Source organism: Taudactylus pleione, unplaced genomic scaffold (genome assembly GCF_031769625.1).
Source record: "Taudactylus pleione unplaced genomic scaffold, aTauple2 ptg000086l, whole genome shotgun sequence".
Taxonomy (NCBI): Eukaryota; Metazoa; Chordata; class Amphibia; order Anura; family Myobatrachidae; genus Taudactylus; species Taudactylus pleione.
The window spans coordinates 418,331-490,419 of record NW_028284488.1 but is presented as its reverse complement, the minus strand read 5'-3'; the positions used below and the strand labels follow the sequence as shown (position 1 = coordinate 490,419).

Below are 72,089 nucleotides of genomic sequence, written 5' to 3'. Positions count from 1 at the left end.
GACGCCTCTATGTCTGAGAGAGCGAACTAAATATGTGCTCGCTATTTTGTAAAGACGCCCCTTTGGCCGTTCGCATCATACATCATCTCCGATATTTATTAGATTAATCGAATACATCAAAAGGCGTCTGAACTGCTCGCAGTGCTTGTGGTTGGATTTTCCTACCGCAATCATGCGAACAGTTCAGGCTAAGAGACAGCCAAGTGACGTGGCCGATGATGCTGCTTTGTTAATTATGCACACCCTTAAAACGCCCGTTTTGACCGTTTGGCACGCCTGCGTTCGGATCTCCACTCCCCGTTTTCAAGCACCTTCCCCTGTTACCACCCACAAACGCCTCATCCTGTCACTCAAATTAGCAGGCACTCGCTAATCTGCGAACACACGATTTCCGACCGCACTGACTGGATGGCGCATGCGCATTACGACCCATACGCATGCGCAGATGTGCGAACATCGTTTGGAGCGAACGAGCGGCTCTGAATCAGGCCCTGAGTTCCGATCTCTAAACACTGCAGTGCACTCTCTGGTCACATGACACATTCAAAGTGTCCATCAATGCTCAAGGCATGACCCCATACTCAGAGGCACACCTCAATTAGCTCTTTCTGTGCAGCTTGCTGCCCGTGGTGTGGCGCCTACCCCCAGCTCTGCAAGCAGTGTCTGACTATACAGAAGTGAGGCTGAGCTGTTGCTGCCTCATCTCTCATCTTCCTGCAGTCCCAGAGAGCTCCACAAAGCTGGCGAGTGTTAACTATAAAAATGATTACAATAAACAAAAAAGATGTTTATAAGTTATAAATATCTTCTTTGTATTATTCGAATCATTTTATATCAAATCTCAGGAGCATGACAGGGGAGGCCTTGCATTCTTAACCTGTCTCCCCTACCTACCCTGACTGCACCATGCCCCTGCTATTTACAGATGTGATACTAAACGAAAAATTGCACTGGTATTTGCTAGAGATGTGCGGTTCGGTTCTCCAGAAATCCGAATCCACACGAATTTTGAAAATATGGGTAAGTCAGAGTTGAGGTTCTAATCTCCTGGGGAGATCCGGGTAAATCCGGGTCGCGGTTCTGATCTTTTTGCGGTTCAGAATTCAGATTTTAAATCTGAATTTCGGGTTTTGGATTGCATAAATTACATGATTTTAGCTGTTTTTAAAACTTTTTATCTATTTTTTATTTAAAAAATCCAGATCCAAAAGCAAAACCAAAACACTTGAGGGTGGTTTGCAAAACCAAATCCAGATCCAAAACCTTGATGGAAATACAGATCCAAAACCAAAACACGGGCGCACATCCCTAGTATTTGCCTTCATTGAAAAATGGGGGCCTCTGAATCTATATATTAAGTGCTATGATGCAGCAGCTACTGCTTTTTTCCATGCCAAGTTCCATTGTGCTTTATATACAGGCTCAGTTGCACACAGATTTACCAGTGCTGCATATCAAATTAATCAGTGCAGACTCCTTGTACATACCAGTTGCATTAATGCAAAAAAGATGCCCGGCACTAGCAGAGTTGCATGGTACCTGGCGACTCACTCGCACCAGGTATCTCATTCCGCATGGCGCATTGAGGCTAACCAGATGTTCAGGTCCCCTTCTCAATGTAAAGTATCCGTTCGAAATACCTGAAAAAAAAAGTAAATACTCACCCTTTTGTCCCTCGATGTTCTCCGCACTAATCCTTTTAGGTGGCCGGACACTCTGTAACAACATGTATCAGCATGGTGTTACAGTATTGCAAATGACTTCAGTGTCCCGGCCGCCAGTCAATCAGTGGCGGCTTCCATTAGTGGCCGCTCACTGGCTGGGACCCACGTGGACTTAGCCAATGAGTGGCTCCTCCACGTGGGTCCCAGCCAATGAGCGGCCGCTAATGTTAAGCCGCCACTGATTGGCTGGCGGCCCAGACACTGAAGTCATTCCGGTGAAAGGGCACCCCTGGCTGTGGCATCAGCCCCCCCGCTAGAAAGGGTCTAGGGCTGGTTTTAAATATACGTGGAACCTCACGTCATTTTTTTTCTACGTATATTTTAAACCAGCTCTGTCCCTGCTGCCTGGTGCTGGTTCTTAATTTAACAGTGGAACCCTACACATTTTTTCCCTGTAAATTAAGAACCAGGACAGGCTGGCAAGTCCGGGGCTGGTTAGTCTTTTGGGAGGGGGGTTGGACCTCATGTCAGTTTTTTTTAATAACATTTAACCCTTTTTTACAAGTCTTAACACACAAGCAGCCAACACATATCTCACTGATATGTGCAGGCTGCTAGCTCGGGAGAGATTTGCAGAGAGAAAACACTGCAATCTCGGGTGAGTAATCTCCTGCAAAACGAGATACTCGGGAGAGATATCTCGTTCTGCTTCACCATCAGCCAACTCATTTAGCCTCAAATCGCCTGTTGGTAAATTTGGTAAAAAAAGGGATTAAATCACCCGAGTTTTGGCGAGTTACAGCGAGATTAATCTCCTTGAAAATCAGGACCACCTCGATTCTTAGTAGATTTACCCCTCAGTCTCACCCAGATATACGTGTCATATATCAAATTAATCAGCAAACACTCCTGATGCATCCTGGTCACATGACATTACGACTAAGATGCAATTATTGCCAAAAAAAAGCCTGGCACTAGCAGAGTTGCACAAGTCCTGGCGTGCCAAGGGGGCTGTTTGGCGCGATTGCAGCAATGATGTATGAGGACACATCTCTATCTATCTATCTATCTATCTATCTATCTATCTATCTATCTATCTATCTATCTATCTACCAATTAGTGCTTAATGCTAATCTCCCACTGCAGCCTATCCCTCTCATCCCCAGCCTAGCCCTAATGTTGACATTTTGACAATGTCGACTTTTCACATGTCAACAGTCAGGGTCTGGCTGGCAACTTTTAGCCTGGGGGGCTAGTCCAGAGCACTGGCCCATAAGCAACGTCTCAGCCTTAAAATAACATTGCGAGATTTCGCACGCAGACCAAGCCGGCACAGATGAACAATGAGCGTCCTATTCAATGACTCAAATAGAGATGTAAATTTCAATACATACACTTATAATAACAAAACATTATAAGAGGAAACTAAAATGTTGGATATTTCTCAGAAAAAGAGACAATTATCAACGAAATATAATCCCTTTAGCAGTTACTAATGGGGTTATGGTCTCCTTTAATTACTTAACAAACAGCGGTAAGCTTAGCGTACCGCTGTTTATCACTGTACCGATTGCGCCATCTATACATGGCAACAGTGATGCGGTCCCCATAGAAGGCATTGAGGACACAGCAACAGCTTTTCCAGCTTCAGTAAAGCATTGCAGGCTTTGCTGTGCCCCTGGCAAGTGAAAGTGTAAAGTGCATGTGCAGACTGACCGTCACACATAACACAACAGCCCGTAGATGTCAGCCCAAGTATGTGTGTGTGATGGCGCATTCAGGCAGGGCTGCACTCCAGGCGATGGCCCTGCTAGCCCGTGCATAGAACTGCCACTGTACACATCAGAGACACTCTATACACATGGGCTCTTCACAGGATATTCCTCAGTGGTCTGCTGTACCACTGCACACTCCTCACTGCAGGTATGCCACAACCAAATGGTAGAACTTATTTCCCCCTTAGTGCTAGGGACCTGGAAGTGTCGTGAGTGAGGGCAGAAGTGCAGTTCCATGCCCATTAAGGCCACCTAAAGAAGAAAGTTGTGCACTCGCCACGCTTCAGGCTCGGTAGCTCGCTACGCTCGCCACAAGTTTATATTCCTCCTCTATGCCCACATGGATATTAGGGAATGGCGATGGACAGTAGCTGATGACGTCAGGGTCCTCTCCGAGAAGGGAATTTAGACATTACCACAGCCAAATAGCACTCCACCTCTTGTCTTTTGCAGGGGACTCTCACTGCAGGCCTCTTAACTGCTGCACTGGGTACTGTATTGTGGGACTCTTCACAGGGGCCTTTAACATACAGAGCTTCCCACTTATTTTTCATTGGGGGATTTACTGCAAACGGGCTCCTTGCTTAGTGGAGCTGCCCCCCCTTTAGTATAACAGGGCAACTCCCCCTCCTGTCTGGTGCCATGTGATTTACAGCTGGTGACCTCTCTGTAATATAGGGGCTCTTCCCATTTATATATTGCCACTCATGACCATAGTACAACGGGACCTTCCTCCTCCTGTCCCATGGCCCCTGTGCAAACTACCCATCCTCCTTCAGGAGGATGCCAGGAACCTGAAACTAGGGATGGCCATCGTTCATCGATGATTCAGAATCATCGATGGTTTATGGCCGATGTCGAATGCTTTTGACATTGATGGGGGAGAACCAGATAGTTCTCCACCATCAATGTCAAAGCATAACCGAATGTTTTTTTTTTTTCAAGGTGCCGGGACTCAGAGAATAGCTACGCTCCCGGCACCCATGAAGCCCCGCCCCCATATTCTGATTGTCCCACAGGCCAGTCATTCAAATAATAGGAAAGACCATCAGTTGATGTTGCCATCGATGATCATCCATTGAATAGTTTGTAGCCATCGATGGCTACTTGCTATTTTACAATCGATGGCAATCATCAATGGTAACACCACCAATGGCCATCCCTACCTGAGTCTTTAAAGAGTCAGGCCCCGATGTCACAGGCTGCAGGCAGCCACGTGAACACATCTTCTGCGAGGCCACGCCCCCTGTGCAACCTGCTTTCTCCCTGTCCTCCCGGTGATTGATAGATGATGTCACTGGGAGGCGGGGCTTAATCGCTGCAGTGCTGGGAGGCAGGGCTTAATTGTAGGGCGGAGCTAAAGTCTGGTGCTGCTGGGTATTATATTACACTGTGACAGCACTTACTGTACCTGGCGGCCAAAGCGAGCACTGCTGAATTGTACCGGCCGGGGGGGGCAGATGGCATCCTGCTCCCCAGCCCAGCCCGCCCCAAGTGCTATCCTGCACTACCAGTTATGACTGTTCTTACATACTAGCACTGGTAGTGTCACAAGTGTGTACTACAAGTATTGTGCACCCATTTTAGTAGCAAAAGATTCATGTTTTATTGAAATAAAAAAGGTACAATCGTTCTTCTTATATGCAAATGAAAGTAACAAAAATGTCAAGCCCTAAAAATCATATAATATATGCATGAGCAATGAAGACCATACTACCCTCATCAGTTTGTAGTTTGAACTAGTCCTTAGTCAGACCCGTAATTCTTTATGACATTTAGTTGCAGTAGTGCAGATACAACCTTACTGTATTCTGACATCCATTGCTCTTCCTTCCCAGATCCCACCTCTTTCCTACCCAATCCCTCCACTCAAGTTAGAGGAAGTCGCAAATGTATAGTAGGATGCAGCCAAATCTGCATAAAGACAGAGTTGCATGTATAACTATTTATGTAGCGTAAAACAGGCAAATTGGTACAGCATGCACATCCAACTCAGTACTGGCCCCTTCATCTTCAGGAAAAAAATGTTTTTGGTTACACACAATGGCTATTTTCAAATGTTCATCTTTATTATTTCTAGTGTTGTTGGTTGTATCAGATACATGTTGAAGGAGGTATACAGTAAGTATAAATAGTATTCATGCAATCAGAAGAATCCAACATCTGTATTAAATACTTCAACTTTTTGAACAGAAAATTATTAAAAAATATTTTTAAATTTAAGCTATGAAATATTAAGTGAGATGCAACTATAGAGCTTTACCTGTGCTGAAAAGTAACTGTTGATGTCTACACTGGTACATTATACTAGAAAACATTGACAATTGTCTGACAGTGAATGATTTGTCATGAAGCTCATTTTCAAATAATACGCTGTACAATATTTACAAAAATAAAAACAAACTACTGTATTATATTATTGGAAAAATATAACCTCTTTTTATTAGTCCATTATTATCCTACAGCAAATCATTCTAGTTCTAACCTGGCACGACATCACATAAATTAAAAATTTAATTTACAGTACAGACCTAAATTGGTTACATGGCTACTCAGTGGGTGTCCAAGTATATGATGGGGTACAGACATGGCTGCTATGGTTCAATTACAGTGATTATATGGATTTTTTCCACTTGTTTTAGACACAAAAATAGCTGATTAATAGATACGAGCTTAGGAAAACTACAATAATAAATCATGTTGACAGGTAATCACCCTGTGTACTATTAGGATATAATTTCCCTTTAAAAAGCTAGGTCGTTAGTGTTGTAGTCTATCAACTGATTTCTGGCTTAACAATAGGGCAGTGGACACAATGAGACGCTATACAAGACATAACCTTGATTATTATATGTTGCCTCTTCTGTTGGGAAAACAATGGTTATTGAAAGACAATTATACAGCAGTATGGAGAGACAGCTATTATGTGAAAAATGCTGATGATATAAGAAGACAAGTTACAGTATTCTTTGAATAGAGACATGAATATAAAGCAGAGCAAAGAGGGACAGTACTGTATTGTTTGCAATATTTATGTACTTCACCAGAGCTGGATTTAGACCTCATGGGGCCCTAGTCAACATACTGGTTTGAGGCCCACTATCAAATCTTTATTTGTAAAGACATAAAGAAAACCATCAACATAAAAATGGTTTAGGGCAGTGGTTCTTACATTTTCCCATATCAGGGTGTCCTAGAGTCAACATTTTTCCATAGGAACTCCTAGGCAAAAAGTTTCCAATTAAGATACATTAACCATGTGGTGGTAGACACATTTGTCCCTCTGTTTGCCAGGTACTGTAGCTTCTGGTTGGCTGTTACCGGAACTTTCTTTGCCTATCACATAGACTAGATGAGTAGGAAATATATCTGTGAAGAGGGGACGAGGGGTAGAAAGTGTGGTACAAGTGGACATTCAGTGGAATCCAATTTGGCTCAGGTTTTACCCAGTGGCTAATTACACATGCCAGGATATTCAATCAGCGTGGTTTACCCCATGCGTTAAACTACAGAGGTGGAATTTTCTGTGAGAAAAGGCACACTCTGGGGATTAACGCATGGGGGGACCCATTGATTCCTCAGTTTGTATGGTATCAGCAGGTAAGCACATGTTACCCCCTGGCTTATCACACAGGGAAAATGCTATTACTTGAACTGTATTTTGCCATGCGGTGTAGGTAGTCAGGTAAACCCCACGGCTAATTTAATCCCCCCCATTGAGTTATAGGAGCAGATGGGAGAAAAAGGAGGGAAAACAGATGGAATGGGGGTGGGGGTGTGATGACAACTGAAGACATACACAGAAAATGGGGAACAGAGATGCTCATATAAGGAGATAGACAGACAGGTACACATACAGTGAAACAGATGCAGATATTGGCCCTCATTCAGAGCCGGACGCTATTTGCGGTCGTTCGTTTAAAAACAAGGGGTGGCTATTTAAATGATCCGTACGCACATTGCAGTGTGTTCACACCTCTAAGTCTGAACGAACGAGCAAAACATACGCTCGTTTATTTGTTAAAAACGCCCCCTGGCCGCACGCATCCTACGTCATGTCCGCTATTTATTAGATTAATCGAGTACATCGACCAGCGTATGAACTGCTCGCTATTCTTGTGGTTGGTGTTTGCTACCACAAATTTGCGTGCAGTTCTGGCTATAAAATAACCCAGTGACGTGGTCAATGACGCTGCTGTTTTAAATATACACACCCATAAAACGCCCGTTTTGACCTTTAAGCACGCCTGCGTTCGGATCTCCACTCCCCATTTTCAAGCACCTTCCCCTGTTACCACCCACATACGCCTCATTCTGTCACTCAAAATAGCAGGCACTCGCTATATAGCGTACAAAGGATTTTCGGCCGCACTGACTGGTTCGCGCATGCGTACTAAAAAGCGTACGCATGCGCAGATGTGCAAACATCGCTCGGAACGAGCGTACTGCCGCTAACGAGCGGCTCTGAATGAGGGCCATTGTTTGATGACAGAGACACTAATAGAAAGATGGTGATAGACAAACAGAGGGGGTGCAAAGACGCAGATAGAGGATGGGACAAATATGGGAGAGAGGGTTGACTAGGAACAGAGTCAGGAAGCGAAGGAGAGGGCACTCTGCTTACAATGAAGTCTGCCAGGGTTCTGTGTGTTGGAAGCTGTGTGGAGGAATAGCATGGAGGGGAAGTGCAGATGTGGGCGAAGATGTCAAGCAGACACTAAGCAGTGCAGCCTGTGTAAATGAATGTATACTGCCTCTCTAATGTAACAGACAGCATGCAGCCCAAAGATGCTAGCCCAAATAATTCAGGACTGGACCATCAATCCGTGGCTCCCCTGCAAGTGTCCTGCAGAGCCACAGGTTGCCAAGGCACCAACTTTGGGAACCACTGGCTAAGGGTAATTTGAGAACTGAGGGGTCCTCAGATGTCAATGGTCCCTTGGCTAAAGCTTTGGCTGCATAATGTATAATCTGCCTCTGTACTGTACTTCACCTTTTTATTATATTTTGTCTTGTATTGAATGCCACTACTTCTGATGGTATTTCACATCTTTGTATATTTCTGTATGTAAACTGTTTTCATTAAGCTTTGACAAAGTTAACGTTCTACCACTTTGTATATTCCGCTTACCAAATGTTACATTGCCATGTATAGCAATACTAGCACACACCATCTGGTTGTACTATGCACTAGCAGGGATTAGGAGGGATATATAGGTTTTGTTGTCTGTAATTTGGGTTACTTTTTATGTAGAAAAAGCTCATATATACTGTAGCTTCTCTGTCCTCCAGATGGCCCCATGCGCTTCACTGATTTCTTTATTTGGCAAACAGAATATAACCATAGCAGTGATACAAAATGAATCGCCTTTCAATAGAATGTGAACAGTCATTTAATAGACTGTTTGCTGTACATTTTGTAGGATATAAACAAGAGTAAGTTCTTTTGTTATGTACAACCGTCTCATTCATGAATAATTCATATTTATAATATTATCATCCGTGTATGTTACAGAATATAACAGAACACATGCAACTGCATACATTTTGAGAATATAATTTAGATCCAGAAGTACCCTGAGCCTGGCAATAGCTGTTTATGGTGGTGTCTTCTTGATAAACTAGTTTGAGACGATATATGAGACAATATTCACAACTTGAAAGTTTACAGAAATCATCAGTACATATAAGTGAATGAATACACATATTCAAAATATAGATATGTCCTGCATATATGTTTTACTAAATACAATGCATGAGTAATGTAGATCCCCTTGGCGCAGTATCTATGTGTTTTTGTCTGTTTTTATGCGTTACGGGGATTACCAAATAATACCCTATTGTGTCAAAGTGGAGCTTGCTGCTCCATTTAGTGCTTAGCAGTGTGAGACCCATAGTACACTTTAATCCAAAATATGAATATTTAAAAAAGAAAAAGAAAACCAGGAAAGAATATTCTTTCTCTGTATTATTTTACATTATACCAGCATCAGTTTTGAAACTCCTATTTCATATAAAGAAAATTTTCACTCACATTGAGCCCAATAACACATACAGATGTGTCCCTTACACATCTTTGCTGCAGTCATGCTAAATAGCTTTGTAAAACTCTTCTAGCGTTGTGAGTCATTTTTGCGTGATTTTTTAAAAAAAATGCGTCTAAGTCGAGATGCGATGTGACTGGGATGCACCAGCAGACTGCATTGCGATTTAGATGCATTTTTCGGCAAAAAAAGACGTCCAATACTAGCAGAGTACAGTAGCACGGGCATAGCGTGCTGCGTGGCATATTGAGGCTAGATGTATGAAGACACAACTGAACAGTATGGATGCCTAACATGGTTCCATTTTGTTTTTAATTAATTATTACTATTAATATTTTACTATTTGTCATATCAAGTGTTAATTAATTGTATTTTCTACCATACTTGTGTTTGAGAATTTACAAATAAAATAAAAAATTTTACACACATAGGGTATTATTTGGTGATCCGTAATACTTATAAACAGCCAAAAACACTTAAATACTGTGCCAAGGGGATGTTTTTTACATTAGATTTATATTTATTACTCAGACTTTGGAAAATTCTATTAAACCCATTAAGGGCAGCGATTATCAAAGTGATCATTAAAGAAACAGCACAACTACTTTTTCGATTTTATATATATATATATATATAATATATATATATATATATTATATATATATATATATTATATATATATTATTGTTCATGTACCGTCCAAGGTTAAGCTCTTTTTGGCTGGACATGCAAACTATTTTACTACTGGAACAGGATTTCATGTAAGATATGAAGACAGCTGGTGTCATGGTTGGGGACATGTGAGAAATCTTATATGAAGCAGCCAGATAAACAGTGTATGGCATGACAGCAGTGGGAAGGAACACTGGCAGTTTTGAGATTTGGAGATGAAGAGGATATATTTAGAGACAATGTGGAAAGAACACACTTTTACTGCATTTTGATACAGCTTCCCAGGAACTTGGGTTCATATTAGTCAGATTACATTTAATTTGAATTAACAGCGCTAAGCGGTGGATTGTTGTATTTACAAATGGGTTTCAGCAGATACTCAATTTTAGAATAATCAAACTCAATTTTAAGTATTTTATAGCATATTTAAATCTGGTGTTAAAATAGGTCTGAAAATGGAAACAATTACCCAAATTATTATTTTGTATGTGTTGAGTTTTTCAGAAAGCTGTCTGCTCCATTTACTTGAATTTATTGTATGGTTAGAAACAGGGGAAAATGTGAGATTTGCGGCCTGAGGAAAGGTGCACCTAAGGTGCCCGGGACAGAAGATTGACAAATAACCAGTGGTGGATTTTACCTATGGGCTACAGCCTCCACAGTAAAAATCCACCACCCACATGGACTGCCTATCAGTGGCAGTGACTTCCCATTGGAAGCATTTCCTGCTAATAACAACCAGACAGGCAGTCCTAGGGGACACACCCCTCTGAAGAAATCCCTGTTAGGGGAAGAAACGCATTGGATCCCTTAATATTACACTTGCTGAAGGGTCTGAACCAGTCACTTTTACTGTTGAAATACCGGCTGCCCGCTGCTACACCAGAAACTATTGGATACAAAGTAACAGTCTCCCGTATAACAGTGTTTGCCCAACACCTTATACTAACCTTTGGAAGGAAGTAAAGAAGTCAACCACCAAGGACCGCTGCCGTAGGTGCATCCCTCTTCCTAAAACCGGACATACTACAGGTCTGGGACAGCAAACCACAGCTAATCCATGAGACAGGAACACAGTGGTATGGTGAGCCAGCAGCACACATGTATCCCTTCCCCCGGAATCCGGCACATTCTAAGTCCAGGGCGGCACGCTACAGCTTGTCTCAGGCGACCGTAATACAGAGGTCTCGGGAGCTGTCACAGGTATCGTATATCACCCTAATATATTCAAAGCTGGCTTTGTGCATAAACACTTTTTTTCTTCTTTTGGCACACACCAGTAAGATGTGGGCTTAGAGGTTATTTGTATACCACATAACATTGAAGTTATTTATAAGGATTTGTGGAGTGAGCACATATTTAATTAAAGCAGCAATTGTTCATTTAAAGACTGAACATTCATTGACACAGATCACCTTCAAGCAATTCATAGCACGAATAGATTCAGTAACATACCTTCACAATAATTAATTTTTAATCTATTTTTTATTTTGGCTGGTGCACAATCTCTTTTTAGATATGTTTTATTCATTATCTGTGGCTACTATATATGAATTGTAGACATTGCATATGCTTTAGATTTACATTTCAATTTATTAAACCTTTTAAAAAAATTTATGTTGGCATATTTGTATATAAATTGACATCTGACTATTCTTATTGCGCTGTTGTTACACATATTATTGTTAGTACTAGGGGGAGGTGTTTTCTCCTGCTGGGACTGCCAGTCCTAACTGCAATAGCAGACAGAGTGCTTCCCATGGTAAGCCACTCCCATGCTATTAAGGCAGCCCTATCTGTAGTTGCTGCAGTCCCTAGAAGCCAGCTGTGTTTTCTATCACTGCCGGATTGAAGCACCCCCAAATGGTTCAGATTTAGCTCACTACCCTGGTGACATTAGCCGTCAATCACCTGGAGGGCAGGGAGCAGGGAAGATCACTATGCAGACCCCCTCCCCTGGCCAGATAGCTGAGGAGCTGCTGCTGCAAATAATCAATGAGTAACAGAGCAAGATTTTGCAATTGCGTATCCTGGCAAAGTCTGGTATTGAACACCAGAGAGGCACAAAGTCCAGATGAGAACGATCCTTTCTTATCTTGCTTTCTTTTATTTTAGATCCTACTGTAAAACCAGCATATTAACCTCTTTCTATTATGGATATTTCTTTTTTACATTTTATACAAAATACAAGACACAGTTTTGCTGTGTCCCTGTTTATTGGGCTATGCCAATATGGTGAGTTACACAACTTTACAATGAGTGATGGAGTCAAAGACAATGTTGGGTTTAGTCAAAGTCAGTAAAAATGTACTATATATGACTCCAACTTCAAAATAAAAAGTTATAATATTATATAAATATCAGTGATCACATTAACTCATGTACAGGCGTCTATGACTCATCATTTCCTATTTCCCAGATACTTCTCTCATGCATCTCTGAACACATAAGTCCATTGGCGTATCTAGAATGGGTGCAGGGTATGTGATGCAAATGGGACCCTCGGTCCAGTGGGCCCACACTGCACACCCTCCACCCTTATAATTATACTCATAACAGCTGGCGCTGCAGACAGAAATCACTGGAAAAATGACAAGGTGGCCATTTTCTTGGAGATTTGCACATGTGCAGTGGAGAAGTCTCCGGGAATATAGCACAAGTGCAATGTTCCTGGAGACCTGCGCATGCACAGTAGACTTTAGCACAAAGCAGGAGTCTACACTGCTCCCAGAGAGGAGAGGGCTCGCACCGAGGCTGCACACGGTTCCCTTCCTCTATTAAACTGCTCCTGCATAAGTTTTATCATAATCTTGCAAAAAAGAAACAAATGGCAAGAGAAAGCCAATAAGTTGTTATTAGGGATGTGCGCCGGACCATTTTTGCCGGATTTGGATTTGGATTTGGTTCTAATTCGTCGTCCGGCTTTGGATTTGGATTTGGATTTGCCAAACCGCGGTGACTGGCTTTGGATTTGGATTTGGATTTTTTTACAAAAATTGTCAAAAAAAGCTAAAATCACATAAATTGGTCTTTTTTTTCTTCCTAGAGTATTATTAACCTCAATAACATTAATTTCCAGTCAATTTAGACCATATCACAGCTTATAATATTGTTTTCAACATTATTGGCCAAAGGTTGCAGTGAGCTGACTGGTTACTAAGCGACAAAGCAGCGGCACAACGACACAGACACCACAGTATAAAGCACATCTATGACACATTGCCACACAGCAGTGGCAGAAATGAAAAGTAGTGCACCCACCCAGTGGGGTACGGACAGCAGAGTCACAGTACTTGTTTACAAAGTGGGCTACGGCCCTAGGAGTCACAGTGCACAATCTTATTAGCATTACACCGCACATAGGGCCTGATTCACATTACACCATAAAGTAGTGTCTCTTATTTATGTTACGACACACAGTAGTGCCCCTTTTACACAATGCCCACAGTAGTGACCCTTTTACACAATGCCCACAGTAGCGGTGTCCCTTACACAATGTCCCCCAGCAGTGGTGCCCCCTATGCAGTCCCCTTAGTAGTAGGGTCCACTATGCAGTGCCCCCAGTAGAATGCCCCCCAGTAGTATGCCCCCCATTAGCAGGCCCCCCCAGTAGCATGCCACCCAGTAGTATGCCCCCCATTAGCATGCCACCCAGTAGTATGCCCCCCCAGTAGTATGGCCCCCCCAGTAGTATGGCCCCCCCAGTAGTAGGCTGCCCCAGTAGCAGGCCCCCCCAGTAGTAGGCTGCCGCAGTAGTAGCCCCCCCTGTAGTATGGGACCCCCCTGTAGTATGGCCCCCCTGTAGTAGGCTGCCCCAGTAGCAGCCCCCCCCCAGTAGTAGTAAGCCCCCCCAGTAGTATGGCCCCCCCAGTAGCAGGCCCCTCAGTAGTATGGCCCCCCCAGTAGCAGACCCCCCCAGTAGTATAGCCCCCCCCAGTAGCAGGCCCCTCTGTAGTATGGCCCCCCCAGTAGTATAGCCCCCCCCAGTAGCAGACCCCCCCAGTAGTGCAGACCCCCCCAGTAGTATAGCCCCCCCCAGTAGCAGACCCCCCCAGTAGTGCAGATCCCCCCAGTAGTATGGCCCCCCCAGTAGCAGACCCCCCCAGTAGTATAGCCCCCCCAGTAGCAGACCCCTCTGTAGTATGGCCCCCCCAGTAGTATAGCCCCCCCAGTAGCAGACCCCCCCAGTAGTGCAGACCCCCCCAGTAGTATAGCCCCCCCCAGTAGCAGGCCCCTCTGTAGTATGGCCCCCCCAGTAGTATAGCCCCCCCAGTAGCAGACCCCCCCAGTAGTGCAGACCCCCCCCAGTAGTGCCCCCAGCCCTTGCACAAATAAAAAAATAAAAAATAAAAACTTACCTGTATCCCCGCTCCCGCGCCGTCCGCTCTGTCACACGCTGAGGAGGAAGCCGGAAGACGGAGCTCATGTGTGAGCTCCAGCCGGCTCCCTCCGTGCAGCAGCCAATGAGAGTCTGTGTGACTCTCATTGGCTGCTGTAACAAACACACAGCTGCCGCTGGCGGCTGTGTGTCTGTGTCTGTGTAGGGCAGAGCGCTATCACTGCGCTCTGCCCTACATGCGAGGAGACCTGATGTCGGATTCTCTAGTGAGAATCCGACATCAGGCGGCCGCCGTTCGGCCCCGAACGGGGATCCGAGTCAGGCGGTGAACACCCGAACAGGGTTCGGGTGGACTCGGATCCCCAATGTTCGGAGCGGTTCGGATTCCACAGAATCCGAACCGCTCATCTCTAGTTGTTATTGACCAAAACAAATAAACAAAAGACAAAAATAAAGACCTACACAGCAGTGTTTGTTCTATGTTCTAGATAAATAAATAGATAAATAGGAAAAAACAGCTGCATAGTGAAGTGAAGCTGAAGTGTCCCATGTCCAAACTTATCTACGTGAGTATAATTAAGCAACACATAATATAATAGTATAAATGTTGTTAGTTGTACAGTACAGACCAGGTATAGGTAATGAGTACTAAACTAATGCAGGGGCAGTAGCATATCTTAAATGGGTGCAGGATGTGCAGTGTTCAAGGGTCCTTCGGGGTTCCACACTGCACACCCTGCACCCAGAGATTCACTGATGTCCATGTGGAACCCCACTTACTGTACCTATTCACATTGGCACAGCCATTTTTCTGGCTATGTATTCGGAGAGATGGTGCCACACAGAGATTTGCTCTCTTCAGCACATGCTCCGTACTCATAGTACAAAGCTGGAAAGATGGCTGCTCTACTGTGGGTTAGAATAGGGGAGAAGAAACCACATGGACACAACCTTATCAGCACAGGTAAGGGGATGGGTCTACACTGCATGGTGAGAGGGCCTGCAGCATATGGGCCCCCTCATCTTTTAAAATGCCTTTGAGCAGGGGTAAGGATTAGCAGCATTGTGCATTAGTTACTGAAGAATCCATGACAGTGAAATCATGTATTGCATTTATTTAATTACTCTGTTTTCATACTCTACCGTAACTATTAATAAAGTAATCAAGTTGGCAGACAAGTCAAGGTGGCTTGTTGGCAGAAGTGGTCACTGCAATTTTTTGGAGGAATTAAATTATTCCACTCTTAACATTTTAAGGACTATTTCTGTCCAAAGAAAAGTGTTGCAAAATAATATGTCACCCATGACTAGACTGCAATACTTACCCGCATTTTACTGCCACTTTCTGCTTTTAAGCGTCCATTAGTTGTATATTCATCAGAGAAAGGAATGAAGTTAAATTTATAAAGAAACAAAGCTAAACATGCAGTACATTCCAAAAGTTATTCACTGTAGATTCAGTGGTCCCTTTGAAGGGAGGCAGCTATTAGACTGAATGCCGCCGGTCTAAATACTGACGTCTAAAGCCCAACACGGGACTTAAGACAGACGTCGAAATACCGACGCATATCTTAATCCCGACACTGGCAGACAGATGCCAGACCGATCGAGGTAAGTCCGGCATGTTTTGACTGTTAGGGGAAGGGGAGGTTAAGGTTGGGCATCCCCCAGGAGGGTTAGGTTTAGGGAAGCGGGAAGAGGGGATTAGGATTAGGCACCCCCAGGGGGATTTAGGGTAAGGCACCACTCCGGGAGTTTTAGGGTTAGGCACAACCAAGGGAGGGTTAGGGTTAGGGAAGGGGGGAGGGGAGGGTTAGAATACTTCCCAGCCCCAGTCGGGATATCCTCCTGTTGGGCTTGTGCAGTCAGGATTTGAATATAGCCACCAATATTTCAGTACCATTCCTCCTTTGATATATTAGTGTTATCTTTCGAAGAAAGTATTATCCTGCACCAATCTGTTATTTAAATCAAGTCGTATTCTCCACCTGTTTATTTCATTTTGAATCCAATTCTTTATTTACTATTTACCAGGGTGCTACCACAAGCTCCAATTTACTAGATAATAATAAGGATAATGTACAACAAGCCAGGGACGTGTAGTCAGGGGAGGCGCCCATGACATTAAAGATTAAAATAATACAAAGAAGATACTTATGACATATTCTGTGCCATAAGTATCTGCTTTATATTCTAATATTTTTTACAGTGGAAATAGAGTCAAATTTGTTTGGGAGGCACCATGACCTGTTCCTTCCGCTGAGAATAGTAAAGGAGATGAAGTGGGGGAGCGGGGCCAAGCTGCGAGCAGTATAAGCCATTTGAAAAAAGCAGGAGAAGCTGCACCTATACAAGTGCCTCATTGACAGGGACGTGCTTACAGCTCACATCAAAGCACCCTGTCAGTGAGGCAGATGTGATTGGGCATCAGATCCAGCACTGACATGCGATACAATTGTTTTTTAAGCCGTGATAATTAATGAGTGCCCAGTGTTGCAATTCAATTGTTCTGGGCGCTCATTAATTATCGCCCTCTTTGCCTTAGCAATGTAATATGGCTAAACCCGTCTAAAGTTCTGTTTATGGTTATGGCGCACTCCTGAGGGTGCGAGCAGAAATGCTGGCGCCGTTGGCCATCGTACCCTGACGGAGAAACAATTGAATTGTTCTGTCAGGTGTCTTAAAAAAAAAGATACCGGCAAAACATTTGAATCGCCCCCACAGTGTCTGTATCCACCTGTCACTGTCAGTGCTGTACTCTGTGACTGGGAGAAACTTAGTGTCAGTCTGTAGGGCCCAGTCAGGCAGCATGTTACTATTTAGTTTTATACATTCAATATACTCACTATAACTACTCACTAAGGGCTCTATTTACTACAATCAGCATATTGAATGCGGATTGTAGTGTGATATTACCGAGTGAATTCGCATTGCGAATTCAGGCAATATCACAGGGATTTACTATAAATCCCTTGCAGGGACAGAGCTTGCGATAAAGCTCTGTCCCTGCGGATCCCATCCGCACTCTAGTCGCGGTATTTTCAGAAAAAATACCGCGACTAAGAGCCCGCGACTAAGAGCCTGCGCATGTGCCGAACCACCGTCGCTGCTACCCCCCACCGATGCTAAGCCCCGCCCCCTGTTATCGCGGACCCCCGTGACCCCCCCGCGACCCCCCCTGCCTTCAATACACTTACCTGCATCCTCCTGGCCTCCGTTGATCTTCTCCGGGCTTCCCGATCAGGTGATCTCCCATACTGTACTGGGACCCGATCACCTGCAGCAGTGCACTGTGGGAGACCAGCTGACCAGAGAGGAGCCATCACCGGAGGCCCGATCACCGGTCCCTGGATTCAGGTTTACTGTAATCAGCTTGCGGTCTGTTTAGACCACATAGCTGATTACTGGTACCGGCTCCCGCCTCTGCTCTCCCCGTTAGAGCAGAGTGGGAGCCCGGTAACCGGGGGAGACCCTGGATAACGCCACCTCCAGGTGGCGTTATTATCACAGGGCTTCCCCCGGTATTTTTTTACAATTTATTTTTAGTAACTCTGGTCGGATCACATTTCCCATTAGAGTTATGGGAAATGCGGTCTGCTTTACTAAAAATAAGTGATAATTAGGGGTTGGAGTAGAATTTTACTAATTCTACTCCAATTACCCTGTAATAACTATAGGTGATACTAAAATAATGTGAAAAGGGTGTGAAAACACCCTTTTTCACTTTATTTTAGTAAAAATAATGTTAATAAATAGAGCCCTTAGTGGCTATTTTGTTGTCCAGGTCTTCTGTTAACTTAATAGTGCTGCACCAGCATATTAGGTAAAATGATGCCCTGGACAACATATTTAAATTAGGGGTGAGCGGGTTCGGTTTTACTCGGATCTTTTTATTGGCTATCGCCGAACACGTGTTTTGGATAGTGAATGAAATCGAGCCGAAATTATGGTAAAGTGGCGATAAGAACCGAGTAAAACCGAACCCGCTCACCCCTAATTTAAATATGTTTTAGTGTTAGGTCTTACTGTAATAAATCAGATTCTTTACATTACTATAACCACCCATTGCAAAAACCAATAAATCCTGAGTTGTTCAGATGGGATGTGGTCAATTGACCATCGGCTGGGATACCGTCTGCCGGGATCCCAGCCAGCTGGAGATGCCAACGCCCGGAATCCTGATCAGCTGGAGATGCCGATGCCAGAATGCCGACAGCCGGCATCCTGAACTTAAGTACAGTGCAGCCGGGTAGCTGTTAGCCGTGCGGGGGGGAGGGGGATAGGTTTAGGCACCCCATGGGGGGCTTAGGTTTAGGATGTGGGAGGGGGGAGGTTAGGGATAGGCTACAGACAGAGGGGATTAGAGTTAGGCACCATCGGGGCAGGTTAGGCACCCCCCCCCGGTGAGGGTTAGGTTTAGTGTGCGGGAAGGGGGGGGTTAGGGTTAGACATCACCAAGGGGAGGTTAGGGTTAGGCACCCCCCCGGGGAGATTAGGGTTAGATACCCCAAGGGAAGGTTATGGGGGAGAGGGCGAGGGTTAGGGTACTAATCAGCCGTAGTCAGGATTCTGAACAGTGGGCTTCCGGCGTCAGGATTCTTACCGGAGTCTTTTCAGCTGCCGGCATATAATACCCAACACGTTCAGATATACTGTAGGTGAATGTATTTCTGGTTATTGTGCTGATTATTGTGCTGTTGGCTTTGAGTATTCCTGTGCTGTAAATTCTGTTGAGATACAGGGGAATGTACTGTATGTAGCGTACTATGCTGAAAAACAGCATTGCAGTCGGCACTTTAGTCGGATTTTTACTTGTACCATCAGGAGGGTGCGAGAAGAAATCCTTTAGTCGGCTAACTGCGCAGTCAATTGAATAGCTCTGGAAAACCCTTCCTGGCGCTATTCACTTTGCACTGAATTGAATTGCCCCATGAGTTAAGTCACAGACTCAACTATAGTTGTCAAAAGTGCAGCACTTCGATGTTGGCCCATATGATCTCTAAACGTCAGTGTGCTCCATGAAATACGTTACCTATGCAGCCACAGTATAAACCTGCAGGAACAAGGATTTATAAGCAAATGTTCCTAAGCCCACTGCATTTGCACCTCCTCATTTTCATTGACAGGAGTTTAACTCCGTGGGCTCAATGGCTGTCATCCCTATTGTATGAGGTGGTACAGTGTACAATATGCAGTGTTTTCTGATATGTCTCTTTCTGTACCCTCTGTTGCATGCAGGACTAAAAATTGTCTATTACTAAACACAAGACAGGTCCTCTTCTGTCTGTCTCATTCATCCATAGTCAGAGTCACTATTGGCTGGATGCTGTCTGCGTGGCTGCTCTTTGTCCCAAATATCAGCAGTGTTCCTGTTTCTATAATATTCATATTGCTTGGCATTTAAAGTCACTTTTGTTTTGATCCAAATAACACAAACATGTCCAAATGATACCTGCCTAGCTGCTTTAAATAATATTGCATTGAAATAATGCAATAACTGATCAGTAAATTACATGGGGAAGAGTACTATAGGTAAACATCTTGTCATTCAGTATATGCTGGGCAAATACAGTAATTCTCTATAGGTCCCTCATGTTACTGTACTTGGTCTGATTGCATTTATACTAGGGGTGAGCGGGTTCGGATTTCTGAAATCCGAACCCCCCCGAGCCCCCCCGATCCGAGTCCGATCCGAGTCAGGCTCGACTTTTCCCGCCTGACTCGGATCTGACATCGAGGCAAAACGTCATCATCCCGCCTTCCGAGTCTCGCGGGTTTTGGATCCTATATAAGGTACCCGCGTCGGCGCCATTTTCTCACTCGGCTGTGGACAGTGAAGAGGGAGGGTGGGAGTTAGTGCTGTGTAGTGTAGTGTAGTGTAGTGCTGCTGTTGTCCACTACTTCAAAGTCCATAGGGGCTGGCTGTGTTGTGCTGTGCTGCTGTTGTTAATAGGGGCTGTGTCCACTACTTCAAAGTCCATAGGGGCTGGCTGGACTGTGTTGTGCAGTCAGTTCTCCATAGGGGCTGTGTCCACTCCAAAGTCCTGTGCAGTGTCCCAGTCCTAAAGGGGTGCTGTAGTGTTGTCCAGGGGGTGCTCTGTCCATCAGGGGTGCTCCCCCCAAGTGCTAAAAAAATAATATATTTTCTGTGTTTGTGAATTGTGTGCGCAGTAGCCGCACGTGCATCAACAAAGTAGTGCCAAGCGTGCGCCTGTGTCATAAGTAAAGGGCCGGCTGGCTTGACCGTTAAAGGGTGCTGTAACCCCCGAAAGTACACTCCAGTCCAAACCAAAAAAAAATTATTTTCTGTGTTTGTGAATTGTGTGCGCAGTAGCCGCACGTGCATCAACAAAGTAGTGCCAAGCGTGCGCCTGTGTCATAAGTAAAGGGCCGGCTGGCTTGATCGTTAAGGGTGCTGTAACCCCCGAAAGTACACTCCAGTCCAAACCAAAAAAAAAATTATTTTCTGTGTTTGTGAATTGTGTGCGCAGTAGCCGCACGTGCATCAACAAAGTAGTGCCAAACGTGCGCCTGTGTCATAAGTAAAGGGCCGGCTGGCTTGACCGTTAAGGGTGCTGTAACCCCCGAAAGTACACTCCAGTCCAAACCAAAAAAAAAATTATTTTCTGTGTTTGTGAATTGTGTGCGCAGTAGCCGCACGTGCATCAACAAAGTAGTGCCAAGCGTGCGCCTGTGTCATAAGTAAAGGGCCGGCTGGCTTGACCGTTAAGGGTGCTGTAACCCCCGAAAGTACACTCCAGTCCAAACCTAAAAAAAAATTATTTTCTGTGCTTGTGAATTGTGTGCGCAGTAGCCGCACGTGCATCAACAAAGTAGTGCCAAGCGTGCGCCTGTGTCATAAGTAAAGGGCCGGCTGGCTTGACCGTTAAAGGGTGCTGTAACCCCCGAAAGTACACTCCAGTCCAAACCAAAAAAAAATTATTTTCTGTGTTTGTGAATTGTGTGCGCAGTAGCCGCACGTGCATCAACAAAGTAGTGCCAAGCGTGCGCCTGTGTCATAAGTAAAGGGCCGGCTGGCTTGACCGTTAAAGGGTGCTGTAACCCCCGAAAGTACACTCCAGTCCAAACCAAAAAAAAATTATTTTCTGTGTTTGTGAATTGTGTGCGCAGTAGCCGCACGTGCATCAACAAAGTAGTGCCAAGCGTGCGCCTGTGTCATAAGTAAAGGGCCGGCTGGCTTGACCGTTAAAGGGTGCTGTAACCCCCAAAGTACACTCCAGTCCAAACCAAAAAAAAATTATTTTCTGTGTTTGTGAATTGTGTGCGCAGTAGCCGCACGTGCATCAACAAAGTAGTGCCAAGAGTGCGCCTGTGTCATAAGTAAAGGGCCGGCTGGCTTGACCGTTAAAGGGTGCTGTAACCCACAAAGTACACTCCAGTCCAAACCAAAAAAAAAATTATTTTCTGTGTTTAGCCGCACGTATATATCAAATCGATATAACATAAATGGAGGACCAAACTTTCTCCGATAAAAATAAAATAGAGAAAGATCAAGAACCACTTCCTCCTAGTGCTGAAGCTGCTGCCACTAGTCATGACATAGACGATAACATGCCATCAACGTCGTCTGCCAAGGCCGATGCCCAATGTCATAGTAGAGGGCACATACAATCCCAAATGGCAAAGTTCAGGAAAATGACCTTGAAAAAGACATTTAAATCAGCTGAAGAGAAACGTAAACTTGCCAATATGCCATTTACGACACGGAGTGGCAAGGAACGGCTAAGGTCGATCCCTAGTATGTTCATGACTAGTGGTTCAGCTTCACATGACGATGGAAGCCCTCCTCCCACTAAAAAAATCAAAAGAGTTAAGCTGGCAAAAGCACAGCGAAGAACTGTGCTTTCTAAGAAGATATCACAAATCCCCAAGGAGAGTCCAAGTGTGGTGGTGGTTGCGATGCCTGACCTTCCCAGCACTGGACGGGAAGAGGTGGCTCTTTCCACCATTTGCACGCCCCCTGCAAGTGCTGAAAGGAGCACCCACAGTCCACTTGCTGATATGCAAATTGAAGATGTCACTGTTGAAGTACAACAGGATGAGGATACTGGTGTAGCTGGCGCTGAGGAGGAAGTTGGCGAGGAGGATTCTGATGGTGATGTGGTTTGTTTAAATCAGGCTCCGGGGGAGACAGTTGTTGTCCGTGGGATGAAAAAGCCCATCACGGTCATGCCTGGGCAGAAGACCAAACATTCCACCTCTTTGGTCTGGCAATATTTCTATCCAAATCCGGACAACAACTGTCTTGCCATATGTACCATATGTAAAGGTGAAATAAGTAGGGGTAGGGACGTCAACCACCTAGGAACATCCTCCCTTATACGGCACCTGCAGCGCGTTCATAAAAAGTTACTGTCAAGTTCAGAAACTTTGGCTCAGACCGTAAGCAGTCCAGGGACACCTAAATCCCGTTGTCCTGTTGTATCCAAGCGCCTGCAAACCACACCGTCAACTCCCTCCTCGTCAATTTCCTCCTTAGTCAGGATCGGAAGTAGTCCTGCAGGCCATATCACTGGCATGACTGACTCTCCTATCCGGGATTCCTCCGGAGGATCCTGCATTGCTACGCCTACTGCTGCCGCTGCTGCTGTTGCTGCTGCTGCTGGGAGTCGTTCATCATCCCAGAGAGGAAGTAGGAACACCACTACTTTTACTAAACAATTGACCCTCCAACAGTCCTTAGCGAGGAGGATGAAGTACGACAGCAGTCATCCTGAAGCAAAACGTATAACTGAGGCCTTGACTGCTATGTTGGTGTTAGACGTGCGTCCGGTATCCGCCATTAGTGCAGTGGGATTTAGACAATTGATGGAGGTAGTGTGTCCCCGGTTCCAAATCCCGTCTAGATTCCACTTCACTAGGCAGGCGATACCGAGACTGTACAGAAACGTCAGAAAAAGTGTCCTCAGTGTCCTGAAAAATGCCGTTGTACACAATGTCCACTTAACCACGGACATGTGGACAAGTGGAACAGGGCAGACTAAGGACTATATGACTGTGACAGCCCACTGGGTAGATGTATCACCTTACGCAGCAACAGCAGCAGCGTCACCAGTAGCAGCATCTCAGAAACGCCAGCTCGTTACAAGGCAGGCTACGCTGTGTATCACCGGTTTCAGTAAGAGGCACACCGCCGACAACCTCTGAGGGAAATCATCGCCCAGTGGCTTACCCCACTTAGACTCTCCTGGGGATTTGTGATATCTGACAACGCCACCAATATTGTGCGGGCATTACATCTGGGCAAATTCCAGCACGTCCCATGTTTTGCTCACACAATAAACTTGGTGGTGCAGAATTTTCTGAAAAGCGACAGGGGTGTGCAGGAGACGCTTTGGGTGGCCCGAAAAATTTCTGGCCACTTTCGCCATTCAGCGACTGCGTGCCGAAGACTGGAGCGCCAGCAAACACTCTTGAACCTGCCCCGCCATCACCTGAAGCAAGAGGTTGTGACGCGGTGGAACTCAACCCTCTATATGCTTCAGAGGATGGAGGAGCAGCAAAAGGCCATACAAGCCTATACATCCACCTATGACATAGGCAAAGGAGGGGGTATGCACCTGACTCAAGCGCAGTGGAGAATGATTTCCGTGTTGTGCAAGGTTCTCCAGCCCTTCGAACTTGCCACACGTGAAGTCAGTTCAGACACAGCCAGCTTGAGTCAGGTCATTCCCCTCATCAGGCTTTTGCAGAAGCAGCTGGAGAAAGTGAAGGAGGAGCTAAGACGGAGCGATTCCGCTCGGCATGTGGGACTTGTGGATGAAGCCCTTCATTCGCTTTGCCAGGATTCCAGGGTGGTCAATCTGTTGAAATCAGACCACTACATTTTGGCCACCGTGCTTGATCCTAGGTTTAAAGCCTATGTGGTGTCTCTCTTTCTGGCCGACACAAGCCTGCAGAGGTGCAAAGACCTGCTGGTGAACACACTGTCAGCTGAAGCGGAACGTGACACGTCAATGGCTCCTTCTTCATTTTCTCCCGCAACTGGGGCTGCCAGGAAAAAACTTAGGTATCCTAAGCAACCCGCTGGCGGTGATGCAGGGCAGGCAGGACCAAGTTTGGACATCTGGTCCGGACTGAAGGACCTGGCAACAATTTCTGACATGTCTACTGTCACTGCATATGATACTGTCACCATTGACAGAATGGTGGAGGATTACATCGGTGACAGCATCCAAGTAGGCATGTCAGACAGTCCATACCTGTACTGGCAGGAAAAAGAGGCAATTTGGAGGCCCCTGTACAAGCTGGCTCTATTTTACCTGAGTTGCCCCCCCTCCAGTGTGTACTCCGAAAGAGTGTTTAGTGCAGCCGGGAACCTTGTCAGCGAAAGGCGTAGGAGGTTGCTTCCACAGAATGTGGAGAAGATGATGTTCATCAAAATGAATTATCAGCTCTTCCAGGGAGACCAGCCTCCAGAAGGTACAGAGGGACCTGTGGTGGTGGATTCAAGTGGGGACGAGTTAATACTTTGTGAGGATGAGGATGTACACACTGAAGAGGGTGAGGAATCGGTGGATGAGGAGGATGAGGATGACATCTTGCCTCCGTAGAGCCAGTTTGTGCAGGGACACATTAATTGCCAGCTTGTTTTGTGGGGGCCCAAACGAACCAATCATTTCAGCCACAGTTGTGTGGCAGACCCTGGCGCTGAAATGATTGATTTGTTAAAGTGTGCATGTCCTGTTTATACAACATAAGGGTGGGTGGGAGGGCCCAAGGACAATTCCATCTTGCACTTCTTTTTTTTCTTTGCATTATGTACAGTTTGGGGCCTAGTTTTTCTAACTGCCATCCTGTCTGCCACTGCAGTGTCACTCCTAGATGGGTCACGTGTTTGTGCCGCCCACTCGTGTCGCTTAGCATAGTCATCCAGCTACCTCGGTGCAACCTTTTGGACATGAAAACACTATTGTGAGGTGTGAGGTGTTCAGAATAGACTGGAAATGAGTGGAAATTAAGGTTATTGAGGTTAATAATAGCATAGGAGCAGAGAAACCAACAAATTCTGTGATTTTAGCTGTTTTTATGCTTTTTAAAAAAAAAATACAGATCCAAAACACAAAACCCAGAACCCAAAACACGGAAGGGTGGTTTTGGCAAAACCAATCCAGATCCAAAACACGAAGAAAGATCCAGATCCAAAACCAAAACACAAAACACGAAAAGTGGCCGGTGCACACCCCTAATTTATACTGCATACAGTACATACCGAATTATGTGTTTTTGTTCTTTTGTTCATTGATGAAAATTGAGACCATTATTACTACCTGCAATGTTGGTTCTTGTGGTAAAGGTCACCACTAACACACCAAGCATTATTACTAAAATGTGCAAAAGGGATAGTAGGAAGCATTTACTCTATATCTGTGATGCTATACATGGACCAGAAACGTGTGATGTTTCATATCAAAGACATTTAAATCTCAGAGGTTTTCCTCAGCCTGAACATCTTGTACTTCTACATTCCAGCTCTTATTAGCCTAATTCAGCTTGCTGGATAGGATGCAATAGAGGCTTTTGATATCTGAGCGAGTTTAAGGGAGATATTTCATTTTGGGCCAGTTATCTGCTGTGTATTTTCCTCTGCAGCAGGCTGGTGTGTGGGAATGATAGGATATACTGTATATATAAAGAGAGAGAGAGAGAGAATGCATTAGAGGAAAACAGGAAGGAGGGGGAAGACATGGGAAAAATTAATAATGTTGCTGCAGTTATTTATATTAGTGGTCGTGAATTTCTGCTCTGTATCCATTCCCTGTTAGAGATACTATTAAATAACTGAAATGTCAACTTCCATTTTAAGATCTTGTACTAGACAATAATGGAACTTGCTTTGACATTATATAGAATCACACAGCTTATTTTAGAGTCACTAATGAAGCATAATGAACCTACTAATTTCTAGTCTATGGCTATGTTTATGTGCAAGGATGTCCCCATACAATGCATATAATTATGGATATGATAGTAACAATATGTGGTTTGGTGTGGCTTCACTGCTGGCATTAATTTCTAGGGGATCCTTTGGGTATAATGTTAAAATGTTTCATGTAATTTACCACTTCATCTTGGGTTTCAAATTAACAGTTCCACTACTAGTTAAATCCATGGTTTAGTGAATATTATATTATGGACTATTTTGGCTCTGTATTATTATATGTTTCCACTTAAATAAGAAAGTGTAATCTTTCTAGTTATGTAATTGTCAACTATTATCTGTACCACCTTTTGCTGTCAGTTGTCAGGTGTAAACTGTTGGTTAAGACAGAGCCTTTGTCTTACATCATTCTAGTGCAAGTCAAAAGTGTGAGTGACAGGCTGTATGTATGGCAAATTCTCAGAAAGATACATGACCACATCTGACAAATTTGCTACATCAGACAGAAAGATTGTGAGAAGTAACAGCTGCCTCTTGTAATTAATTATGGTATAAAAGGTTTCCCGATATTTTGGATCTCTCCCCATTTGCATTCTATCCTTTCTAACATTCCAATTCTTGGAATCTAGATAGAGAGTGTTGCCATCATATAAAGGGATGCTGTAGTGTAATGATGTCATGCACTTTGGGAGCTTACCTATCATCTCTGAAGTGCAAGGCTGCTCCCAGCACCATTCCCTCCCCTTGCACTGCCACATACACCAGACAGGGCCGTAACTAGGGTAGTGCGACAGTGCCATGGCACAGGGCATCGCGGGGCAGGGGGCGCTGTTTGGGCCTGTCAGTTTTCTTGTTCATTATCATTCTCACTTGTAGCTTCCTCTTCTTTTATACCCAGAATCTCCTGGCCTCCCCTATCTCTTCCCTGGCCCTTCCCCATGAGCCCATGGCCCTTTTTCAGCTGCACTATCTTATGTCCCTATTTAAAAAATGAAGGGGGGGGGGGGCGCCAATGCTCTCTCTGGCACGAGGCACCAAAAAGTCTAGTTACGACTCTGACACCAGACCTCAAAATTCATTGAGCTATCAAACAAATTATTGACTTCATGATTGAGTTTTTAATTCCAGTTGAACCAATGCAGTTTGTGCTTGGGAATTTATTTTAAAGTCATGCAGAGTGTGAAAGTGCTGTTTTGTTAATAAATGGGGGATAGATCTGTACCATTTTCAACTGAAAGTTTCCCACTGTATAATTAAATGAAGAATGCCATAAGACAATTGTGTTTTTATACTTAAATAGTGAAGTAGGCTGTTTTTATAATTACCCCTTTTCAGTAGAGCTGAGCGGGTCCGGTTCTCAAAGAACCGGACGCACCCGAACTTCCAGATCCGAGGAGAGAACCGAGCTAGGCTCGGGTTCTCCCGCGTGATTCGGATCTCAAAACGAGGCAAAATGGCATCCTCCTGGTGTCGGATTGTCGCAGGTTTTAGATTCTATGAAGGTCCCGGTGATCTACGCCATTTTCACTCCGGGTGTGGATGGTGAGCTGAACAGACATGTTGCTGTCACTGTCTGTGTCAGTGTATTGACCAACTTGTCCTGTTGGGGTCTGGGGCTGAAGGCTGCTGCTGTGTTGTCCTTAAAGGGGCTGGGGCTGCAGTATATAAAGGGGGGCTTCAGTGGGTGCTGCAACTGCTGTGTCACTTGCCCTGTCAATCAAGGGGCTGCTGCTGTGTTATTATATTATACATAGGGGCAGCTGTTATTATCTTGTCCATCAAGTAGCTAGGGCTGCAGTCCAAAAAGGGGTGCTGTGTTGTCCAGAGGGTGGGGGGGTGCTCTTCCCCAGTGTAAAACAAAATAAAAGTGATTTTTTTTTTGTGCGTTAGCAACTTAGCTGTGCTATTATTGTTTGGTGACACTGCCGGCCAGACCGCAGTTTATCATCCACGTAATTGTGACTCTGCAGGTGGTCTGTCCGCACTCGGCAGGGGTGGTTTGTTGTCCATCAAAAAGGGGTGCTGTCTGTGTTGTTCATCAAAGGGCTGCTGCCTCATTCAGGGGTGCTCTTCCCCAGTGTGAAAAAATAAAAGTGAAATTAAATTAATATCAATATCAATCCGCAAAAAAAAAAAAAAATTGTGTGTGCGTTAGCAACTTAGCTGTGCTATTATTGTTTGGTGACACTGCCGACCAGACCACAGTTTATTGTCCATGTATTGTGACACTATAAGTCGTAGCGCAGTATGTTATTCTTATTCATAAATAATTAATCTTGTGACACTAAGTGGTAGTGCAGTGTGTTATTCTTATTCATAAATAATCTTGTGACACTGTAACAATAGCACAGTGTGTTATTCTTTTCTTATTCATAAAAAATCTTGTGACACTGTAGGTCATTGATACCACAGTGTAATATTTAAAATTGGCACAAATTGATGTGTGTGCTGTACCCCACTTTATTTGTGTTTGTTGATATGGAGAACGATCAGTTGAGACTTGAGAGGAAAGCAGGACACACATACTAGTGCTGGAGCTGCTGCCAGTGCCACCAGTCATGATGATACTAGACCATCTACATCATCCACTAATGCCGATGCCCAAGGGCTTACAGGGCTTAAGTCAGGGCATCTAAAATCAAGAACCAATCTTTTACAGTGGTAAAGAAGAAAACATGAATGGGAAAGTTAGCTGCAGAAAGACATAAAATTGGCAATATGCCAGTTTCACCACATGAAGTGGCAAGGAAATTATGATTGGTGGTTCTGCCTCTTATGATGATGTAAGCAAAAGTGCTGACATAGAAATCGAGGATGCTTCTGTGGAAGTGCACCAGGATGAGCAGGATATTTGTGTAGCTGACGCTAATGAGGATGTTGATGATGAGGTATGTGATGATGAGGATGTTGTTTGTGTAAATTAGGCACCAGTGGATGAAACAGTTGTTGCCCATGATAAGGAAAAGCCCATTGTGTTGACTCATCTGCATCACCAGTGTTTTTTTTTGGGAAAATTTAGTTTTTTCTTGGCAGATGCACTTGCTGGAGAAATTGAAGGAGAAGCCACTGCTGCATCATGTGCCACTTGAGCTGACAATTTGCTTATAACAGTTCTTTGCATCTCTTAAGATCTGTGTCCGTTGGGAAGAAAGACACAACGTCTTCATCCCTTCTGGGATAAAAATCCACTCCCAGCAGCAGCAGCAGCAGCAGCAGCAGGCATAGCGCTCAATGATTCTCAAGAAAGACACAATGTAAGACTTAAACCTTAAATCTTGTTTGGCTTGTCCACATATCTGTGATTAAGTGGACAGTGGGTACAATGGAATTTTGGAGGCCACTAATTAAGTTTTTTTTTATGTCCCTGTACAGGTTGGGAAATGCTTTTCTAGTGAAGTGAAATCTTTGCAAAGGATTGTTTAACAGTCAAAAGATTTTGAAAGCACTATTAGTAGTCTTCCTGATCCCCTTCTGGGATAAAAATCCACTCCCAGCAGCAGCAGGCATATCACTCAAGGATTCTTCTGTGGCAAGGACTGATGTGAATGAGAAAAATATTTTTTGTAAATGCCTCCCATCCTCCCCTCCCTCATAAATTTGCTTCGGAATCAAAAAATTTAATTTAAATTACTACCAATCAACCCTTCCTGTCCCTGCCTTCAACTACATACATACATACTCCAACTCCCTCAGGCCTCTTGAATAATAAAAACATTTGTTTCCTGATGTACCATGTTGGAAGTTGAACTGTCACATGTTTGTGCTGCTCACTGCTGCTGCTTAGCTTAGTCAGCCAGCTAGCTTGGTGCAAATTTTGGGCCTAAACCGAATGAAAACATTATTGTGAGCTGTGAGGTGGTCAAAATTGACTGGAAATTAATGTTATTGAGGTTAATAATGCTGTAGGAGCAAAAAAAAAAATGATGTGATTTTAACAGATTTTATAAATTAAAATAAAAAAAACAGATCCAAGACAAAAACAAGCAAGGGGCAGTTTTGGCATCTCTACTTTTCAGTGCATATTCATTAATATGTTACTAATGCCTCCAGCTACTCTGGTATCTGACTTGCCATGATATACCATATTAATGAAACAATTCCAGATTGCTCCAGTGCATGATCAGCTGCTCCTAAAAGCAGCTGTCCCCACAAACACTGACAGCTACATTGCTACAGTAATTAGTATAGGCATAACTTTACATTGCTAGGACTGACCCAGCAATGTTACTGCATATGTGTGACCTATGAGTTCACATATGCGCTCAGGGCCGTGAGAGCGTGGACAAACTCGGAAACTGGGGCCATAGCCAAAGTAGGGAGGCCTGGCCACGCCTCCTATTACAAGAAATGTAAAAATAACCTATGCACAGCATCGCTTTATGGCGCCACATGCTAGAAAGGGGGTGTCGTGCGCAGCCTCAGCCAGGAGCAGATACAAGGGGGTTGCGATCAGTGTTATCATTTCCCCACATAACACTTCTTACCTGCTCCACTACCGTTGTGTATAGCAGCACAGTGGGAACAATGTGTAGAGGGAGAGAGGAGACTTCTGCTTTTCAGCTGCAGCAGCCTCCCCATACCCTCTCAGCCCAGCAAACAGCAGCATGTGCTGTGCTGGAGAAGCAGATGTTTCCTCTATCTCTACCCGCTTGATGTGCAACTGACCTGGGCCGATGCCGGGCACCTCCAGTATGTACGGGCCCAGGTAAAGAGTACCCCCTTCCTATTGGTGCCCCCTGCATGTGCATGGAGAGGTGGTGGCGCAAGCGGACTGAACCGATTGGATCCCACTTTGCACCCTGACCTCCTTCTCATAGGAAATAGTGGGGCTCTGGGAACCAATGCCATGTGAAGATGCCATAGGTTCCCACTAACAAACACTGAAGACTTTCAGCTTTTAGCATTTGATGATTGATGGTCCACATACTACAATAAATTGTGAATATTTTCCAGGATTGAATAGGAAGGGTAAACAGGAGATAGCAGTGATATCTCCTGCATTAGCACTGTGATGAATACCTCTGATACTGGATTTTGAAAATGTCAGTGAATATTACTATTTTCACTTACATTTAGTGATGAGGAACTGGCCCTGGAAATTTTATTCTGTCAATGTTGGCACAGGGTCATTTTTATCTTAACCATTTGTGTTTGTTAGAAAGAAGTAGCATTCCCTCGTTGACTCAAAGAGAATCACATGCCCAAACACTATCCTTGCTAAAAGACCCTCTAGCTGCTACTGTAAATATATAATTACATTTTGCTAGCTGTGGCTGTCACTAGTTGACATTGCATTGCACTTACACTGTAGCAATCCAAGCTCCAAATATGTCCATATCCATTTTCAAAAAAATATATCTTATTCTAAGTTACTGCAACTGACTTACATTATTTTGAAATGTGACACTGAAAAACTGCTTTCCATCCCTGCTACTCGGAATTGTGGTAGTAGAAAGAACAAAGGTCAGTGTATGTCAAGACATCACCTCAGAGCATTTGGAAAGAGCGAGTTCAATTAAACCTGTAAAAAACGTTTTTCCATAGAGTCATATGTGTTGTATTTGTACAATAAGTCTACTGGCACCTCTTGTTGACTCTCACATGTAGGTGAAACACATACGAAAATGAATAGTACTGTATTGAAAGCAATATATACACAAGGTTTTCCATTTGGCAATGTACAAAGTTGAAAAAAAATTGTGTTTTTACTAACTGAATCCTCACTAAGGGACCATTGCAGAGTTCTGTATGCTGAATGTATCTTGCAATTTTTCACAAGGTGCATGCTGCGAAAACGTACTATGGGCAACTAAGCGTGATGCAGTGTTGTATGTAATTCACTCACCTTTCCTCCTGTGGCTGAAGGAGTGTAACTGTGTTGTAATTAGAGAGGTGCGGGTCCAGTTCTCAGAGAACCTCCAACAACTGAATTTAGGGGTCCCGAGTCGAGCCTAGTGCGAGTTCAGAATCACTTTGGGGTACCGAGTCCCGGTTCGGCTCTTCCTGTGGTTCGGAACTTGTATTTAAAAACTGAACTCGGGTTTTGGATTGCATGCTAACAGGGCAAATGACGTAATTTTAGCTGTTTTTTTTTTTTAAACACAGATCCAAAATCAAAACCAAAACACAAAGATGAATCCGGATCTAAAACCAAAACCATAACACGGGGGTCGGCGCACATCTCTAGTTGTAATGGGGACTTCACTCACAGGCAAAGGACATATCAACCATTACGGGTTATGCAGAGCTGTGCATATGTGATGCACCATCAAAATATGGCTTGTCCAAGTGCAAATTTGCTCCCTTTAACTGCTCCTAGTTTTAAATGAGGTCATAAATCTATGATGAGACCTCAGAAACTGTCTAGCTTAGAGCTGGGTCTGAACGAGTCAGTATTGCAAAAGTTTTTTTGGACTTAATTGAAATTTTTGAATAATTTGACAACATACAGTAGTTGATGCTACCATTAGGTAAACCTAGGCAGTTGCCTAGTCTGCCAAATATAGGGGTCACTATCACCTGCTGTCACCACAATCTCTGCTGATCTATTTGCCAGCTCTTGTAAGCTTGCTAGCCCTCTTACCTTTCTGTCTGTCCGCTATTACACAGACCCATTTTATTATTGTTTTGTTCCCAAATGTGCGCAACAAAATACGCTGGTGCTAAATAAATAAATAAATGTTCACAAAATAAATAAAATAAAATGTTGGATGAGACTCAAGAACATGGTTATAATGAAATTACTATATAAATCCACATATACGGATACATTTATTGGTATGTTCTGTGTTTAGCAGGAGGCCGCAGAACATTTTTCTCCCCACAAAAGAACATGATTTTTACATATCCTCAGAATGACTGAAATCCAGCTGTGGCCTAAAGTTTCAATGTGATCCTTTTTGCAACATTCAAGGAAAATTTTATGGGAAACTCCATTTATAGATGCACTTCAAGCAATGTATTAAAAACATTATGATACAGAAAAAGATATTAAAGACTGTACTGTAACAGGACGTCAGTGTTCCTTGTGCTGCCCCATAAACACGTGATATCATGCCTAGGGGGCGGGGCCACCTACAGGGCGCCTGGGACGCATTGGGCAGTTCTACTTGCTGTATTGTGCCATTCCAGGCACCCTGCAGCCACATGCAGGTGCTGTAGTGCAGCAACGGTGTTGCCCCCAGGGCCCTGCACCCTTTGAGATAGCACGGATCGCACACTCTTAGTTACATAGTTACAGCCCTGAGAGAATGTGTCCAAGCTCAAATAGAAATTGCAGTGTAATAAAGCTGTCCAGCAAGTGTAGGCTACATGCAATAGCAGCCAGTATTTACCATGCATGCAAAAATAATAAATGTATTTGCACCCCTTCTATTGCAACATGGTTTGTCAGAATCAGCTCCCATGTTGGTAAGAGTTCCCTGTGTGTGTTGTCCATCAGAGATGTATGAAGACGAGCTGCTTTCTGCTCTGAGGCTTGTAGTGAGCAGACATCACCAGGCAGGGGCAGCAGATATATAGTTTACATCTTTTGTTGGTCCTGCATTTGTATTACAGGTTATACGTGTAAGGAAAACAAAGATAATGTTGGCAGCAAGTGTAGAAGAACAATTTAATTAAATTAGATTAAGCCTAACATAGATATGTGTTTATTTTTTTAACAGTTTTACATTATGTATATAAATATCTATAACACAAATGTAAGCCCCAAAAGAATGTTCATTGCAATAATTAAAATAATGTCATTTTCATTTCAGAAGCCATTTATGTTTCATGTTATTTGTTGTTGTGAAACAATCTCTGTGCTGTGTGTAGTAAATAGACTTTGCAACTTTCCCTATTGCAAAAAGGATGCAAAGGAATTGCCTATTCTTGGGCCAGGGTCGTCGGAAAGATTTTATGTTCCCCTACTCTCCATCTTACCTAAGTGGCGGCCGTGGACTGTCAGGGGCTGTGTTTTATACTAATAGGCTGCAGAGACCCTGCACCACACAGAGGAGGATGTGTAATGTGCAGTGTTTTAACTTAAAGACAGCACATTACACCTCCTCCTCCATGCTGTGCAGGAGCCGTGCAGCCTAATACTATAAAGCTGCACAGTCACTCTTTTGAAATGTTTTTTGGGGGGTGAGCTGCCCCCTTGCCCCCAGTTCCGACACCCATGCTATGGGCCAAAAATCAAAGGGAATGAGACCCAATTGCATGTTAGTATTTCCTTTTGAAGTTCAATATATATGAAAGTCATGTATTTCATACCTGCCTATCCTCCTGATTCCTGTGGGAGACTCCCGGATCAGGGCACAGTCTCCCGATGCCCTGGAAAATTAATTATAACCCCCACATTCCTCTGCTATCGGGAATAACTTGCTGTACTGTAGAGCACCTTCTCTAGCTGCAAGTACTGCCTGGGGCCACCAGGGGGAGAGCATATGAAAGAAAGGTATCCGGAATTATAGAGCTTCGACAACATGGCCGCCACCCTTCTGCAGTGAGGATAGTATTTACCCTCTCCTGTAGTTATCCCTAGTTTCTGCTGCTGCTTGACACAAGGCTATGACAGATGCTGTGTGGCTGTGCTACAGGTATATAATAGTAAAGTATTACTGTATTGTTGTGTGACTGGCACTATGGGTATGGGGGCTGCATGCTGGGCACTGTGAGTTTGTGGGTATAGGGGTGTATGTTGGTATGGGTATGGGGGGTGTATGATGGGCACTGTGTCAGTGTGGGTATGAGGTGTGCAAGCTGGACACTGTATGGGTATGGGGTGTGCATGCTGGGCACTGTATGGGTGTGTATGCTATATGTGGGGGTACAGCACTGTATGCTATATGTGGGGGTATATACTGGGCACTGTGTTGGTATGGGGTTTGTATGCTGGGCATTGTGTGAGTGTTGGCATGGGGGGGTGTATGCTGGGCACTGTTGGTATGGGAGGGGGCATGGTGAATACTGTATGGGTATGGGTGTGTGTGTGCTGGGCAGTGTGTAAGTATGGGGGGGTGTACTGTATATTGAACATTATGGGTATGGGAGTGTTTGCTAAGCACTGTATGGGTATGGGAGTTGTGCATCTTCTGGGCACTATGTGGGTATGAGGGGGTGTATGCTGTGGGTAAGGGGCATACATGCCTCTCCTCCCGCATCCAGCAGGAGTCTCCTGGTTTAGTGCAGGACACACCCTGAGTGGCAATAGATATTCCCACAGGTCATGGTTCCCGACATTCTGGCTGCCCTTTCCAGGAGGGAGAAGCCAGATCAGCATGGTGGGGGGCGTGGCCGGTGCAAGGGGCGGGAACGGATAGTTTACTGTCATTTGTGGGTGGAGCGGGGGCGGGGCCACGCGATCACGTCATGTTGGCCCAGCGTGAATTGCATCACTGTCCCCCTCCCACTGCAGGGGTTTCTCAGGTTTCGCGGGGTGGGGGTTTTGTGGCTTGCCTGGCATTCCGGGGGGTTGCGAGCGGCACTCGATTTTCGGGAGGCTCCCGGCCAAATCGGGAGGGTAGGCAAGTATGCCACAGGTGGAGTTAGACACGCCCTTTGAATAGAGCATGACACATCCTGTTAACAGCGCGCCGCGTTCCGCATTCTATTACCAAATATAATCTCCCTGATAATAATATAATAATATAATCTCAACTAGTTTGCAAAAATTGGCAAATATGATGTATTTATGAACTAATTGATATAATTCAAATATCTGATGTGTTTAAGCTAAATGTGTTCATATTCTGACTGTTCTCTCTTTCAGGGAAGGCAACACCTCTTAGTACTGTGGAACTTCTCTATAATACATCATTGGTAACGGGGAAGCCAGAATTTGTGTAAGAAGTTGGCTGGTTTCCAAGGTAATATAAATGCTTTAAACAGATGATTACTGGAATCAAGCACAGGGATAGGGCTATTGAAGTCACAGCAAGGATACTTTAAATGTTTTGCTCTCTGCCCTGCCTACTATCACTTTTGGACAAACACTTTATTTTCCTTTTAAATGTTCACCTAAAAGTATAAGGGGCAGATTCATTTAGCTGTGATGTTTACTAAAAAGGTTAAAGCTCCAGATTTAAAGCCTGGAGCTATTCAATTATTGCGGTAAACCTGCTGATAACACATGTTAATCCATTGATTGTGGGTTAAATTCATGGGTTACACTGCACATTTCCTGAGGCTGTGAGGAAAAAAAATCTGTGTTCAGTGCACCCTCTGGGGCTTAGCGCACAGGGATGCTGCTCTCAATTGTGTACAGTACCTCAGGGCAGAGCACTTAGCTGCAGGTAAATATCATGTATGAGAAGACCTCCCATGTAGTGTAGCTCCTCCTTTTCCTTTGCCTCCTTGTTAGTAGTGAGCAGAAGCTCTCACCAGACCACTTAAATTGAATCTTTTTATATTATTGCTTATTCTACAAGTGTAAGTAAATGGATCCACAATATATGGTATATTTTTAATTGAGCAATTGTAATCCTACAGTATCTTGGTAATTGAAATTTGTTTATAGTATGAAATATTAGAAGACACATGGCACACTGTATAATGTGTAAGTCTTTTAACACTATTTTTGGAAGTATGAGCATATTTTACTTTGTTCAACTAGGGCAATAGGTTGTGCAAAAATATACAGTTGTCACAGCCACAGGAATTTGTACTGAGATGCCTTATTATTGCATTCTGTCCTCTGTTGGAGAAGCCAGAGCAGGGATTCATCTGACTGTAAGTGAGGGCACTGTCCAGCAATACTTGCAATTACTAGCGCCCCCTCATGGGGAGTGCTGCGAATAGCTGAGACACGCACCCAAAATGGTCTTGATGTTCCTGTGTTTGCCTTGCATTTCCCCATAACGTCCCCCAAATCCTCCCTGACTGTCAATCACACTGCGTCCATGTCCTCACTGTAACCGCATCTGTAATCTTACTTCACACATGCACAGTGTGACTCACACGCGCAGTTTGCACCGTATAAAACAATGTGCTCAAATAAATCTGCCTCTTAGTCCAAGCAAAGTTATCAATGAGGAATCCTTGATTGGTCAAAACCCCATTAACACTTGTGCAAGTGAAGTTTTAAACTTGATGAATAGGATGCATAATGTTATTGTTAAGGTGTTCTGGTTGGGGAGTCACAGAAGGGAATCTAGCAGGAGACTTAGGCCCGTATTCACTTTGATTCGCACCCACGATACTTTTTCGCCTCCTGGACTTTCCGCCTACATTGCGTGTTTTGCAGGCAGAAAAGTATCTTGCGTGTGCCCGCGTATCCCCGTATTCAATTTGAAAGTACGCGAAAACGGCACCCGGCGAAACTGAAACAAGTGGAAAGTCCTGTCAGATTTGGAGAAATCAGCCTGACAACCCCCAAAAGATGCTCTGACATTGGGGTTAGCTATGGTCACCCCAGATTTGGCTTGCTGAAGGTATTTGGTGTTTTTAAATGGGCTCAATAGCTGCTAAATAGCGTTTTTGTACAAGTGGCGCAGAATTGTATTGAGGAGTATTTCTTGGGGTGTTTTTAAGTTTTTTTTAATTTTGACGCAGTTTACCTTTGGGGGACTGTCTGAAGAGTGCACGGGGGTTCCCGCAACGTTGCACCCCAAAACCCCAATTCTGCACTTTTTTCTGCCTGCAATTCTTAGGCGAAACTTTTTCGCCTATCACATTGCATTGACTTTCTGATTAGGCGGAAAGTCCTTCAAATTGAATACAGCGATCCTTTTCCTCCTGGCGAAATGACGTCATCGGTCGAAACTTTTTCGACGATTCCGGCTTTTCGCTCCAAATTGAATACGGGCCATAGTAGGTGTGCTGGCAGGAGACACAGAAGGAGTGCTGGCAGGAGACACAGAAGGAGTGCTGGCTGTGGAGACAGAAGGGGTGCTGGCTGGGGAGACTGAATGGGGGCTGACTGGAACTGGAGAGACACTGCAGGGCTGGAGTTGCAGAAACACATGGGCGGGGATTTGCTTCCTGATGGCAGCCCTGCATCCGCAGTATCACACCACTTGGTCTTTCAATTCTGGGAATCCTTTTTGGCTTTGTTTTGAAATGAAACAGTTGGAAATCCTTTTAGATATCCTGTGTTTTATCATGATTGCTCTTTACATATACTTCTGTTTGCCCCTTTTATTTCATGTCTAAATATTCATCTCTTAATAGACACATCCTGTATTTTTATTGATGATGGTTGTTATATGTGTACATGTATGTAAATATGTGCATAACCATACCTTTCGCATTGCTTGTGTGCTTACTATTTTCCCTCCTCCTCAAATTATACTGTATGCCGCAACTCTCCATCGTCTCTGTGTCTCTGTATTCTTTTACTTTCTCTGTCTTTCAATGAGTGTTAGTCAGTTTTTCAATTTCCCAGTTAAACGCTTTGTTGTAAACCTTTGGGCTTTCTTGGAAACATTACTGAGATTGCATGAAATTGATGCTGAGCAGGTGTGAAGAATATGACAAAGTTAACCCTTTGCTTGTCACAGAATCATCTTCTGCATATTGAGTACAGTAGCAGCGTACTGAATGACTGCATAGGAAATGACATACCACTACCGCAGAACAGACTGCCCCCATACAAGGTGACCAGATACTGTAATTGTAATGAAATGCACTGTATATTCACCTAGCTTTCATTTATTTCCTCAAACAGCCCAAGGTAATAAGAATTGTCCATGACAACTGACAAAGGGGTCATTTATAATGTTGTGCTAAAGTACTGCAGTCTACTTCATGATTTGTAAAGTGACATTGTTTTTTTTCTGCTAGTGCCTCTATTTTTACTGACTCATATACAGCTTTGGGAGGCAAAATAACTTTGAATGTGAAATGTGCAATTACTTGCTGATTGTGATAGGTGGACCTGGCTGATGACATGGGCTTAATAATGGGGTATTCTAAGATGGGAGTAACTTGGGGTGCATGAGCAGGGCAGTCACACAGGGCACAGGGCCCTGGGGTCGGCATCGTTGCTGCCTCAAGGCACCTGTATGTGGCTTGCAGGATGCCTGGAACAGCACACTGCAGCCAGGAGTACTGCTACACAGGGATGCCATGCGTGCGCTGCTGAAAAGGGGGCATGGCATAAACCCGTGATTATCAATGGGTTGGTGAGGGCTGCCGAAGGTGCGGGCAGCAGTGCCAGCTCCCTCACTGTGACAGGAGCCGAGTGCTGCACTTAATGCTACAGTGCAGCACCCAGCTCCTGTCACTGTGGGGGAGCCTGCACCTTGGTGTCACCCCTTGGCGGGTGACACCCGGGTGCGGCCTGCACCTCCCATGTGACGCCGTGCTGCTACAGAACCTCCCGGAGCGTTCGAGGGATACTCTGGACAGGCACCCTGCAGCCTGTAGTGCTTGCACAGCTGATCAGAAGATACGACCAACGACACTCGTGAACGAATCTGTGTTATATTGCTTAGAGTGTACCCAGCTTAAAGGTAACAAAATAATATAGAAAAATACAATTACAAATAAATATACAACTCTCACAATTTCTAGATAAAGATCACTCAAACTGCAAGACCAGACTAGTAATCTCTTCTTCTACCATATGTAGATGTTTCTCCTAGAACAAAAGGGCCAATTCAATCAGTGGTGATGTGCCACCGAACATCCCATGTTGTTCCCATGTTGTTCCCATGTTGTTCGGCTACGCGTTTATCTGCTTATTATTGTATGCCCAGCATTGCTTTTTTTTTCCTGTGCATCTTTTGGGTGTGAGGAAAAACTAGCACTGTCACTAGCTATGATGTGCTGTTCTGGAATGGCACATTGTGGCTGAGGTGCTAATTGAATTGCCCACTATGAATGAGGAATGAGCGCCAGAGGTGCTGTAAGTTCCATTTATAAGGTTAGACATGAAATTTTATTGGGATGTTGCAACAGACTGTTGGGTCTATTCGTGAAGAAAATGAAAACAGAATTGTTACTTTTCACTATATATCAAATCGGTTCAATGCGATATATAGCATTGCTAAGTAGCAGTTCAAGTTTACTTACCTTTCCGGCGATACGATCCGGTTTACAAGGCTCTGGCAGTCCTGTCTTCAGCTGCAGTCCAGAGTGAGATGAATGGAGGCGAAGGCAGGTAATTTCTGCTGAGCTCAGGTGAGGCTGTAGTAGCTGCTGGTATATCAAGGGGCGATGCCAGACTACATGATGGGCAGAAGACAGGAAAGTAAGTAACTTCCGTGTCCGTTTCGCACTGAAGTTCAGATTACGCTACCCTGAGATGGCGAATCTGAACACAGCTGAGCTTTTTGTTCTTTTATGAATTGCACTCACCATACAAAAGTGTGGTGATGCTACTCAGCCACAGAGCAGGGGTGCCGCAGGAGGATTCAGGAACTTCTCCACGGAACCCGCTCTGTGATTAGCACTAAGCAGAGAAAAGCCCTGTTTAATGCAAAACAGGGCTTTTCTCTGCTCTATGAATAAACCCATTAGACTTAAGCTGGGTACACATTAGATGATATCTTGAATGACTTGGCCGATTCCGACGCATTGGATTGACAAATCATTCCTATCATCTAGTGTGTACGCTCTATCACGATGCCGATGCGTGTTCTCACAGGTCATTGGTCGCATCTTCAGAACTTTTGTACATGCAGGAAACTTTGTCAATCTTGTTAACGATTCACCTCTGATCGTGCAGTGTGCACGCACTACCAAATGACACACGATATGTCGTTCTAACCTGGCCGATGCGGCCGTCATTTAACTGGCATTCCCTGGACACTCCCCTCCTCCATTTTGTGCCAGCATTGTGAGAGATCTGCAGCATCACGAGCAGCCAGGCTCATCTGTAAATAATATAGCATCCTGTCTCTCTCTGCTGCTGGTGACACACTGCTCACCCCTGTCAAAACCGGATAATTGGCGAAGACAGAATCTGTTTGCAATTGGAATCTGCGCAATGCTGTCTTGTAAAGGGCCAAGACTCCATCTTAGAAATAAAATCTCACAGCACTATTTTGTAAACAAAAGGTACATAGTCAGCCTTCCTCAAACACAGGCAGACAGTGTTTAACACAAACACTAACTTATTACCATTTGGAACCCTATACAAAGCCCATCTTCAACCCAAAACAGGCAGACTAAACAGGGAGGCTCCGACAGCACAGCTGGAAGCCTCCTTCCTGTATGAGAATTAAATTCACTGTATAAACACATTTGCAATTGCAGTTTAAAAACATCAGAAAAATACATGTGTGCTTGTGTGTGTGTATATATATATATATATATATATGTGCATATATATATATATGTGTGTGTGTGTGTACATGTGGCCCATCATGCGTGGACTTTATAATATCACACAGACTTATATTTGAAAAGTAGCAAAATTCCCTGCAACTCATACACACAATGTTAAACAGAATACAGTCAGTTTTTTAGTGATCCTTCCCAAAATCATACTGGCATGGCCACACACACACATAGATGCCCTTCCAGCTTAGTGCTGCTCGCTGAGTGCCCCACCGACCCTCAGATGCACAACGCAATTCAGTGGTGTTTTCCCCGCATACATACATTTAAAAGCAATGGTCCCGTAACGCAAAAAGGATAATTTAAACGCAATGTCAGTATATAAAGAAATAAATGTTTTCTGTAACTATGGCTTAGTAAATGACAATTGGACTGTGTGTGGAGCCGTACTGACCTACTCTGTTTCCACAGCGTTCCGGTGACATCAATATGAAGATCAGAACATGCGGCTATGAAATATGATTGTTAGAGAGAATATCTATTTGAAATGTTGTTTTCCATAGCAGCTTAGATTTGCATGTGGGGGATACAAAAGGAGGTTGGAGACCTTTTGTATCCATTTGGAATTGTCCAATAAATGCCCTGTAACAGATTTCTAACCTTTACCAAAAGACAATAACATGGTGTAGGCCTGTTTACATTTTTGTCCAAAGGACTGTTTATTCCAGTCTAATCAATAGAGCTAGCTAACTGGGAGTAGAACCTAATTAACAGTAGTTTCAGGTAATCAAAAGGATACTCCCTTTCTGATGACCTCACAGGTAAAAGGGGGCGGGAACATAGCATGCACATCCTGAGAACACACAGCTTAGCAGACACACTTGCAGATTTTGGAAGGAAGAGAGAGGTTCGCTCCCTCACAAGACAACAGAAAAATGGGTCTCAGTTCCTCTGGGTTATAGCTAAGTATAAAATGTGCAATATTTAGCCTATTTGGGTGTCTGTAGCTATGTTTGGTGTTAATCTGTTATTAGCTTAGCATGGTGTGTGGTTTGTAGTTTTCTAAGGATATTCATGAGTCTGTGTTAGCATACAGTGGATGATATGTTATCTAATCTGTACTCTTCATCTACACTGTAGGGTACAATAGTCTGTTATCAGCATGCAGGAAAGGGATTGATTATGGAGTTGTTGTAATATTTGTAAATGATTGATGCTGGTTGATTGAGATGCCATGTGTTCTGTGATAGGGCCTTGCCATGTGTTCTGTGTTAGGGCCTTGCCATGTGTTCTGTGTTAGGGCCTTGCCATGTGTTCTGTGTTAGGGCCTTGCCATGTGTTCTGTGTTAGGGCCTTGCCATGTGCTTGAACAATATCTCTGCTCGGGAGAGATAGGCTTGGTGTGTGCTGTATACTCATGAATGTGATCATAGGGTGGTGTCAGTGTTGTATCGTGGAGGTTGAATTGATGGCAGCTTTGAATGGTCGTGGGTGGTTGCCGTGTGGTGTTGTGTGGGTCAGATAGGTATATTGTCTTTGTTGTGGTTGTGGTCATCGATGGATGTATGATTTGCGGAGTTGCAGCTTGGTGCAGGGTGAAGTTTGCCTAGGGATCATGAGGCTTGCAAACAAAGGAAAAACATGTGCTTCGGCCCTTCCCCCTCCCCACGGTCTAGTGACTACTGGATGAGGTCTGTTGTAGGATGGTATTGTTGTATATTGGAATCAGCTTGTGTTGTACATGTTGGAATATTAAATGGTGCAGTGTTTGCCTGATGTGTTGGCATATGATATCCAGCGTGCATATTTAATTAACTATGGCATTATGGGAGATTTCAATGAGGTAGCTTCATAATGGAGTTTGTTTGTAGACCATGCGGTTTGGACAATAGGGCAGGAAGCATTCCCAACCCCCCCCTCACACACAAACACACACACACACACACACACACACACCATCACCAGCCATCTTGAACATGTGCTTTCAGCAGATATTGATATATCTCTCATTGTATTTTAATGTGTCTCTTTTTCTCTCTCTCTCTGTCTCTCTGTCTCATATTGCTCATTGTATTTTGATCTTTAATAACCGTTTCATGTATTTTAACTGTACCTTATGACCTAATGTTTGTACAATTTATTTGCGCTCATTATTAGATCATAGCGTTGTAACATCTGTACTTTTACCTGAATAATAATCTTTAGCGCTTTGGACCGCTATTCAACTGTCTCAGTATTTCATTAATGGTATAATCAAAATAGCGACACATTGTGGTTTTAGAAGGTACAGGCAGGTTTTGTCTTAGAGGTTCTAGGCAGGTGAATCTTAGAGGTTTATAGGCATGAATGTATTAAAAGGTTTATTTACGAATTCAACACCCCCAATGTGTATATGCCACTGGCCACCAATGTGTTTTATATGCAACTGACCACCAATGTGTACACTGACCCCCAATGTGTATTACATACCACTGAATCTGCATTTGTGTGTAAAAAGCTTTAAAAAAATGACATGGGGTCCCCCCCTAAAAGCACAACTAGCACCAGACTTTTCAGAGCCAGTCCTAGTTGTATAAATATGAGGGACAAAATGAGTAGGGGTCCCCTGTATTTTCCATAACCAGCTCCGGACTTCTAGCGTGGGTGTAATGTCATAGCCAGGGGATGACCTGGAGAGGGGGAACCCCTTTATTGGGGGGGTCTCCGCCTCCCAGGGGATCCCAGGTCTGGGCTGTCTAGTGGTAAAGTGTAATGCTTTGGCCAGGGGACCCTGTGAAAGGGTTCCCCTGGCTGTGGCATTACACCCTCGATAGGAGTCCGGTGCTGGTTATGGAAATACAAATACCCTGTCCAAAATTCAAATAGGGGAGCCACTCCAACTTTCAGTGAGTCCCAGCCACCTATGTTTGGCAGCATTTGAAATGGTAGTTGGTGTGGCTCCCCTATTTGAATATTGGACTGCGCTGCAGCCCCACCTCTGGAGCCGCCACTGCAGGGGACCCCTACTTGTTTTTTCCCCTGTATTTCCACAACCAGGAATGGATCAGAAAAGCCCTGTGCTGCTACTTAAAATACAGGGTACCCCTATTCATTGTGTCCCCAGTATTTTAAAAACCAGCACAGGTTGTACAGAGGCCGGGGCTGGTTATGCTTCTGGGGAGAAGGTGTATGTATTTTTTTTTTTTTTAGTATTTTCATATGTACACACAGAAACATGCATGTATCTCATAGATATGTGTATGTTTCTGTTTTACTCTGACCTGCTCAGGATATACTCGTTATACTGAAGCTGGTCTATTGTTTTTGTGATTTCTCAGGCAGCAATATGTGTGAGTGAAGCACTCGCACTCATTAAATTGAGTTCTTTCTAGAGAATGGGAAAACATCTGCTCATTTGCGAGTGAGTAAAAAATGCGAGTTTAGCGTTAAACTCACATATTTAACAAATTCACAACCTATTACATTTGGCCACAAGTGTCCAAAAAACTGTCCACCCCCTTACCAGGGTTAGCCAGATATGAATTTGTAGTCCATGTTTAATTTAAGTCAAATTTCTTTTGCAATGAGTTCCTGTAAACACTAAAATGTTTTTTTAATTCATTTCTGATAGATATGGCTATGTGCAGAGACTGCGAGTTCTTAACAGGCTTTCTTGAATTATACAGCGAAAAGGAATGTTTGTGGAGGGTAAAGTCCAGGGAATAGTCAAATAAACAGAAAAAAAGTGCAGCCCTTCAGGAACTTGTGGACTTCAGCAAGAGCTACCACAGTGAAGCCTCCGTACAGTGAGTCCGCAAAAAGATATAGAATTTGTGGATGGCGTTCCTCAAGGAAAACAAGAAAAGCCAGGTGTCCAAGTCCTCTGGAGTGGGGGTAGAAGACATATATCATCCTAACCTGTGGTATTACGACCTGCTCTGCTTCACCTTGGACCAGGAGCCTCAGCGGCCATTCAAGTGCTTGATGGTGGAGCACGAACCCGGAGAAGAACCTGAAGATCTGGGGGAAACGTCCAGCGTTGATTTGGTAAGTAGAGATACAGTGCATACACACCATGCTAAATGTTTAACAATACAAAAAGTCCCCAATTGTCCACTCTACTTTGAGACAGTCTTCCTGCCATGACACTGCCTACTCTTCATTAAAATAGGCCAGGTATTGCTCCCTGACCTGTTTTGCACGTGCGGTGAATGTTTCACTAACTCCCATTGCTTGTATAGACAACCACCAAAGCAACTCCTCTGGCTGTTCTGGGTCATCTGGCATAGCTGTGCCTGGTGTCCTTTGCTGGGTTGCTTTCTGCCTTAGAAAATTATGCAGGACACAGCATGCTAAGGTGACTCAGTCGATCTTGTCTATGCGCAGGTTGATGGCTGTGTGGAAGATGTGGAAGCGATTACTCAGGATGCCAAATGCATTCTCCACAATACGGCATGCACGTGACAGTCTGTAGTTGTAGATCCGATTCTCCTTGGTCAGTCCCCTTTGTGCATATGGCTTCATAATGTGTAGTGCGAAGGCTTCGTCAGCCACAAATACCAAATTTAGACCGTGCTTGGTTTCCTCAACAAATGGCAAGTTAAGGGTTTTGGAGTTGAGTCTCTCATAGAAAGCCGTCTGTTTGAAGGACCCACCATCCGAAGCACGGCCAATCTTGCCAACATCCACTAAAAGAAATTCAGAATTGGCATTCACCATAGCCATGAGAACAATACTGAAGAATCCCTTATAATTATTAGATGTGCGATGATCCCCATGTTTTGGGTTTGGCTTTGGATCTGTATCTCCTTGTGTTTTGGATCTGGATCTGGTTTTGGATCTGTATCCCTGGTGTTTTGTTTTTAGGTTGTGGTTTTGGATCTGTATTTTTTCCAAAAAATTATATAAACAGCTAAAACCACATAATTTGGCCCTGTTTTTGTTCCTACACGTATTATTAACCTTTATAACAATCATTTTCAGGCATTTCCATGCATTTTTAACCACCTCACAGCTCACAATATTGATTTCACTATTTTTCACCAATATAGGCCAAAGGCTGCAGCGAGCCTGCTGGCTAAAGTAAGCGACAGAGCAGTGGCACATACACACGGTAGTTTAACAAAATAAAGGACTTTATGAAACATTGCCACACAGCAGTGGCAGACAGGATGGCAGTTTAAAAAAAACTATAATAATGTCAGTCGGCAATGCTCCAAATTGTGCAAAATGTAAAGTAAAGAGGTGCAAGATGGAATTGTGCTTGGGCCCTGCCACATACTCTTATGTGGGAAATTAAAATGGACATGCATAGCTTAACAAACCAAGCACTTTAGCGACAAGGACTGACACTTTTGTGGCTGAAGTCCTTAGTTTGTTTGGGCCCCCACAAAACATTTTTTGGAAGGACCACCTTCAATTAGTAAGGAGGAGGTTGATGATGAGGGTGTTGGTGGTGGAGATTGCATGTGCTGGTCCAAACTGCTGGTAGATGATACTGGACTGCTGTTATTAATTTACAAATTATTATAATTTTGTTAAACAAATTGCATTAACTCGCTGCAAATTACGTAACAGGGAGGAGGTGCTTAGATGGTTGACATCCCTTCCTCTGCTAACTTTGGCTTTACAAATGGAACAGATGCTTTCACAACTGATTAAAATAATTCCACACCCAAGACGTAGCTTTTCTGGCTTTCTTTTTATCATGAGCAAGAACTGCTGCCACTGGTGGCTGATTTACGTAAACAACATCCTCATCAACAACATCCTCATTAGCATCAGATAAGATACAAGTTTCCTCCTCTTCCTCTTTTTGCACTTCCTCCACACTATCATCCTCATTTTCTATTATTTCACCATCTAATACTAGCACAGCCGCCATGGCGTCAGTGATCCACTGTGAAACTGGGTGACAGCTGTTATACTTACTTCCTCTTTCAAAGGACTGTTTAATAGTCAATTGTTTTTTTAAATTACTACTAGCAGTAGTTTTCTTGGTCCCTTTCTGGGATGAAGATCCACCCCCAGCAGCAGCAACAGGCGTAGCACTCAAGGAACCTTCTGAGGAATCACGGATAGGAGAGGAGTCAGTCATGCTTATGAAATTGGATGCAGGACTGCTTCCAGTCATGATTAACAATGTTGCTGATGATGCAGGTGTTGGTGGTGGAGATTGCAAGCGCTTGGATCCAGATAGAAGGGACCAGCTAGGTGACACTAGACTGGTTTTTGTTAGGTTTTTTGTCCCAAAGTTTCTGAATTTGAAACACCCTTTCCAATTTGATGAATGCGCTGCAAGTGACGTAACAGGGAGGAGGTTCCTAGATGATTAAGGTCCTTACCTCTACTCACTGTTACTTGTCAATGGTTACAAATGGCTTGGCAAAGGTTGTCTGGATATGGGTGGAAATAATTCCACACGAGAGGTGGATTTTTTGGTCCTTTTCCCAGGCATGGCAACAATGGGATTTTTCCCACCATGGGCAACAACTGTTGCCTGATTTACAGTTTTTAAACAAACATCCTCGGCATCAACATCCTCATCATCCTTGTTATTATCGCCAACTACATAAATATCCTCCTCATCCTCCTGGTGCAATTCCACAGAAGCATCCTCGATTTCTATGTCAGCATGTTGACTTGTGCTGCTCATCCCCATATTTACAGGGGGCACACAAATGGTGGAAAGAGGATCTTCTTCAAGTACAGTATTAGAAAGGTCAGGCTTACACATGGCAATCGCAGACACACTTGGACTCTCCTTGGGGATCTGTGACTTTTCGGAGCACACAGTTGGTTCCAGTGTCTTACTCGTCTTAACAATTTTATTTATTTTTTGTACCTCTTCTACAAGCAGAAGGGCTTAAATCATCACAACTAGAACCACCAGTCATAGATAAAGACCAAGGCCTTATCCTTTCTTGCCACTTCGTGTAGTGAATGGCATATTGCCAATTTTTTGTTTCTCTAAAGCTAACTTAGCTTTAGATTTTTTTTTTTAACAGGGTAAAAGTTGATTTTACATGGCTGACTTAAGCCCTGGTGCATCGGCCTACATAGATGACATTGACGGCCTTGCATCGTCATCATGACTGCTGCCGGCAGCTACAAGACTGGTATGTGGGTCGTGCTCTCCTGTCATGTGACTGTCCTCCATACTCACTGCGGTCTTGCAGCAGTGTCACCAAGCAATTATAGTGCAGCTAAGTTGCGGCTAACACACACAACCACATAAAACAAAACAAAAAATTAAAACTGGGGAAGAGCAACCCCTGAACGAGGCAGTAGCCCCTTGATAAATGACACAGGCAGCTTCCCTGTGCAGCTACATTGCTGATAATAAGTGTGGCCAATGCACACACACACACACACAAAGAAAAAAATAAACACTTTTATTTTTAATTTTTTGGGGGGGCACTTGGGTGGAGGGCACCCCTGAATGAGGCAGCAGCCCCTTGATAAATGACACAGACAGCACCCCTGCGCAGCTATGTTGCTGATAATAAGTGTGGCTAATGCACACACAGAAAAAAATAAACACTTTTATTTATTTTTGGGGGGCACTAGGGAGAGCACACCTGAACGAGGCAGCAGTCCCTTTTTAAATGACACAGACTGCACCCCTGCACAGTTACATTGCTGATAATAAGTGTGGCTAATGCACACACACACACAAAGAAAAAAATAAACACTTTGATTTATTTATTATTTATTTGTTTGGCACTTGGGGGTGAGCACCTCTGAACAAGGCAGCAGCCCCTTGATAAATGACACAGGCAGCACCTCTGCACAGCTACGTTGCTGATAATAAGTGTGGCTAATGCACACACACAAAGAAAAAAATAAACACTTTGATTTTTTTTTTATGGACACTTGGGGGAGAACATCCCTGAACGAGGCCGCAACCCCTTGATAAATGACACAGGCAGCAACATTGCTGATAATAAGTGTGGCTAATGCACACACACACAAAGAAAAAAATTAACACTTTTATTTATTTTTATTTTTTCGGGGCACTTGGAGGTGAGCACTCCTGAATGAAGCAGCAGCCCCTTGATAAATGACACAGGCAGCACCCCTGTAAGCTACGTTGATGATGATAAGTGTGGCTAATGCGCGCAAACACACACACACACACACAAAATAAACACTTTGATTTATTTTTTAAATTTTGGGGGGGCACTTGGGGGGAGAGCACCACTGCAGCGATGTTGCTGATAAGTGTGGCTAACGTGCACACACACAGAAAAAAAAAACTTTATTTTTTTCAGACTGGGGGTGAAGAGCACCCCTGATGGATAGAGCACCCCCTCGACAACATAGCAGGACAGCCAGCCAGCCCCTATGGAGAACAGCCAGTCCCTATGGACATTAAGCAGCCAGCCCTTGACAAGTGAAAACAGTAGCCAGCCCCTATACACAGCAACAGCACAGCGATCACAGCCCCCTCCTTTCACCTCACTCTCCACAGCGGGAATGAAAATGGCGGCGCTAGCGGGGAACTTTTATATGATCCAAAACCCACGAAAATCCGACAGTCAGAAAAATGAGTTTTGCCTCATTTTGACATGCAAGTCAGGCAGGAAAACCCAAGCCGACTCGGATCTCGGCTCGGACCGCTAAGTCCGGTTGGGTTCGGATCTCTGATATCCGAACCTGCTCATCTCTAATAATTATAGTAATATGATCCGATGTTGGCAGGTGGGGCTATGCACACGTGTTTTCCCTTCACAGTTAGTGAAGTACCACTGCCGTTCAAATTTCTCAGTAATCGTATTCCATTCCTCCATGGTTGTAGGGAACTAGAAAAAGTAAAAAATTGTTTAAAACGACCTTAAGGTTAAATTTTTTTTTCAACAGACTCCCACTCAAGACCATGATATCACCAAAGACATCACCGGGGAGGAATGCTCAACCCCCAAATTACAGAGCAGCATGGCCACCAAGACCCAGCCCCAAACTAGTGCTGCAGATCAATTTCTGAAAAAGACAGTTTGACTACCTAGACTCTCAGCTTGGTAACTGCATACGTCAAATGGTCCCTGATCAACAGCTTCAGTTTGAGAGGCTTGTATACGATTTGGTCATCCTTGGGAAAACTGGCCAAATTACCCCACAGACCTACAGTATGCCACGAAGCCTCAGCACAGGCCAACTGCCCCTCCCACTAGAATGATGCGTCCTACCCCATCAAACCCTACTCCCCACTTATCCTTCCACAGCATCCCAATAGCTACCCTATGATATATGGTGCTTCTGCCGCAGATTGTACTAGGTCAATAAACACATGCCGCAAGGGGCAGATTGATGGGGCCGGCACCCCCTCCAATGACTGCTTCTACTTGAAAAAATAAAATAACACACACTGGGGGTAGTTTAATTCAGACACCTGTAGAAATAGGGAGAATATATATTTTTTCTCTTTTTAATATATATATCTTTTACAGAACTTACTCTATTGCAAACCACTATTTACTAATGCCAAAATACACAGGAAAAGCTTGAAAACTTAGCATCAAAAACAAACATGCATTATGGGTAAAATAATTTACATATATTCAAATTGGACTGTACACTGCAATATGCTCTGCCATATAATTCACTGGTAAAACCGCCCACATGGGTCCATTGCTATCTCACACACAATAATAAAAACAGCCCATAAGGATTATATCTTAAACCTGACACCGAGTATCCACAATCTATAAAAATCATGGTCAATTCCCCATACTGTGGAAAATATAAATTTATTAGTACTTACACTGGGGGTAGTTCAACTTACACGCCTGTAGAAATAGGGAGACAATATATATATATACTTTTTTTTAATATATATATTTTTATATTTATAACACTTACTACCTGCAAGCACTGTTTATTAATTTCTATATGTCAACAACACAGGAAAAGAGGGCATCAAACAAGGTGCATTGTGGGCAAGATAATTTGCATATATGCAAACTATCTTGCTAATAGAGCATTGTGGTTGATGTGGTGCTTACACTCTTTTCCTGCAAGGTTGACATATGGGAATTAGTGAGTGGTGATTGGTATGTGGTGGGTATTGTGGGAGAAGAGATATATTAGAAAAAAAAAAAAATAGTCTCTCTAATTTTAAATGTTTCTGATATAAAGGGACATATAAGAAGCCTGATACACATTAACACTCAATGGAGAACACTGATAAGAGCAGAGGAGACAGAAGAGGACTAGGGATAATTTACTAATGACAATTGTCTGCGGCACACTGCGCAAAGCAAACAGAAGACCAGTGATCATTTGTTAATGATGTCGGGTGGCAACAGCGCCCCTCAGCCGACGCCCCTGGTGAGGGCCATCCAGGCCAATAGGAAGATACACCCCTGACAAGCATCATAGAGCACTAAAGTTATTGGGACTGATAAAACTTGTCCCTAAATGTTCACATTTTATGCCCATATTTTGCTAGGGCCATATTTTGCCATGTGTTTATTTTTATAAGCATTAAAAATTGTATTCACAATTAAAGTTTTATTAATATGTACAGTTTTATAACATGTTTTAAATAAAAAAAATGCAGCCATGTTCAGGGTGCACAGTTTGTACATTAATTAAAAAAAAAATTCTTGCACAAGAAATCAAAGCGTGTTGAGTTTTTTTACCTTACATTACTGGTACTTCAGCACAGTAACAATAGCTTTGCAGGGGTTGGGTATGATATCCCGGTGGCTGAATAGCCGCCTGGTGAAACACCGGAAGCCCGATCATGAGAGATCCCGACAGGGGCACGTAAGTAAACTAACCCTACTCCTCTCCCCCCCTAACCCTCCCTTGGTGGTGCCTAACCCTAACCATCCCACCCGGCGGTGCCTAACCCTAATCCCCCTCTCTTCACCCTAAACCTAACCCTCCCTGGGGGGTGTCTAACCATACCCCCCGACCCGCTGCCTGACCCTAACCCTCCCCAGGGGGTGTCTTACCATATGTCCCACCGGGGGTGCCTAAACCTAACCTACCCCCCACGGCTAAGAGCTAAGATGGGCCAGCTTACCTTCGTTCAGGAAGCCGACTGCTAAGATTTGGGATCTAGACGGGCGTCAGGATTTCGATACCTATCTTTAGTCCTGAGTCGGGATTTAGACGCCGGGATTTAGACAGATGGCTTATAGACAGATGGCTTCCTGGCCGTCGGTATTTCAACTACATCCCGCTTTGCAGGTCTCTGGGATGATGAGGCCCAAAGCTTGACGGGAGATGAGGGAGCCAAACTTCAGGTCAGCAAGGGATCTTCCTGTAGCCATAAACCTCCGTGTAGCCACCAGCCTCTCCTCAGCAGAAACGGCCCTCCGCAACTTTATATTCTGCCTCTGGATGTAAGGAGTCACAGACACAGCAACTCCTGGAAGGTGACATAATCCATGGTAGTCATCGGCATGTGAGAGTGAGTATCCCTCTGCAGCAGCCACACCTTTGTTCAGCATGATCTCAGCCTTCTCCTTTGCTGGGCCCTCTCCTTATCAGCTAATACCACAGCCCCAGCACATGCTACCATAACTCTATAATGAAAAGGATCTATCACAAAAGAATGGAGATTAGACACACTTTGTTAAACCAGGTAAAACAAAGCAGAGCAGTAAAGCAATGTGCAGCTTTCAGTGGGTATGCACCAAGCCTCACTAGTCACAGCGCAGAACTGCACAGAGCTAAGATGGCAACTGCTTTATATACCCTGCAATTAGTACTAATTTTTCCATTGCAGTTTGCTGGTAGAAAAGTCGGGGCCACATGCTTGTGTTTGCCCCCCAGGATGAAAGTTACCAGCCACCCAGTGTCTGCACAGGAGCTATCAAATACTCTACCACTTTGATTGAAACTAATTCCCCAATTGCTATCTTTCTTGTGCATATATGACTTTTCTATGCATTCCTGGTCCATACTTGCTGACCTTTAATTGCTCCTCTCCGGCAAAAGTCTGGAGAGGAAATGCAGCTGACCATTTTGAGGGCGGGCCGGACTCTTCACGTCATTAGCCTTGTCCCCTTCATAAGGACTTGTGGTTTCCCGGTATTATAGCCCCATCCTGCCCACTTCACAAGGAAGGAGATCCACCCACTTTTCTGGGAATCAGGGGCTCTACCCGAATAATCGGGAGTCTATCGCACCTTCAGGAAGTGTAGGCAAGCATGTACTGCTCTTGCAGCTACTACATGACACTGTATGCTGTTACTCAACTATCTGTCTAGTAGTATTTCTAATTTATATTGCATTTCAATTTACGCCAATTATATTTCATTTAATATGTAAATACAGGTTGAGTCTCCCATATCCAAAATGCTTGGGACCAGGGGTATTTTGGATAACGGAATATTCCGTATTTAGGAATAATTGCATATCATAATAAAATATCTTGGGAATCGGACCCAAATATACACACAGAATGCATTTATGTGTTATATACACCTTAGACACACAGCCTGCAATTAATTTTATACAATATATTCAATAATTTTGTGGCTCAAACAAAGTTTGTGTACAGAAATTAAATTCATTTATGTTTCATATACACCTTATACACACAGCATGAAGGTAATTTTATACAATATTTTTAATAATTTGTGCCTTAGACAAAGTTTGTGTACATTGAACCATCAAAAATCAAAGGTTTCATTATCTCAGTCATGCCAAAAAAATTCTGTATTTCGGAATATTCCGTATTTCGGAATATTTGGATATGGGAGACTCAACCTGTAGTAGCAAAGTTATTAACATTGCCTGGGATTATAACTAAAGTTATCTTACTTACTTTTTTTTCTGACGCTGCATTTTTATTCGGCCCAGTTTGCCATTTTGTTTAAATCTGTAACAAGTTATTATCCAGCTCTGTCTCAATAACCATATATAGCTTAGTGTCATCAACAAATATGTATACTTACCAGGCGACCGACAAGGTCATTAATAAACAAGATTGAAAATGACAGAGCCCAATTCTGATCCCTATGGTACACCACTAATCACTTTAGACCAGTTTAAATATGTTCCATTTATAAAAATAATTTGTCTTTTATCCTTAAACCAGTTTCCATTCTATGTACATACTCTTTGCCTTTACCTAGTACTGCACAGTTATGTCAAAAAGTAGCAAATTCTTACAAATTTTCAAATAAATCACAGAAATTGTATTGCTAAGTACTTTCAAATACTTTCACAAAAAAAAAAATTACATAAATTTCACTTGAAACTTACTCACATAAAAACGAATTATATTTATTAGGCGTGACAAAATCTAAATGAGTCTATGCTGATACTTATGGGGGTAGTCAGGGAACTTGTCTGGGGGCCTGACGGGGCCCTGAGCAAGCAATTTAGGCCCCCATGCATAGCAACACCCCGTTCTCTAGAACCCGGGCCTTCCTTTTATTTCCCTTTTATATGCCACATTTCTTTTCCTAGTTGATCACTTTGTTGCACAATATTATCTCTTGTACTATACGTGTACATTCAGGCAATAGACATGCTTTTTAATCAATCTGTTATTTGAGGTTTAATCTTTGCTAATATGATGTCCGTTATACATGTTGTGCTACATGTTTTGTATTTCCACTATATTTAGTCCCTTCTAGTATTTAATTGTTTTACTTTTTGCCTAATCACCTCCTTGAATGTTTTAATTTAACCACATTGCTCCCCTTTTATTCCTATTAATTTTTTTGCCAAAGAGGACATACTTACATCAGTATGTATTTAAAATGTATATTATTAAAATGTCCTATTTTGTCTGTTTTATTATACAGTATGAGTACTCTTCCCCACACAATGTCAGAGCTTCTATGAGATTAATAATATACATTTTGCCCTTTTAAAATACATAGTTTTGTACTGTAGTTCCTTAATAAAACATTTTATAAATATACCATGTCTTTATTAGTACTGTTGTCCTACAGCCATTTACCTTTACATTAGATATACTATCTGTTCTATTAGGTAAAAACAAGTCCAGCAGAGTTCCCTCCACGAGTTAGTTCTTCTACAACTATATACAGTGTAGTTATGGTTTAAAATAGACAGAAATTGGTTTCCTTCACAGTAACCTCTAGTTTCATTGTCCCAATTTGTATCTTGATGGGTAAAATCATCCATGATGAGAATCACATATTGTTGGCTTTCCTTTCAATTTTTAATAATCATCGAATTTCAGTACAATTCCTCATACTAGGAGGCTTATAAAAACTTAAATCAGTTATTTACTGCTATCTATCTATCTATACAGTATCTATACAGCTCAGTCATGTATTTTATCCAGCAACGTCTTCTTTTTACCCATTGTATTATAATTCTCATGCTAATACTGTAAGTCCCGGATCTATCCCGAGATTTGGAACACAGGAGCTCATTCAGACCCGTTCACTAGATGCGTTCGCTCGCACCCAGCGTATGCAAATTCGGCTAAGTGACTGCACAGCAGGTGATCACTCGGCAAGGCATAAGCACCACCATTATGTCTTGGTGGGCGATCGCTCTGTGTATGTAGATGCCCACCAGCCTGTCTTGTCCAGGAAGTGTATGCAACGATCGGTACATCGAGTACCATCGGAAGCGAACCCAGCGCTTGAGGTTGACTATACCCTGACGCAAGCACTGCGATCACTTCATTGTGAAATACAACCAGGTGACGTGTACTATGACACTGCCTGTTATGCACGTCTCTGAAACGGCGTTAAGACGCTTAGGCACACCTGCGTTCTCACCTCCACTCCCCCGTTTCTAGTGGCCTGCCCCTGTCACCACCCACAAATGGCTTCTCCTGTAACTCACTCTGCTGGGGTGTCTATGCGCAACAAGCGACCGCTTCCCGATCTCTCGCACTGGTTCTCGCACATGCACTGCGATGCGTATGCATGCGCAGAAAGCGGCAATCGGCCAGCTACGAGCGAACGCATCCTAGCATGCGGGTCTGAATCAGGTCCACAGTTCCAAAATGGGTAAGACCTGGGACAGACTCCTTTCCACTGCGGCTGCAGTGGTACACTTCTCCCGGCGTACACTTTCTGGTGATCAAACTTTTTGCACTTCACACAATAGCATTCAAAGGATACACATACACTCTGGCTTTTAAAGGGTAAAACAGCTAAGCAATATTTACACTGTCACATTATAATAGTTAAGAAAGCTAAGCAATACTTCTCTTCTTAAAAGGCTTATACTGTATTTCTGATCAGTTTGTCCACTCATCGCTGCCTGCCCTTACAGATCTCTGTGTCCCACTTCAACCAGTCACCAATCTTTACCCGTAAAGAACTTTGTGCCTCAGTTTCTTCAGTAAATGCTCCCAGCCCCTACAAAGCTCCATGCTCCACTTCCTTGGATACGGTCTAAAGATCTACAGTAAAAAGGTAGACAATGTCTAGATAGACACCAGGGGCCAAATGTAATAGGGTGAGAGTTTAGAAAATGTGAGAGTTTAGCAGTAATCTCTCACATTGGTTGAGTTTTATCTTCAAAATGGGAAAACATCTGAATGAGATTTTAAATCGTGAGAGTTTTTTAAGTCTATAAAAACATGAAAGTTCACTCTGTTACTTTGTTTTTGAACTCTATTACATTGGTAACGTTTAAAAAGTGTTGGAAACTCTCACTTTTCTAAACTCTCACCCTATTACATTTGGCCCCAGATGTTAGACAGTCAATAGGTCGACAGGGAGGCATTGCCCACTGCATGCAACTGACTGGTGGCTGAGAAGCAACAAGAGTAGTTCCTTATCTGCTACTTTGCCCTCAGCCAGGTCCATGCAGTGTGTAACTGCACACCTACTGTTAAACACCTACTTGGGTTGGATTTTGCAACAAACTGACACATGCTTGAACCTCACAGGCTCCCATACTAGGAAGTGTCGTTCAACCTGCATCCCGGTGGACTTACATGCGTCTCTATCATTAAACGGCTGTTTAAAGTGCTTCTGGTACCCACTCAATGGATTCCTGTTTGCTTACACAACGCAATTAGGGACAGCACTAGGATAACAATAAAATTATATATAACAGATTATTAGTAAACTTTATAAAAGATTAGTAGTAAACAGCTACAGCTTTCCTTTTTTACTCTCATTGTGCAATTTTGAAGTGTCCAGGGAAGTTATTATACTATACTTTTTTACTTCTTGCTACTTAATGAAACTAATTTTCAAACATATAACCTCAAGCTGACACCTTCATTCTATCACTCGCTTTTTACTAAAATACAGTGTAGGTGATTCTATAACATTCCCATATACCATATATAGGTCCGTATTCAATTAGCGTCAAAAATCTGTTTGTTGCGAAAAAGTTTTGCTGGTGACGTCATTTCGCCAGTGGAAACTTATCCCCGTATTAAATTTTTGCGACTTTTCGCCGGTGCGAAAACGCAATGCAATGTACCCGGAGGAAAAGTTTCGCCTATGAATAGCTGTCACAAAAAAGTGCAGAATTTGGGGTACAAACTTAAAAACTAGCGAAATAGACTTTGGAGGTGTCTGCAAGTATGCGGAAGGTGTTTTTTTTGATTGCAGGTGCTTGCTGAAGGTGCTTTTTTTTTCTATGCTTTTAAAGACATCACTTTTGCAATTTTTAACCATGCTGGCACCCATTTTCATGTACCGCAAATTTGCTGGGACTAGTTATTTTCTCAAAAAAAACCCCCCTGCTAAATGCTATTCTTCACCACTTGTGCAAAGACGCTAATTAGCAGCAAATGAGAGCATTTAAGTAGCCCAAATAGCTTCAGCAGGGCTAATCAGGGGCATCTACCATGATCCACAATTTTAGTGCAACATTTGGGGGGTGTCAGGCTGATTTCCCCAAAACTGACAGCACTTTTTGCCTGTTTGCGTTTTGCCGAGGTCCCGTTTTTGCGTCTTTGGAATTGAATATGGCGAAAAGCAGGGACGCGCGTAATACTTTTTCGCATGGAAAACCAGAAATGTCGGCGAAAAGTCCGGCATGCGAAAAGTACGGGACTTTTCACGTCTAATTGAATATGCCGGTCAGGGGTCTATTTACTAAGCAGTGTTAGGAGACAGAGGGCCTGATTCAGAGCCGCTCGCAAGCGGCCACTTGTTCGCTCCGAGCGATGTTTGCCCAACTGCGCATGCGTACGGATCGTAATACGCATGCGCAAACCAGTCAGTGCGGCCGAAATTCATGTGCTCGCAAAATAGCGAATGCCTGATAATTTGAGTGACAGAATGAGGCGTATGTGGGTGGTAACAGGGGAAGGTGCTTGAAAAAGGCGGAGTGGAGATCCGATCGCAGGCGTGCTTAAAGGTCAAAACGGGCGTTTTATGGGTGTGCATAATTAAAACAGCAGCGTCATTGACCACGTCACTGGGTTATGTAATAGCCAGAACTGCTCGCAAGATTGTGGTAGCAAAAACCAACCACAAGAATAGCGAGCAGTTCATACCCTGGTCGATGTACTCGATTAATCTAATAAATAGCGGACATGACGTAGGATGCGAGCGGCCAGGGGGCGTAGTTTCCCAAAAAACGACCGCAAGTTTTGTTCGCTCGTTCAGACCTAGAGGGGTGAACAGACCGCACAGAGCGAACGGTTCATTTGAATAGCCACCCCTATTTTCTGGACGAGCGAGCGCTAATTGCGTCCGGCTCTGAATCAGGCCCAGAGTGAAAAGTGATAAGGTGCCAGCCAATCAGCTCCCAACTGTCATCTCACAGGCTGTGTTTGAAAATTGACAGTTAGGAGCTGATTGGCTGGCACCTAATCACAGACTTATCACTTTTCATTCTGTCTCCTAGCACTGCTTAGTAAATAGACCCCTCAGTCTTGTTTTAGCCTACTCTAATGTGGCACATATGATTTTTTTTTCAATACACTCTGTACTGACACTCTTATTCTATCTTATCTCCTCACACTGTATTCCCATATGAATCCATTTATTTACTGTTCAGTATATATAACAGACTGTCAACATCGCATCATTATACAATACATATATTCGGATAACTGTTCCATTGTAGTTTATGTTTTGGTTGCTAACATATAAAAACAAATATCTGTGCATTATGTTTATACTGTATTATTATCCTGCTAGCACCTAAGTAATAGACAGAGATCAGAGTTGCAGTGCGGTCTCCACATACTGTACTGATTGGAGAATCGATGGAACCATTCAGCATAGTAAGCTGTCCAATGCAAAGAGAATGTACATAACCACAGGACCGTTAAGTAATTCAATTAGGTTACTCCCCCCCACCCCCACAGACATGGGGTATGAATTTAATTGTGGGAGTAGGCTATAAAATAATACTAATACAAGTGACAAGTTATTTTAAGAATTATTAATATATATGTAGTGTACTGTAGATTAATAATCAGTTTGCACCAATGGGGTTTATAATGCAATTCTACAGCTGTATTTGTGAAAAGTACTACCTACATCTTACCAAACTCTGTAGGGAAATCAAAATATCTACAGTGCTGATTTTTGCAATGAATAGAAACTGTGACATTACTAAGAGACCAACTCTGGCTTCTCATTAACAAAAAAACATTTTTAAATGTCAAGAATATACCATTAGAAGGTAAACTGTGAACCAAGGGCCTGATTCAGAGCCGGACGCTATTTGCGGTCGTTCGTTCTGAAAAAAGGGGTGGCTATTCAAATGAACCGTTCGCTCTTTGCGGTCTGTTCACGCCTCTATGTCTGAATGAGCGAACAAAACTTGCGGTTGTTTTTTTTTAAACTACGCCCCCTGGCCGCTCGCATCCTACGTCATATCCGCTATTTATTAGATTAATCGAGTACATCGACCAGCGTATGAACTGCTCGCTATTCTTGTGGTTGGTTTTTCCTACCACAATCAAGTTCTGACTATAAAATAACCCAGTGACGTGGTCAATGATAGCAGGCATTCGCTATTTAGCGAACAAACGATTTTCGGCCGCACTGACTGGTTCACGCATGCGTATTACGATCCGTACGCATGCGCAGTTGGGCAAACATCACTCGGAACGAACGAGCGGCCGCTTACGAGCGGCTCTGAATCAGGCCCCATGTTACAGGTAACTAGAAAAAATTTGCTAGTTGCATATATTTGTTTTATGTTTGTGAAAATTAAATCTATTTAAAATGTAGGCTTATAGTGCATACACACAGTCAGATTTTCTTTCAGATATGAACGATAACGATTTTAAAAATCGTTCAATCGCTCATATCTTTGACTAGAGGACCTGCAACGATAAATGAAGCGCGTGCCTGCATGTCAGATAATGATATCTGACATCGTCTGTTTTTGCAGTCAGATTTGTCAGATATCGTTCATCGTTTTATCGTTGAAATCATTCACACTGAACGATCAAACGATTTAACTATGAACGATTTTTGGCTATCATAGCCACTCCCCGGCCTCCATTTTGTTTTCGACGCGACTTTGAGAGGAGGAAGAGATTGCAGCTCTGCAGGCACCTGTTTGCACTTGTAAAAGGGTAAGTTTTTTTTTCAGCCACTGCTGGCCACCAATGCTGTGTATACTGCGTAGGGGTCCTACAGGGCACAGCGGGAGGGGGGGCGCCCAGCATGGGGGGGGGCACAGCGGTGGGTGCCCAGTGGGGGTGGAAAGTTTTTCTCTTCTTTTACAGCCACTGCTGGCCACCACTGTTGCGTGCACGGCATAGGGGTCCTATGGGGCACAGCGGGGGGGGAGCGGGGGTGCACAGCAAATGCAATCAGGGTCTGGGGGCCAAAAGCGGTGTGGGCCCAGTGGTAGGGAGTGCACAGCTGAGGCATTCAGGGGTCTAGGGGGCAATCAGTGGTGGGGGCCCAGCGGGAGGGGGGGCACAACATAGAAGGAAGCTCTGCATAAGGGGGAAAACAGAAGGGGACTCAGCATAAGTGGGCACAGCACAGAAGGGGGCACTGCATAAGAGGAAAAACACAGAAGGGGGCTCTGCATAACGGGGAAAAAACACAGAAGGGGGCTCTGCATAAGGGCACAGCACAGAAGGGGGCTCTGCATAATGGGAAAAAAACAGAAGGGGGCTCACCATAAGAGGGCACAGCACAGGAGGGGGCATAGCACAGAAGGGGGCTCTTCATAAGGGACACAACACAGAAGGGGGAAAAACATAGAAGGGGGCTCTGCATAAGGGGGCACATCACAGAAGGGGGCTCTGCATAAGGAGGACAAAACGCAGAAGAGGGCTCTGCATAAGGGGGACAGCACAGAAGGGGGCTCTGCATTAGGGGGGGGGAACAGAAGGGGGCTCAGCATAAGGGGGAACAGTATTGGAGGGGGCTCTACATAAGAAGGCACAGCACAGAAGGGGGCTCTGCATAAGGGGGAAAAAACACAGAAGGAGGCTCTGCATAAGGGGGCACGGCACAGAAGGGTGCTCTGCATAAAGGGGAAAAAACAAAGATGGAGGCTCAGCATAAGGGGGCACAGCACAGGAGGGGGCACAGCACAGAAGGGGGCTCTACATAAGGGGGGACAAACACAGAAGGGGGCTCAGCATAAGGGGGCACAGCACAGGAGGGGGCTTTACATAAGGGGCACAGCACAGAAAGGGTCTGCATAAGGGGGAAAAACATAGAAGAGGAGGCTCTGCATAAGTGGGCACAGCACAGAAGGTTGGCTCTGCATAAGGGGGAAAAACACAGAAGGGGCTCAGCATAAGGGGGCACAATACAGGAGGGGGCACAGCAGAGAAGAGGGCTCTACATAAGTGGGCACAGCACAAAAGGGGGCTCTGCATAAGGGGAAAAATACAGAAGGGGGCTCTGCATAAGGGGGAAAACACAGAAGGGGGCTCTGCATAAGGGGCACAGCACAGAAGGGGGATCTGCATAAGGGGGCTCTGCATAAGGTGTCACTGCACAGAAGGGGGCTTTGCATAAGGGGGCACAGCACAGAAGGGGGCTCTGCATAAGGGGGCACAGCACAGAAGGGGGCTCTGCATAAGGGGGCACAGCACAGAAGGGGGCTCTGCATAAGGTGTCACTGCACAGAAGGGGGTTTTGCATAATCGGGAAAAACACAGAAGGGGCTCTGCATAAGGAGGCACAGCATATATGGGGATCTGCATAAAGTGGGCATAGCACAGAATGGGGCTCTGCATAAGGGGAAAAACACAGAAGGGGGCTCACCATAAGAGGGCACAGCACAGGAGGGGGCATAGCACAGAAGGGGGCTCTACATAAGGGACACAACACAGAAGGGGGAAAAACATAGAAGCGGGCTCTGCATAAGGGGGAACATCACAGAAGGGGGCTCTGCATAAGGAGGACAAAACACAGAAGAGGGCTCTGCATAAGGGGGACAGCACAGAAGGGGGCTCTACATAAGGGGGGGAAAACAGAAGGGGGCTCAGCATAAGGCGGAACAGTATTGGATGGGGCTCTACATAAGAAGGCACAGCACAGAAGGGGGCTCTGCATAAGGGGGAAAAAACACAGAAGGAGGCTCTGCATAAGGGGGCACGGCACAGAAGGGTGCTCTGCATAAAGGGGAAAAAACAAAGATGGAGGCTCAGCATAAGGGGGCACAGCACAGAAGGGGGCTCTACATAAGGGGGGAAAAAACACAGAAGGGGGCTCAGCATAAGGGGGCACAGCACAGGAGGGGGCTCTACATAAGGGGCACAGCACAGAAAGGGGCTGCATAAGGGGGAAAAACACAGAAGAGGGGACTCTGCATAAGTGGGCACAGCACAGAAGGTTGGCTCTGCATAAGGGGGAAAAACACAGAAGGGGCTCAGCATAAGGGGGCACAACACAGGAGGGGGCACAGCAGAGAAGGGGGCTCTACATAAGGGGGCACATCACAGAAGGGGGCTCTGCATAAGGGGAAAAACACAGAAGGAGGCTCTGCATAAGGAGGCACAGCATATATGGGGATCTGCATAAAGTGGGCACAGCATACATTGGGGATCTGCATAAAGAGGGCAATGTATTAGGGGACACTGCATAAAGGGGACCCAGTTTGGGACACTGAATAAGTGGCCATTGCATACATGGGCCATACTATAAACGGGGCTCTGCATGATGGGGACAGGTACAGCAGGTGGCATAGCATAATGGGAGCATAGCATCATGGGGGAACAGCATAAGGGGCGCTGTATTTTTTATGGGCCAGATGTAATGAAATGATTAATTCATGTTGATTTCAAATTTTTTTTTAAATTTTGGTTTGTAATGCCCCTTTTTTAACTTTTAAATTGCAGACATGGCTGGTAACCGCAAGTACTGGACAGGATTCCTGGACTTGTACCAAGCCAATGAGTGGAATGTCAAATTAAGAGAGTACTCAGATCGTGGCCTGAAAAACAAGGTATATCAGAAGCTGCTGGTGTATTGCAGGCACCTGAATAAGGATGTAGACCTAGATTGGGTAAAGCAGAAGATCAACAACTTCCAGACAACATTCATGCGGGAGCACACAAAATATGTGAACGCCCAACTTTCCGGAGAAGGGGCAGATGAGGTGAAGAAACCAACCTTATGGGACTATGACATACTGTCCTTCGTCCTGGTGAAACGAGCCGGAGAATCTGTCAATTAGCTCACTGGATGAGGAAGTAGAGGAGGATCGTCCTGTGGATGTACCAGAGAGTTAGGTTTCCGTAAGTACATCAACCATTTTGTAATAAACTGCATTTTTATTTCTAGTTTTTGAGAGTACATATAGGATGTAGTCATGAAGCTACCATTTGAAATGTCGATCATTGGTTTCTCAAAGGTAATTTTCCCGCATGGGACTAATGATTGGCCATTTAGTCCTGTATTTTATTGGATAATTAACATTTGTTTCTATCCTAGTTTCTTTGTACGGAGGAAGTGGATCCTGGTGCTTCAGCCAGTGAGCTGTTGGAACTTGAGGAGGCCATCGTGGAGGTGCCGCCACCACCACCTTCACAACCTGCCGCCAAGAAGCCGAGGTCGGCGGGCAAGGCATCTCAAGCTTTAAGTTCCAGACCGGGTCGGGCAGATACCTTTTTAAAGCGTGCCGAGGAGGTTCTGCACACAAATTCGATTTGATTTTACCGTTTTCGGACTCAACATGGGCAATGAACTGAGGAAAATGAAGCCCCATACCCAACATCTTTGCCGAAGGCTCATGTATTGTTTTTTTGGTGCATGTTTGTAAAATTGTTTCTGCCCGATTTCTCCTGCTCTTTCTTCAGGATGAGAATCAGTTGTTAATAGTACCATAAAGTTTTACTTTCTCCACCTCATTTGCCCCTGCTTTTGAATGTTTGGCATTCCATATTTTGTTGTGACTTCCACAGCCACTGTTTGGAAGTCTGTTGTATCTTCTGCTTTACCCAGTTATGTCTGCATTTCCTATGGGCCTCTGCAATACATCATCAGAAGCTGATGTACCTTGTTGCCCTGATCTGAGTACTCTTTATCTTTAAGACACTCATTGGCTTGGCACAAAACAGGAGATCCTGTCCAGTATTCCCCTGGTTTTGCAAAAAACTTATTTATAAAAATTTTAAAAGAAACAAAAATGGTTGTCTGTCTTTATTTACACCATATATTTTCAAAAACTTGAATTTTAAAATGTTTTTTAATTTTATTTTTTAAAATTTACAAACTTTGTCCTTACAAAGACCAGGGCACACGTATCCACTTGTCGATATTAATGAGCAATTGAAACATATAGCAACATCATTATCGTTCAATCACTCACTAATATCGAACATTATTTATACAGTTTAATGTGAGAAAAGACCAGTGATGTACATTCCCTGCTGGTCGTTTCCCACATCATTCATCACCACAACATGACGCTCAATCTGAACAACATATTGTTTAGTGTAGGGAGTACAGGAACTGAGGACCAATTGTACGATTACAAGGTTGTAATCAGTGATCGGGAAGTAGGTCCAACAATGTGAGTCGCATGGCCCCCTGGCTTTAAAAATATTGTGGGCCTATTCCACCATTTTTTCTGCCCTCAAAAAATGATGGCCCACTGCCTGTGGAGAACATCCCTAGCTATAACGCATATTTTGGACAGACAGATAAACAGGGAGACGGGCACAGGGGTGGGAGGGGGGTGTACACAGGGGAGCAGAAGAGCTACAGAGATGGAGAGATGGTAAGAGGGGGCACAGGAAAGGCAAAGTGGTCCAAACATGGGGAGAGGGGAACGTAGCACAGAGGTGGAAAGGAAGAGTACACACGAGAGTAGATGTTTTATTAGCATTCATGTTTGTACGGCAAGCCATACTTATACCCTAAAACATACATCAGTTTTTCAATTAAAGGTTCCCACAGTGTAAAACTCAATATAAAGTGTTTTTTTTTTAAAGTGATTTCCACCTGTTATCGCCATGATGTGATGTTCAGCCATACCTTCCCCGGTAATAATACCCTGTGAAAAATGAGAGTTGTTATGGCCCATTGTTAACAGGACATTGCTGTGTACTTGAACCCAGACACAAATTACCTGCAAGTGCCCTGTGCACATGTCTATCTCCTGCTGAGGATTCGCGGAGTACAGTGAAAGATGAGCCCCAGGAACACACCTCTCTCAGGACACCTAGAGATTCACTAACTCCATGGCGCAGATCTTAATTGTGGACAAGTGATGTGGAATGCACAGGCAGCGGCATTTGGTTGAGAGTCTGCCGGCAGTGATTGGCTGCTGTGGCCGTTGCGTGTGCGCTGCAGCAGCCAGTCACTGCAGGCAGTATCTTCCCTGCTGCTCTGCCGTGCACGTATTAAACTATGCTGTTTTTTTTAGTTCTCTGCAGCGCGGCTGTGCTGAAAACCCGGTGACACCCTGTGCTGTGGCTAATCCCTCACAGGTTGTAAGGGATTGTCCACAGCAGAGCGCGTCCCCGGGGCCACGGCCCCTTTTTAAAAGTCCCTTGTCTGCAAACCCTTGTAAAAAACACGCTATAGTGCATTTTTGCAATCACTGTGTATTTGTCCTTTAGATAATCTATATAGTAGGGTGCAATAGCAAGGGTATATTATGGTTTGGGAAACTATGTGGGGGGGGAGGGGGTGACAAATCACAAACCTACATGTACTTTAGTGAAAACGAAAACACTGGGAGTAGGCATTTGACCAACAGTGAAGTACTGTTTGTTGTGTGTTAGGAATAGGGGTGGTTTGGGGTACCTACCACTTGAAGTCAGCCTCCGCATTGTTCCTTTTTTGGGGGGGCGCCTACAGTAGGGTTGACCAATAAGCGGCCCCACAGCTGTTGTGGAACTACACATTAGAACATGCCATGGCACAGTCTTGTTATTTGGACATGGTAAAGCTGTTGCAAGGCATGCTGGAATATATAGTTTAACAGCAGGTTGAGGTACGAGTATTGGCCACCCGTGTTCTCGAGGCCTACAAATATAAAAGCATTGCTTAATGACGTATGCTTAAATTATTACAAACTTTTGTATACTTTAACCATTTCAATTGGAAATTTAAACTGTTGAATTTAGAATGTAATGTGAATTAATATCTTTTAAATGTTTAAACAGTTATTTACTATATATATTCGGTTACAACAAAATACCTAAAGACACTTATTAAAGGCCGACACAAAAAACATTTTCCAAACATGTGTTTAATTAACAATTCCTTCTTATTTTGGAACTGTACAGTTTAGTTTTTCAAAACTCTGAACATTAGGCAGAACGCTCTGCCTGCCAGGGAACAGCACCTTCAGCGTTGAAATATGCAAGGTACCACTCCCTGACTTCCTTTGCCCCTGCTGTGCCACCTGGTGGAAGTGAAGAGCGACTCACTGAGGGCCAGTTATGAACCCCAGGTTCTGTTGAATATCCAGAGGACAAACTAATTTGTCATTGGGTGTTGCGCAGCAATAAATTATGTAGTACACATGATGCGAGGACAACCCAATTGATCTTATCGATCCTTAGGTTGATTGGCGTGTGGAATTCTCTAAAGCGATTGCTCGAGACAGCCTGTAATTAAATACAGACCTTTCTGGCATCAGTGTCCGTTGGGCGTATGGTTTTATTACATGTTCATGTAAGGCAAATGCTTAATCCGCAACAAAGACATATGACAAACCATGAGCACATTAATCTGCTGTTGGAAGATTTAAGGTCTTCTACACCATCCTGTCGTAAAAAGTGTTATTTTTAAAAGAACCCCCATCAGAGACATGACTGTTCTTCCCAACGTCTACAAATATAAACTAATAGTTTGCGGAAACAATAGCCATAAGGACTATGCTAAAATAGCCCTTGTGGTTGAAGTACAAGGAGCCACTGCTGCTGGGTTGGGCTATCCTTACATGCTTGCCATCAATGGCACCACCACAGTTAGGAAAGTTCAATTTCCGTTCTAAATCAGCAGCGATGCTCTGCCAATCAGCAACAGTACAAGGAAACTGAAATTAGAAAAAGAAATAAAGTGTTCATAAATGGATTACACATTTTATAGCTTTAAATACATCAGCACATGTAAGGACTATTTATTTAAACTGGGTGGTCAGATACTGATCCTAATACAATGGTGTATATGTATTATCAGATGAAGCCGATCAGCAAACGTTATGTGCGCTCATATGGCTTCACCACCATGTATGATTGGGGTTTTTGTTTAAAATTGGCAAAGGCACTCACCCCTATGGCACTACCCGCTAGAGACCTCATCGCATCAGCATAGTGCTGATGCGCTGTGTATCAGTCCAGGCCGCCTACACTTACCATGCACGTGATCTAGCAAAGATTGCCAGTTACCCACATGAAGCCCTGGAGACAGCAGGCGGCGCTGCAAGGACAGCGTTGTCCCTGCTGTGAAGATACGGCATCGCCAGGCTGTAGCTGTCCATAGCATCAGCTACAGCGACACGAATGGACAGTACATAGGACAGAATATCGCCAATGTTATCTTGTAGCGAGCAGTGCCGATAGCGCCATGCGCATTGTGCCCCTATAATTTACCAGCCAGACCACCATTAATACATAGGGGACAAGTGGTGTCAGTGCACTTGACGTACACTGATAACACTTCTGACGTTCATACAGCTGCCCAAATATCACATACAGGGACATATTGAATTAGCTCTGAAAAGTCTCTTCCTCGCAATCGCTGGTTTTCCATGCGAAAAAGTATCGCACTCGTCCCCGCTTACAGCAAAAACGGGTCCCCGTGAATTTGGAATTTGCAAAAATACTGTCAGATTAGGGGGAAACAGCCTGACACCCCCAAAAAGATGCACTGACATGGGGATCAGTATGGATACCCCCAAATAGCCCTGTTGAATGTATTTGGGGTGCTTAAATGCTGTCAATATTTGCTAATTAGAGTCTTTGCATAAGTGGTGAAGAATAGCATTTAGCCGTTTTTGGGTTAAAAAAAAGTACTCCTAGCAAATTTGGGTTACACAAAAATGGGTGTTAGCATAATTTTTAAGTTGATAAAGTTTTACAAAATGTGAAAAATAAACCTGCCATAAGCACCTGCAAACTTAAAAACACCTGGGGGGCCCCCTGGAGTCAATTTTGCAAGTTTTTAAGTTTTTCCCCTAACTTTGGACTTTTTCACCTCCTTTTTCAAAGTAATTTTTAGGGGTGTTCTTATGTTCTTTTAAAACTTTTATTAACACAGATTACCTTTGGGGAACTGTCCTAAGGCTGCATGCTGACTAATGGGTTCCCTGTCACAATAGCACAATAGACACACTTTGTAAAAGGCAAGCCAAAAACAAAGCGGAGCAAATTAGCAATGCAACGACGTTTAGCAGGTATAAACCAAACTAAACTAGCCACAGAGCAAGAAATGCAAAGTTTTAAAATGGCCCCCACCTTTTTATTCCCTCATGGCAGCCCCTCCCACCATATCACACACATCTGCCCAGTATACACCCCTCAAGAATAGTTGGACCAATCATTGGCCTTGGAATTCTTCTTCATTTAAGTACTGTCAGATCTGTCAGATATCGTTCATCGTTAATGAAAAAATCATTCAAATCGTTGGCCAAATTGTTCAAATCATCGCACAAATTGTTCATCGTTATCGTTCCAGAAAAATCGTCCAACGAAACCGTTGATCTGACAAATCTGACCGTGTGTATGCACCATTTGGCTTTCAGGTATACAGATGTGTCCTCACTCCTCATACACTATTGCTGCAGATGCGCCAAACAGCCCCGCGTGACTTGGCTTGTGCCGAGCCTCTTTTTCGCTTGAATATGCGTCATAGTCGCACAAATTAAACAATTGGATGAAACAAAACTGCTTAGCAAGACTGCACTGATTAAATTGATATGCAACATTTGTACATCTGTGTCGGAATGAAATTTGTATACAGCAGATTTCATTCTGCAGCAGCCATGGCTTTTTCTCACCCCAGGTTTCATTTGTACATTTTTAAAACTACAATCATTTCTGAGCGGTGAAAGTGGGAGCTCATTGTCTTTAGTACACATTGATTGATGTTTTGCTGTGTTTTAGATGTACACTACACCACTCGGTGCTGCACATTCGTGCCAGGTATTTCGAGTCTTATGGTGTATTGAGGCTTGGTGTAGGAGTACTCATCTCTATATATAATATAATAATATATATATTAGAAATGAGCGGTTCGTTTTTGCAGAAGTCGAAAAACACCCAAACTTGGGGTTTCTGAGTAGAACTGAATGACTGCTCAGGTCTTCTATACAGGTTTGGATCTCATAACGAGACATATCTTATGTTTCCCAGAAGTCTCATGTTTTAGTTGCATATAAGAAGCCCTCCCTAACGATCAAGGAGAGGGTGTGGGCTGTAGTTGTGCTTCTATAAATGCCATGGAATCAGTATGTAATGTCAGCTGTTTCGGGATGCCTACTGTCAAAATACTGACAGTGGCATCCCGATGGTTGGTATTCTGAAACGGGTCGGGTAAGTATACTTACCATTCTCCCCCTAACCCTCCCTTCTTGTAGCCTAACCTTAACCCTCCCCACCTTGCATCCTAACCCACCCCATTAGTGCCTAAACCTAACCCTTCTCCCTTAGTGCCCAACCCCAACCCCCCCCCCGTGGTGCCTAACCCTCCCCCCTAGGGGTACCTAACCCTAACTTCCCCCCAAAAAAACTTACATTAAACCCGCTATGCTACCTGAACCTAACCCTCCCCACCACTGCTAACGCTAAGGGCGTCCTGTACTTACCTCATTCAGGTAGCCATCCTTTTGGATTCCAGTGTCGGGATTAAGATAGGCGTCGGTATATCGAGACATATCTTAAGTCCCTTGTCGGGCTTCCCCCATCGGGATTTAGATCAGCGGCATTGCGGGCACCGATCTCATAACTAAATCCCGATGCCATTATATGACACTAGAGATGCCATTACACAGACTGTTTCTGTCAGACACTAGCTTGCAACTGCAATCCAGTGCAAACTGCAAACAGGCTACTGTCACTGGGTGCTTGTTTATCAGACACTAGTAGCACCTAGTTAAAACTGAACTTGACATGAGCTTCCCAAGGATATCTATCTAGACTAGGGGTGTGCACCAGCCACTTTTCGTGTTTTGTGTTTTGGTTTTGGATCTGGATCTTTCTTCGTGTTTTGGATCTGGATTGGTTTTGCCAAAACCACCCTTCCGTGTTTTGGGTTCTGGGTTTTGTGTTTTGGATCTGTACTTTTTTGAAAAAAAGCATAAAAACAGCTAAAATCACAGAATTTGTAGGTTTTTCTGCTCCTATGCTATTATTAACCTCAATAACCTTAATTTCCACTCATTTGCAGTCTATTCTGAACACCTCACATCTCACAATAGTGTTTTTATGTCCAAAAGGTTGCACCGAGGTAGCTGGATGACTATGCTAAGCGACACGAGTGGGCGGCACAAACACGTGACCCATCTAGGCGTGAATCTGCAGTGGCAGACAGGATGGCAGTTTGAAAAACTAGGCCCCAAACTGTACATAATGCAAAGAAAAAAAAGAGGTGCAAGATGGAATTGTCCTTGGGCCCTCCCACCCACCCTTATGTTGTATAAACAGGACATGCACACTTTAACAAACCAATCATTTCAGCGGCAGGGTCTGCCACACAACTGTGGCTGAAATGATTGGTTCGTTTGGGCCCCCACAAAACAAGCTGGCAATTAATCTGTCCCTGCACAAACTGGCTCTACGGAGGCAATATGTCATCCTCATCCTCCTCATCCACCGATTCCTCACCCTCTTCAGTGTGTACATCCTCATCCTCACAGAGTATTAATTCGTCCCCGCTGGAATCCACAACCACAGGTCCCTCTGTACGTTCTGGAGGCTGGTCTCCCTGGAAGAGTTGATCATTCATTTTATGAACATCATCTTCTCCACATTTTGTGGAAGCAACCTCCTACGCCTTTCGCTGACAAGGTTCCCGGCTGCACTAAACACTCTTTCGGAGTACACACTGGAGCGGGGGCAACTCAGGTAAAATAGAGCCAGTTTGTACAGGGAGTTCCAAATTGCTTCTTTTTCCTGCCAGTACAGGTACGGACTGTCTGACATGCCTACTTGGATGCTGTCACCGATGTAATCCTTTAACAGACAGACGCACG

General features: G+C 43.9%; 1 protein-coding gene across 4 annotated transcripts; it reads left to right on the top strand.

Annotated features, from left to right (window-relative positions):
• Positions 1–34,918: 34,918 nt before the first annotated feature.
• On the top strand, positions 34,919–52,079 carry LOC148529089 (uncharacterized). 4 transcript variants are annotated; one of them, XM_088468851.1, is made up of 5 exons: positions 34,919–34,978; positions 36,151–36,247; positions 38,879–38,974; positions 45,214–45,629; positions 50,445–52,079. In XM_088468851.1, exons 4-5 carry the CDS (start codon positions 45,420–45,422, stop codon positions 50,580–50,582), a joined length of 348 nt encoding a protein of 115 aa, XP_088324977.1. In that variant the 5' UTR covers positions 34,919–34,978; positions 36,151–36,247; positions 38,879–38,974; positions 45,214–45,419; the 3' UTR covers positions 50,583–52,079. The 4 variants fall into 4 exon arrangements, 3 of the variants coding, with proteins under 3 accessions (XP_088324977.1, XP_088324978.1, XP_088324979.1); XR_015877837.1 differs by lacking the exons at positions 45,214–45,629; positions 50,445–52,079 and adding an exon at positions 42,075–42,155; XM_088468852.1 differs by lacking the exon at positions 38,879–38,974.
• Positions 52,080–72,089: the final 20,010 nt, after the last annotated feature.

Coding starts and splice junctions, on each gene's coding strand:
- LOC148529089 (XM_088468852.1), top strand. CDS start 45,420: ATGGCGTTCCTCAAGGAAAACAAGAAAAGCCAGGTGTCCAAGTCCTCT. Junction 45,630..50,444: donor AAACGTCCAGCGTTGATTTG/GTAAGTAGAGAT, acceptor TTTTTTCAACAG/ACTCCCACTCAAGACCATGA.